Source organism: Petromyzon marinus, chromosome 51 (genome assembly GCF_048934315.1).
Source record: "Petromyzon marinus isolate PM22_M1 ecotype Great Lakes invasive population chromosome 51, UKy_Petmar_22M1.pri1.0, whole genome shotgun sequence".
Classification (NCBI taxonomy): domain Eukaryota; kingdom Metazoa; phylum Chordata; class Hyperoartia; order Petromyzontiformes; family Petromyzontidae; genus Petromyzon; species Petromyzon marinus.
In genome coordinates, this window is record NC_133717.1 from 6,024,354 (window position 1) to 6,095,986 (window position 71,633).

The 71,633-nt window shown below is 52.2% G+C and overlaps 1 protein-coding gene across 1 annotated transcript; it reads right to left on the bottom strand.

Moving 5' to 3' along the window:
• Positions 1-3,660: 3,660 nt before the first annotated feature.
• Positions 3,661-58,040, bottom strand: LOC116953354 (runt-related transcription factor 1-like). The gene is made up of 5 exons (XM_032973489.2): positions 57,624-58,040; positions 48,481-48,637; positions 36,667-36,771; positions 25,570-25,767; positions 3,661-7,149 (listed from the first exon to the last, which is right to left on the bottom strand). The coding sequence occupies exons 1-5, from the start codon at positions 58,038-58,040 to the stop codon at positions 6,548-6,550; spliced, it is 1,479 nt and encodes a 492-aa protein (XP_032829380.1). The 3' UTR covers positions 3,661-6,547.
• Between the last annotated feature and the right edge of the window lie 13,593 nt (positions 58,041-71,633).

Genomic DNA, 71,633 nt, shown 5'->3' on the forward strand with positions numbered 1-71,633 from the left:
GCTCGCATCTCCGATTAGCGCGGTTGTCTAGGTGCGGTGCGAAAGAAGTTCAACAAACAATACAGGGGAGGCTGCCGTTGTTCTGCTGGCAAAACGTGAGACTGAGGTCTCAGCCGCAGCCACAGGAGAAAGGGGACCGCGAGGGGAGTCTGCGTCCCTCACCAACACACGATGCGCGGGTTCAGTGTAGGCGATGAGAGCATAGATGTTCGGTAGACCAAATGATTCAGCTGCGCTGGGCTTAACTCTCTGACTCCATGGCCCTACTGGACATCTGTAACAAAGGGCTTCATGGTTCTTCGGATTCCTCCTGCAGAATTTTTTTAAATCTGATTCTGCTGATCATCGCGCTGTGGTGTGGAGGAGCAAATGTGCAGGGCTGCGCTTTTACGTACGGTGCGAAATAAGTTCAACATACATACCTACACAGGCATAATCGCCCACCGCCACCATTCATGGGAGAGCAGTACTCATAACGATAGGAACGATTGTCAGTAGAACTCCAGGACCGCGTCTCTCCGCATGGAATTTCAGATGTGGCTCAGTCCATCGGACTGACGACTTGCCCAGGCTGAAAATGCCAACCAGTCTTTGTTTAAACTAGCGAATTCTTCAGCGGGTTCAACCGTCTGGGTCTCATCAGCAGAGCCATGCTCGTTAAACGAATCCGGTTGAGCTCCTCAGCGGTGGAGTGAAACGAATTGCGATCGGAAAGATGCGAGTTCAGATCCGGGGTGGACTCAGCACATCATCATCTCTATCACCGGGGGTCGATAAAATGAACCGCACTTTATGGGGACGTTAACCACAGCTGTCCTACAGAGAGACCTGCCCCCCCCCCCGTCATAGGAATGTGGAATTTTTACCACTTGCTCGGGGCTGTAAACGGGGCATGAGGGCCTGCTCAGGTCGTTTGAGCGGGTAACCATTTTGACTTTTAAAACAAAATAATTCTGGGGTCGTGTCCAATGCAAACTGCATCACGATGATGATGAGGAAGATGATGATGAGGGGGAGGGGAATGGTGGTGAGAATGATGATGGAGAGGAGGAGGAGGAGGATGAGAGGGAGGCAGAGAATGGTGGTGATGAGGATAATGATGATGAGGATGAAGATGGTGGTGATGAGGATAATGATGTGGAGGATGAGGATGGTGGTGATGGGGGGTGGGGGGCATGCGGAGGAGGGGTCCTGGCGTGGCGCCCGCGCGCGTCATGGGAGGGCGCACACAGTCCCCGGCGCTCGTATCGTGCCAATTAACTCCGTCATTAGCCGCACGGGGGGGAGGGGGGGGACACAAACACGCGATCCGGACATCCTCCTCTCCGTCCCCCGCGTGTTTGTTTACGAGACAGCAGGGGCAGCAGAGAAGAGCGGGCTGCGTGATTCATCGGCACGGGGTGGTTAGGTGGGTGGGAGCAGGGTCGTCCCTTGGGTAGGGCGAATCGGGGTGACCGCCCAGGGCCCCGCGCTTTGGGGTGGAGGGGGCACGGTGGGATTTTCCCAGGGTTCTGTACCCCTCTATGGGCGGCCCTGGGTGAGAGAAGCTGCGGTGGTGGTGGGGGGGGGGGGGGGGTACGCGGGGTACGAGACGGAGGTTACTCCACGTGTTGTCCGGCATGATGTCCGACGTTTCGCTCTGGCATTCTAAATTGAGACGTCAACATTGTCCAACCTCGGCTAGCTCCTCGTCCGGCAGGCGAGGAGGCTGCGTTGGCTGGGGTCATGTGGCCCGCATGCCCAGCCACCGCATGCCCGAGCAGCTTCTGTCTGGCCGGATAGACGGGGCTAAACGGGCGGAGCACGGGCTGGAGAAGAGATGGAACTGATGGGGCACGGCGGTGGGGCTGTGGTCACCACCTCCGATGTAAAAAAAAAACGTCGGGACGTATCGTGGGAATTTGGATATTTCGCAATGGCAGAAGTGGTCCAGAGCTACATGACGTGCGGATTTCTCACGACGGCGATCGCCGTAGGGAACGCGATCCCGGGAAAACCTGCACAGATGGCACCAACCACCGACTCATCGAGACCCAGCGACTCACACATTTGTCCCACAGGCTCAGACTGGGGTCGCAACCCTCTGTGGTACAAAACCTGGGATATATTTTACGGGGGGAAAGATGAATACGTAAAATCCCAGGAGAGTGGAGCTGCATGCGGCTGCCATGTCTCGAGTGGCGGCGCTATCATTTTAGTTTACGAAACTGACACAAACCTGGGCCTTCAATGTTCCTAGAAGATGGCGAGTTCCCAAAAAACAGACAACGCTGCCTCGCTTAACACGAGGGCAGTCCGGGGGAAAACAGGGCAGGTGGCAACCCCCGAGGAAGGCACAGCGCTGGGGGTGGAGGGGGTGGTATGCGATGGGGAGGGGGGGGGGGTCGAGGGGAATCGCTGTGTTTTTTGCGTCGTAAATGAGAACGGCGGATTGACTGAACGCACGTGGCCAATTAGCGACGACCCGTCATATCCATCGCCTGAGGCAACGGGTGGGGGGGGGGGGGGCATGGGGAGGATGAGGTGGGGGAGGGGGGGGCAGTTGCATCGCACGTGCGCATGCGGATGTCCCAGCCCCCCCCCCCTCCCCCCCCCAACCAACTTGGACCCCCCCATCCTCTAAGCGTCTCTCCTTCCTCCCTCCAGCCTCCTCACCATTCTTACCCCGACAGCCCTCACCACCCCTGCTAAGCCTCCCCCCGTCTGCGACACAACCATTACTCCCCCCTTCTTCCCCTCTTAACCCCTCCACCCCCCACCCCATCCACCCCCACCATGTTCTGCCGCAGTAACATCCGTTCATCAGGACGTGCGCGCGGGCAAAGCTTAATTGGGGAAGAGCTCGGGTGGTGGACGAGGTGATGGGGGGGGGGGGGGGGCGAGTGGGGGGGAGGGGGTAGACGAGGTACATGGGTGGGGGGGGCAGATTTATAGAGAGTGGAGGGGGAGGTGAATCTCTGAGCCACGTGTCGGCTTCGTGTGGTGTGAGTGGTGAGTGAGTAGTGTGTGTGGTGAGTGATAAATGTCAGTGGTGAGTGAGTGGTGTGTGTGAGTGGTATGCGAGTGCCGTGTATGTGGTGTGTCAGTGGTCAGCATGAGTGGTGGTCGGGGTGTATGAGCAGTGAGTGTGTGGTGAGTGTGTGTGGTGAACGGTGAGTGTGAGTGGTGGTCAGGGTGTATGAGCAGTGAGTGTGTGGTGAGTGTGTGTGGTGAACGGTGAGTGTGAGTGGTGGTTGGGGTGTATGAGCAGTGAGTGTGTGGTGAGTGTGTGGTGAGTGTGTGTGGTGAACAGTGAGTAGTGGTTGGGGTGTATGAGCAGTGAGTGTGTGGTGAGTGTGTGTGGTGAACGGTGAGTGTGAGTGGTGGTTGGGGTGTATGAGCAGTGAGTGTGTGGTGAGTGTGTGTGGTGAACGGTGAGTGTGAGTGGTGGTTGGGGTGTATGAGCAGTGAGTGTGTGGTGAGTGTGTGGTGAGTGTGTGTGGTGAACAGTGAGTGGTGTTTGGGGTGTATGAGCAGTGAATGTGTGGTGAGTGTGTGTGGTGAACAGTGAGTGTGAGTGGTGGTTGGGGTGTATGAGCAGTGAGTGTGTGGTGAGCGTGTGGTGAGTGGCGAGTGGCTCTCCGCGCCGTGTATGTGTCTCTCCGTGCGTGAGACTCGATCTCAAATCAAATAAGTGCTCTCTTTATTGAACCATCACGGATACGCGGAGTTCACACGGAGCGGACGCGACCACAACAGAAATCACGAACGCGGAAGGGTCAAAGGCCTAAGATATCACGACGCGAGAATTTCACCAGACTTCTATATCTATGAACAGGTCATCTTTTCTTCATCAAGCATCATCATCATCTCCATCAACACCACCACCACCACTATCATCATCACATTTGTACCGCGTCTCGCCTCGGAGGTAGGGGACCTGACCTCCCCGCTCCCCCCACCTGACCCGCTGTGTGACCAGCGGTGTGAGCGCTAGGACACTGGACACCCTTGTAAACGAGACGTCCTCTCTCCGTCAAATGATCGTCCGTGGGAAATGTTTCCACTAAAAATCAAACCGGAGCGAGCGCCGGTGGCACGGGTGGCACGGGCTGCGCGGGTGGCGTGGGTGGCACGGGTGCGAGATGAATTGCCAACCGGCGTGCTCCATCACTCACCACGCGTTCGCCGATGAGAGGAGGATAGGCGGGGGGGGGGGGCAGACTGAGAAAACTCCCGGATAACCCACCTCCCTCCCCTCCTAGAGGCTCTGACTATTCCCCTCCCACAAGCCCTCTCGCCCATGAACCCAAATGACTCCGAACCCGCGACTGAGTCAACGAATGGATTGATCATCCAGATCGAAGACTCTCATCCTCACTGGGGGCAGAATCAAGAAGGCCACAGGCATTCCCAGTTCGCATGCGCATTGAAGCATGGGTTTACAGCCCTCCAGAGGTGGTGGGAATTCCGCATTCCTATGGCGGGAAGACTCTATCCAGAGTTCTGAATATGAGTTTCAACTCCTTTTGGCGGTCAATCACAGACTAACGGACACGCCTTGGTCGCTATTGTCACTGCAAGAAGGCTCTACAGACACACTTGGCTGAAAACGCAACAATTAGAAACGCAGTTATCATCATCAGCAGCAGCCATAGTCAATCCACTGCTGGATGAAGACGTCCTCAGGCAATCTCTCCCTCTCTCGATCCAGCGACGTGATGATCCACTCAGCTCTGGACGGCGGGATCCGATTTCATCTCAGCGTTTGATTTCAAACTGCGCGTTTGTTGCCAGCTGGGAAATATTCTCTCCCGTCCAGGGCCCGATTAGTGCGGCTAAGTTTCTTGCAGGGACGGATAACTATCGCTTGTGAGCCGCTTCGAAGTAGCAGTCATCTCATGTGGCCGCGCATCAGGTGACGAGCGTAGCCCCGGACCGGGTTTAGACCACGCGCCTAGTGCGGTCCACAGAAAAGAGGTTCTCCACTCCTGCATGAAGGACAATGGCATGAGCACGCGATCTCTGACTCGCAATCTCAAGGCCCCTACTCAGCCTCACCCCGGGTTCGAGCTCAGTATTTGGGGAAAACAATGACCAGAAAAAGCCCTTACCGAGTCTCACGACTCATTTTGCAAGAGAGTCCTGCTACAGTGGGCCATTTGGCCAAATTCCATTTTAACTTTGAGCGCGCTTTAGGGCCGTGCGCGAGGAATCCAATGAACCCAGGGAAGAGATCCCACCACTTGTACGGACAAGGAGATGACACTCAGAGCGAAGGTGCGCCAATTACACAGATTAGTTCAGGATCCCACTTGCTGTACTCCTGTCTGCTGGCCCTGGCTACCACCTCGCAGCTGAGCGGGTTTACTAGAGTTCAAAGAGGTCAGCGTGAGGATAGAGGGCCTAGTACAAAAGGGGCTTGAGGTGGGGTTTTCGTTTGTCAATAAATATAGTTTCCGCTACAGTACCCGATACAGTAGCCGCGACAGTACCCGCGCCGGCTGAGACGTTCACAACGACGTCCCCCACATGACACGAACAAAACATCATCGACGGCACCGAATCTGGACGTGACGTCACCTAATCCGGACGTGACGTCACAATAGGGAGGGGAGTGGGAGGGAGAGAGGTCCGGGGGGGGGGGCACGGAGGAAGTAGGTGAGGTGCGGGGCGGGGGAGGTGGAGAGAGAGAGAGATGCGAGCGTGGAGTGGAGGATGGGGAGGGGTCAGAATTGTATAAAACGCTGTCACCCGAAGTGAAACAGTTGAAATGCAACCGGGGGATCAAAAATCCCTCACGGGACTTCCATCCCCTACCCCCGCATATCTACCGCGTGTGGCGTGCGTGGAAGGGAGCGGTGGGGGGGGGGGGGGTTGGGGGTTAGCGGGGGGTGGGGGCACGGGCCCACTAAACCTCATCGTACCGATTCCTGCAACAGCAGGGAGTGTGTGTGGGGGGGGGGGCGAGATGGATTCACGTGGCGCGAGTCTCTACATTAGCGGGGAGAGGTGAATGAAGGCGAAGTTGGGGGGAGGGGGGGGAATTATATACAGCGGGGGGCAAGGCAGTTGGGGGAGGGGCACTGTGAGTACAAGAAACCTTGTTTGGCAGTGTACAATTTTGGGGGGGGGGGTGGGTGGGGTTAGGGATTGGGTTATGGGGAGTGGGGAGGTAGGAGAGGAGGGGGGGGGTGCTCGGGGCTGGTTCTTAGCGGTGAGATATTTCAACAACTGCCCCCCCATGTATTAATGTAGCGGCCTCGAGCGTGCTGCAGGGGCGATGTGAATTGAGCCCAATCCGTATGACGTATTTACATCCCTTCTTTATAAATCCACTGCTGGATGATTAGCCGATTCCATTAATCGAGAGTCCGCGTGATCTATGCTACAAGGGGGCCGTAGGGAGAGGCGAGTCGGGGGGACCATGGGGAGGGGGTAGGGGGGGGGGGCTATGTGGAGGGGGAAGGAGGGGGCCATGGGGAGGCGGGGTGAGGTGTGCCCGCGGTGGCGCGGCACAGGTGATGATGATGATGGTGGTGGCGGTGGTGGCGACGGAAGCACCGCGTCAGTACGGCCTCCACACGGCCTCCTCCAGGCGGCCGGACGACAAGCTGGTGGGCGAGCTGCCCTGGCTGCCCTCAGGGTCATGAACCCCGGCGTCCTGGTGCGTGGAGGGCAGCGCTGGGTTATTGATCAGCGGTCCCGCAGGGAGTGGCCGCTCCTCGCCCCCCACGCCGGACTGCTGCTGCTGCTGCATCACAGGCGGCGGGAACTGGTAGCTGCTCGTGGACGGCGCGCCACCGTAGTAGAGATGCTGGAAGGGCGCTGGGGCGCCCGCCTGGAACGCCGAGCCCTGCCCCTGTCCCTGCTGCGAACCCGGGTACGGCGGGGGGAGGTGGTGGTACGAGGCGGCGGCCGCCGCGTGGTAGCGCGCGGCGGCCGCGGCTGCTGCCACCGCGGCCGAGGCAGCCGGCCCACCGCCCATGGGTGACATGCCCAGGCCCAGTGCCGAGGAGGCCGGTCCCCCCGGGGTGTAGGCGAAGGCCCCCGGGTAGTGGACGCGCGGGTCCCCGAAGCGACCCTCGGGGAGGGAGGAGAGGCCCGCGGCAAACTGCGACTCGAGGGAGACGCGCGGTGGCGCAGAGAAGGCGCCCAGCTCCGAGGAGGCTGTGGGGATTGGGGGGAGGGTGGGGGAGGTGGTCAGATGAGAAGGAGAGGTGAGAGGCAGGGGGAGAGCGGATGAGAGATGGAGGAAGATGAGATGGATGGGGTGAGTGGTAGGTGGAGAGGAGGGTGGATTGAGGGACGATTGGATTAGGCAATAGGAGAGAGGTTTTTTTTTGTGGTCAGGTGATCTGTGTCGTCACAGCAAGGCTGAGAAAGCTCGCGACTCTCAAACTCCGCGCGCACGCGAGGCTGATGATCCCCACCAAGGGCGAGTCTCGCTGCGTGATGGTGATGATGATGGTGGTAGTATTGATGATTGTGTGCTATGAATGTGAGTGCGTCTGTGTATTGTGGGGAGCAGTAGTGCAGCAGTTAGCGCACTGCACTGCGAACCCGGTGACACGAGTTCAATTCCCACTCACGGTCAACACCAGTGACGATGATCAAATCCGGTCCTGAGCCTCCTCTGGGTCAACTCAGCCTCAAATGAGTACCTGGTGCGGTGTGTAAACATCAACGCTTGGGAGACAAAGGCGTCCGGGCGTGGTTCTAGCCACCCACCCCCTCGTGTGCCATGTCGTTCTTCGTAGGTGTGCTACTCGCTAACAGCACTTGCCCCGATAGTCTGTTAAAGTCTATACGGGGGATCTTTGTTTTTGCGTGCACATGTGTTGTATGAGTGATGTATGTTCATGTGAACTACACTCATCGATTCCTCCATCCGTGTTGAGGTCTCGGTCTGCCAGACACCGACTGTGTCGTCTCTCTTCCATCAAACGGTGTTCAACTGCCCCCACACTGCAAGTCACAACAACTCACTCACTCACTTACCCACTCACTCAGCTACTTATTCAACCACTCACTCACCCGCTGACTTACCCAATCACGCACGAACTCACACAAACACTCACCAACTCACCCTCTCATCCGCTTACTCTCTCATCCAGTGAGTCTCTCGCCCACTCTACCACCCACTCACACACTAAATACTCATCCACTCATCCCCCACCTCTCCCACCAAAACACCCCACTGCTGGTCACAACAACACGCTCACTCACCCACTCACGAACTCATTGACCCACCCATTCACTCACCACACTGCAGGTGACCTCACTTATCGCTCTCGCTGCTTCTTCCCTCGTACCGCTACACTCTGGAATTCTCTCCTCCTCCTCCCATCATCATCATAGCCATCATGGCCTCTCACCCCCAAAACTCTTAGAGCAATAATCTCGCTCAATTCAAAGACACGCGCCGAAACTCGCATCCATCACAACTTCTGCTCAGAGTGCTGTTTGTTGCTGGCCGCAGCGTTGGGCTGTGTAAAATCCATGTGGCCCGTGCGTACAGAGTGGGCATGGGCAGAGTGTGTGGGAGGGGGCGGTGTAAGGGATGTGGGTGGGAGACGAAGGGAGGGTGGGGGGGGGCGAGGGCTGTGAGTCGAGGTGGGGGTCGGATGTGGGGTGTGGGTTGCGGGGTGGGTCGCGACTCGCGCCAGGTTACGGGCACAGGCGGCTCTTGTGTGGGTACCCCCCGCCCCCCGCCCCCCGCCCCCGCGGCGCGTGACGTGGAGGGGCGGGGGTGGCCGGGGGGGCAGAGAAAGTTTAGGAAACAGCGCTGTTTGTTTTTGCTTTGCACGTGCGCGCCTGTGTGTGTCAATGTGTACGTGTGTCTGTGAACGTGTGTGTGTGTCAATGTGTACGTGTGTCTGTGAACGTGTGTGTGTCAATGTGTACGTGTGTCTGTGTACGTGTGTGTGTCTGTGAACGTGTGTGTGTGTCAATGTGTACGTGTGTGTGTCAATGTGTATGTGTGTCTGTGTACGTGTGTGTGTGTCAATGTGTACGTGTGTCTGTGAACGTGTGTGTGTGTCAATGTGTGTGTGTGTCAATGTGTACGTGTGTCTGTGAACGTGTGTGTGTGTCAATGTGTGTGTGTGTCAATGTGTACGTGTGTCTGTGAACGTGTGTGTGTGTCAATGTGTACGTGTGTCTGTGAACGTGTGTGTGTGTCTGTGAACGTGTGTGTGTGTCAATGTGTGTGTGTGTCAATGTGTACGTGTGTCTGTGTACGTGTGTGTGTGTGTCAATGTGTACGTGTGTCTGTGAACGTGTGTGTGTCAATGTGTACGTGTGTCTGTGAACGTGTGTCTGTGAACGTGTGTGTGTCTGTGTACGTGTGTCTGTGAACGTGTGTGTGTCGATGTGTACGTGTGTCTGTGAACGTGTGTGTGTGTCAATGTGTACGTGTGTGTGTGTCAATGTGTGTGTGTGTCTGTGAACGTGTGTGTGTCTGTGTACGTGTGTCTATGAACGTGTGTGTGTCTGTGTACGTGTGTGTGTCAATGTGTATGTGTGTCTGTGTACGTGTGTGTGTGTGTCAATGTGTACGTGTGTCTGTGAACGTGTGTGTGTGTCAATGTGTACGTGTGTCTGTGAACGTGTGTGTGTCAATGTGTACGTGTGTCTGTGTACGTGTGTGTGTGTCAATGTGTACGTGTGTCTGTGAACGTGTGTGTGTGTCAATGTGTACGTGTGTCTGTGAACGTGTGTGTGTGTCAATGTGTACGTGTGTCTGTGAACGTGTGTGTGTGTCAATGTGTACGTGTGTCTGTGAACGTGTGTGTGTGTCAATGTGTACGTGTGTGTGTCAATGTGTACGTGTGTCTGCGAACGTGTGTGTGTGTCAATGTGTACGTGTGTCTGTGAACGTGTGTGTGTGTCAATGTGTACGTGTGTGTGTGTCAATGTGTGTGTGTGTCTGTGAACGTGTGTGTGTCTGTGTACGTGTGTCTATGAACGTGTGTGTGTCTGTGTACGTGTGTGTGTCAATGTGTATGTGTGTCTGTGTACGTGTGTGTGTGTGTCAATGTGTACGTGTGTCTGTGAACGTGTGTGTGTGTCAATGTGTACGTGTGTCTGTGAACGTGTGTGTGTGTCAATGTGTACGTGTGTCTGTGTACGTGTGTGTGTGTCAATGTGTACGTGTGTCTGTGAACGTGTGTGTGTGTCAATGTGTACGTGTGTCTGTGAACGTGTGTGTGTGTCAATGTGTACGTGTGTCTGTGAACGTGTGTGTGTGTCAATGTGTACGTGTGTCTGTGAACGTGTGTGTGCGTCAATGTGTACGTGTGTGTGTCAATGTGTACGTGTGTCTGCGAACGTGTGTGTGTGTCAATGTGTACGTGTGTCTGTGAACGTGTGTGTGTGTCAATGTGTACGTGTGTCTGTGAACGTGTGTGTGTGTCAATGTGTGTGTCAATGTGTACGTGTGTCTGTGAACGTGTGTGTGTGTCAATGTGTGTGTGTGTCAATGTGTACGTGTGTCTGTGAACGTGTGTGTGTGTCAATGTGTACGTGTGTGTGTCAATGTGTACGTGTGTCTGTGAACGTGTGTGTGTGTCAATGTGTACGTGTGTGTCTGTGTACGTGTGTGTGTGTCAATGTGTACGTGTGTCTGTGAACGTGTGTGTGTGTCAATGTGTACGTGTGTCTGTGAACGTGTGTGTGTGTCAATGTGTACGTGTGTCTGTGAACGTGTGTGTGTGTGTCATCTGTAAGATGCGCCTGCCATTCTTCCACTCCGGTGGTGGGTGTACACCCAGGACCCCATTCCAACATAAAGTGGCCTGGTCTCAGTTATCTGATGAAAGTTGCAAGCGAGAATTTCATCATCGCTTGCGGCTGGGATTGGCATCGTCCCCGACTCCTCCTGATGTCGAGGGTAAATGGGCGAGGTTTAGGACTGTGACTCATGCAGCTGCAATGGCTGCTTTGGGTACGCGGTCCAGACCTCCCCAGACACCCTGGATGACAGAGGAGTTGTTCACGATGGTTGAGAAAAAGCGACAGGCCCACTGTCATCGGCTACAGAGTCCCACGTCAGAGAATGAGGAGGCTTACCGCAGCCTTCGCTCGGAGGTTCGGAGAGCCGTGAGGCGCTGCAAGGATGGGTGGTGGTCGCGGGTTGCTGAGGAGATGGAGTCTGCCTCAGTGGCCCGTGATCACAAATCTCTATTTAACTCCATCAAAAAAGTAACCTGCAGCGCCACACCTATTACCATCATTAGGGGAAAAAACGGCGATCCAATTTCCGACCCCCAGGAACAGGTTCGCAGATTTGCTGAGCATTTCTGTGAGGTCCTGGGGGAGGGAAAATCCCTCAGCCAGGAAAACATCGTGGCACAAAGTGAGGATGACCCTGCTGAGGCTGCGGTGCCTCAAATATTGGATGAAGTCACCCCCTGTGAGTGGCTGGCTGAGGTGCCATCTGCTGAGGAAGTATTGAAGGCGATCCGGAGTCTGAGACCAGGAAAGGCAGCGGGCAGAGATGATCTTCCAAGCGAAATGCTGAGGGAGGGTGGCGTTTGTGCACAGACTGCCCTATATGACATCATAACAACAGTCTGGACCACTGGACGGGTTCCGCAGGATTGGAAGGATGCCCTGGTGGTCCCCCTTTTTAAGAAGGGGGACCGCACAGACTGTAACAACTACAGGGGCATCTCACTCCTCAGTGTGCCGGGAAAGGTCCTGGCAAGGATTATTCAGCATCGCCTTGCCAGGCACGCTGAGGAGAGGTTTGCGGAGCCCCAATGCGGTTTCAGGAAAGGGCGGTCCTGCACAGATGCCATATTTTCTGTCCGTCTGCTACAGCAGAGGTGTAGGGAATTCCAACAAGACCTACATCTCTGCTTTATTGACCTGGTCAAGGCCTATGATACCATCAGTAGGCCTGGGCTCTGGGTCGTTCTTCGTGCTTTTGGAGTACCTGACCCTCTGCTCACGATCATTAAGGACCTTCATGATGGTGAGCGGGCCCGGGTAAAACTACGTGGCCGGGAGTCAGAGCCATTCCCTGTACACCTTGGGGTGCGACAGGGATGTCCTCTGGCTCCCACATTATTTAACATCTATTTTGACCACGTAGTTCGTGAAGCCTTCAATAGCTGTACCAGGGGAATCTCCATATGGTACAGATATAATGGGAGGCTAATCGATGCCCGGGTGCGGTCAAGGGATGGCTCCCTATTGCTCAACCACGTTATGTATGCTGATGACTTGGTAATAGCTGCTCAGTCAGAGGAGGAGTTGGAGACGCTGCTGCTGAGACTGGAGCGTGCCACTAAGAGGTGGGGCCTTACCATCAGCCCCACCAAAACCAAGCACCTGCCTGGGTATTTTGTACCATCGGACACTCCACCCCCACAACTCCCAATCGGTGATGGGGCAGTTGTGGAGAGAGTGGAGAGTTTCCCATACCTGGGCAGTGTGCTTATGACTGGCACCAGTTTAACAGCAGAGGTCTCACTCCGAATCAGTCGAGCGGCAATATCTTTTCATCGGTTGCGTAACGCTGTGTGGAAGCTACCTGGTCTGTCGCTCCGCACTAAGCTTCAGGTCTTCTCGGCCACGGTCATTCCCTCCCTTCTCTACGCTTGCGAAACGTGGACCCCCCTAATGGAACATCTTCGCCGGTTAGAAACATTTAGGCTGGCCTGCCTACGATCCATCCTGGGTTTAACCAGACTGGATTGTGTGAGGAGCTCACAAATCCTTGAAAGATCTGGGCAGGGTCCCATCGGTGAGCTCCTCCGGCAGGCAAGGCTGCGATGGCTGGGTCATGTAGCCCGCATGCCCAGCCACCGCATGCCGAAACAGCTTTTGTTTGGCCGGATTGAGGGGGCTAAGCGGGCGCGGCACGGGCTAGAGAAGAGATGGAGTGATGTGGTACAGGAGGACGTGGAGCTGAGTGGACTTGCCGATGACTGGTACCAGCGGTGTCAAGATCGGCCTCTGTGGAGGAGGCTCGTGAAGGATGCTACTGGGCAGTTGGAGGCAGTCGCCCTCCAACAACAACGGAGGGCGGAGGAGCGACGCTCACAACAGCGAGCGGAGCGCCGGGTGGCTAAAGCACAGCAGGTTGGCACAGTAGGGGGCACAGGTGGTGCATCAGCCAGTCATCTCAGTCAGTCGACCCGTGGCACCTGGGTCTGCCCCGTGACCTCCTGCCAGCGGGCGTTCGACACTTCACGTGGCCTCAGGGTGCACATAGCCTGGCACAAGCGTCGTGGTGACGTCACCGCCACTTAGTGGCGAATGGCGGTTGTTGTTGTGTGTCAATGTGTGCGTGTGTCTTTGAACGTGTGTGTGTGTCAATGAGTACGTGTGTGTCTGTGTACGTGTGTGTGTCAATGTGTACGTGTGTCTGTGAACGTGTGTGTGTGTCAATGTGTACGTGTGTCTGTGAACGTGTGTGTGTGTCAATGTGTGTGTGTGTCAATGTGTACGTGTGTCTGTGAACGTGTGTGTGTGTGTCAATGTGTACGTGTGTGTCTGTGTACGTGTGTGTGTGTCAATGTGTACGTGTGTCTGTGAACGTGTGTGTGTGTCAATGTGTACGTGTGTCTGTGAACGTGTGTGTGTGTCAATGTGTACGTGTGTCTGTGAACGTGTGTGTGTGTCAATGTGTGTGTGTGTCAATGTGTACGTGTGTCTTTGAACGTGTGTGTGTGTCAATGTGTACGTGTGTGTGTCAATGTGTACATGTGTCTGTGTACGTGTGTGTGTGTCAATGTGTACGTGTGTCTGTGAACGTGTGTGTGTCAATGTGTACGTGTGTGTGTCAATGTGTACGTGTGTCTGTGAACGTGTGTGTGTCAATGTGTACGTGTGTATGTCAATGTGTACGTGTGTATGTCAATGTGTACGTGTGTGTGTCAATGTGTACGTGTGTCTGTGTACGTGTGTGTGTCAATGTGTGCGTATGTGTGTCAATGTGTACGTGTGTGTCTGTGTACGTGTGTGTCTGTGTACGTGTGTGTGTCAATGTGTACGTGTGTGTAAATGTGTACGTGTGTGTCAGTGTGAACGTGTGTGTCAACGTGAACGTGTTTGTCTGGGGAGCGGTAGTGTAGCGGTTAGCGCGCTCGGTCACCCGGGTTCGTTTCCCGCTCACGGCCAACACCAGTGTCGATTATCTGAACCGGTCTTGGGCCTCCCCTAGGTCGACTCAGCCTCAAATGAGTAACTGGTGTGGTGCGTAAACACATCGCCACTGGGGAGACAAAAGGTGCCGGGCATGGTGCTGGCCACCCACCCCCTTGTGTGCCGTGTCGGCCTTCATAGGTGCTCGCTAACAGCACTTGCCCCTACAGTCTGTTACGGCTACACGGGGGATCTTTGTCTTTTGTGTGCGCGTGTAAGTGCGTGTGCGTTCATGTGAGCGTGGGAACCAAAAGTTCAGCGGTTCGCGCGCTGGGCTCCGAACCTGGCGACCCGAGCTCGAATCCCACTCACGGCCAACGTCAGTGGCGAATTAATTGAACCGGTCATGGGCCTCCTCTCGGTCGACTCAGCCTTAACCCAGTATCTGGATGCGGTGTGTTGGTAAACATCAGCATTGGGGGGGGACAAAGGCGGCCGCGGATTCTCTCGTGTGGCATGTTGGCCTTCACAGGCACTTGCCCTAAGCAGTCTGTAAAGGCTATAGGGGAGACCTTTGTCTGTTGTGTGAGACGCGGTGGCACGCGCTATAATTTTTTTCTGGTCCCAGGAGCGACGCCAACACAAACCCCGATGACTTTTGCTCAACGCGGGAGGAGGAGGAGGAGGAGGCGACACGTAGTCATCAGTCTTAGTGCTCACAAACACTCGTACACACACACAGACTTATACATACACCCTCATACACTCGTACACACACTCATAGATACACACTCTTAACGCGTACACAAAAGACAAAGATCCCCCGTATAGCCTTTGAGCGAGCACCAATGAAGGCTCACACGGCACACGACGGGGTGGTTGGCCCTCATCACGCCAGGCCGCCTTTTGTCTGCTATTGGCGATGTTTTCCACAAAGCACCAGGCACTAATTTGAGGCTGAGTCGACCTAAGGGAGGTCCAGGACCGGTTCTGATGATCGTCACTTGTGTTGGCCGTGAGAGGGAATCGAACTCGGACCGCACACTCGTACACACACACACTCATACAAGACAAAGATCACCCGTATAGCCTCAATCGACTGTACGGACAAGTGCTGGTTGCGAGTGGCACCTATGAAGGTGCCACTCGCTGCACAAGGGCGAGTTGGGTGGCCAGCACCACTGACGGCCACCTTTGTCTCCCAGAGCGGCGACGTTTACACCACACCGCTGCAGGTACTCATTTGAGGCTGAGTCGACCTAGGGGAGGCCCACCTACAACCCCCTCCCCTAACATTGCATACGGCGGCATCAGCAATTGGACACTCGATTCCTACACAAACAATGTTCAGGGTGCCAATTTCGCACCCCTGCCGCCCAGAGCGTGGGGTTCGGGAGGGGCGGTGGGGGGGCTTCAGATCTGGGGGGGGGGGGATGTTCATACAGTACGGAGTGCATGGGTGGTGGTGGTGGGGGGTTGGTGGGGGGGCGAGTGTGGACTCGCCGGGAGCCGCCAGGAGCGGTGGGCGGGTTGTGTCAGCCATGTGGCCAGACCAGAAATTCGGGAAATTCTTCCGCTAATGCTCGTCGGCCTCCGTGTTTGTTCGGGCAGGGAGCGAGCGAGACGCGAGTGATATTATTCAACACCAGGAGGCTTCTTCCATCCCCGTGCTAAGCCCTGTGCGAGTGTGGGGGGGGTGGAGGGGGGGATGTCGAGCGCGCGAGACGAGCGCGGAGGGGAGATGTTAGCCCCTCTGTCTGGATGGCGAGCTGGTTGGCATACGTGCACACGTGCCCGTGCACACGCTCTTACACACACACACACGTGCACACGTGCCCGTGCCCCGTGCCCACGCTCATACACACACACACACACGTGCCCGTGCCCACGCTCATACACACACGTGGGCACGCTCATGCACACACACACACGTGCCCACGCTCATACACACACGTGGGCACGCTCATACACACACACGTGCACGTGCCCACGCTCATACACACACGTGCCCACGCTCATACACACACGTGGGCACGCTCAAACACACACGTGGGCACGCGCATATATATATATACACACACGTGCCCACGTATTTGCATAAACGTGTTCACACATGCTCACGCACCCACGCAGGGATAGACCGTATAGCCTTAACAGACGGTTGGGGCAAGTGCTGTTTGCGAGCTCCTATGAAGGCCGGCAGGGCACACAGGGGTGTGGGTGGCCAACACCTCGCCGTCTTTGTCTCCCCAGTGCTGATGTTTTACACACTAGCCCAAGACACGCATATAAGGCTGAGTCAACCTAGGGGAGCTCGGGACCGGTTCAGAAATTTGTCACTGATTCGCCAGGCTTGTAGAGCAGTGCGCAAACCACTACACTACCGCATACACACAACACTACCACATACACACACCACTACCACATACACACAACACTACCACATACACACACCACTACCACATACACACACCACTACCACATACACACACCACTACCACATACACACACCACTACCACATACACACACCACTACCACATACACACAACACTACCACATACACACACCACTACCACATACACACTACACTACCACATAAACACACCACTACCACATACACACAACACTACCACATACACACACCACTACCACATACACACACACCACTACCACATACACACACCACTACCACATACACACAACACTACCACATACACACTACACTACAACATACACACACCACTACCACATACACACACCACTACCACATACACACACCACTACCACATACACACCCAACTACCACATACACACACCACTACCACATACACACACCACTACCACATACACACACCACTACCGCATACACAAAACACTACCGCATACACACTACACTACCACATACACACTACACTACCACATACACACAACACTACCACATACACACACCACTACCGCATACACACACCACTACCGCATACACACAACACTACCACATACACACACCACTACCACAATACACACTACACTACCACATACACACTACACTACCACATACACACTACACTACCACATACACACTACACTACCACATACACACAACACTACTACATACACACAACACTACCACATACACACAACAATACCACATACACACTACACTACCACATACACACTACACTACCACATACACACTACACTACCACATACACACTACCACATACACGCACCACTACCACATACACGCAACACTGCCACATACACACTACACTACCACATACACGCAACACTATCACATACACACTACACTACCACATACACACTACACTGCCACATACACTGCCACATACACACACCACTACCACATACACACACCACTACCACATACACACACCACTACCACATACACACACCACTACCACATACACACACCACTACAACATACAGTGAGGGAAAAAAGTATTGATACACTGCTGATTTTGTACGTTTGCCCATTGACAAAGAAATGATCAGTCTATAATTTTAATGGTAGGTTTATTTGAACAGCGAGAGACAGAATAACAACAAAAAAATCCAGAAAAACGCATGTCAAAAATATTATTAAATGATTTGCATTTTAATGAGGGAAATAAGTATTTGACCCCTCTGCAAAACATGACTTAGTACTTGGTGGCAAAACCCTTGTTGGCAATCACAGAGGTCAGACGTTTCTTGTAATTGGCCACCAGGTTTGCACACATCTCAGGAGGGATTTTGTCCCACTCCTCTTTGCAGATCTTCTTCAAGTCATTAAGGTTTCGAGGCTGACGTTTGGCAACTCGAACCTTCAGCTTCCTCCACAGATTTTCTGCCCTGGCTGAGGGAAGGAGGTTCTCACCCAAGATTTGACGGTACATGGCCCCGTCCATCGTCACTTTGATGCGGTGAAGTTGTCTTGTCCCCTTAGCAGAAAAACACCCCCAAAGCATAATGTTTCCACCTCCATGTTTGACGGTGGGGACGGTGTTCTTGGGGTCATAGGCAGCATTCCTCCTCCTCCAAACACGGCGAGTTGAGTTGATGCCAAAGAGCTCCATTTTGGTCTCATCTGACCACAACACTTTCACCCAGTTGTCCTCTGAATCATTCAGATGTTCATTGGCAAACTTCAGACGGGCATGTATACGTGCTTTCTTGAGCAGGGGGACCTTGCGGGCGCTGCAGGATTTCAGTCCTTCACGGCGTAGTGTGTTACCAAATGTTTTCTTGGTGACTATGGTCCCAGCTGCCTTGAGATCATTGACAAGATCCTCCCGTGTAGTTCTGGGCTGATTCCTCACCGTTCTCATGATCATTGCAACTCCACGAGGTGAGATCTTGCATGGAGCCCCAGGCCGAGGGAGATTGACAGTTCTTTTGTGTTTCTTCCATTTGCGAATAATCGCACCAACTGTTGTCACTTTCTCACCAAGCTGCTTGGCAATGGTCTTGTAGCCCATTCCAGCCTTGTGTAGGTCTGCAATCTTGTCCCTGACATCCTTGGAGAGCTCTTTGGTCTTGGCCATGGTGGAGAGTTTGGAATGTGATTGATTGATTGCTTCTGTGGACAGGTGTCTTTTATACAGGTAACAAGCTGAGATTAGGATCACTCCCTTTAAGAGTGTGCTCCTTATCTCAGCTCGTTACCTGTATAAAAGACACCTGGGAGCCAGAAATCTTTCTGATTGAGAGGGGGTTAAATACTTATTTCCCTCATTAAAATGCAAATCAACTTATAACATTTTTGACATGCGTTTTTCTGGATTTTGTTGTTGTTATTCTGTCTCTCACTGTTCAAATAAACCTACCATTAAAATTATAGACTGATCATTTCTTTGTCAGTGGGCAAACGTACAAAATCAGCAGGGGAACAAATACTTTTTTCCTTCACTGTACAAACAACACTACCACATACACACACAGTTACACTTACATGCATACATTAACAGGCAGAAATAGACATGAACACACACACTTACACGTGTACACACGCACGGGTGCACACACTGATAAAGTGCGCACACGAATATACGCATACACGCGCACACGTTCACCCCAAGATACAAGCAACCAACATTACCTGTGCGCACACTTACACACACACACAGGTGTAGGCAGGCATAAACACACTAAGATTCCCGATATAACCTTGTACAGATTGTTGGAGCAAGCGCTGTATAGCGTGGGTGGGTGGCCAGAACTCGCCCGGCCTCCTTTGTCTCCCCAGGGGCGATGTTTACACACCGCACCAGGTACTCATTTGAGGCTGAGTCGACCTAGGGGAGGCCCAGGACTGGTTCAGATATTCGTAACTGGTGTTTGTAGCCGTGAGTGGCAAGGCAGCTGGGGTCGCCGAGTTCGTAGCGCAGTGCGATAACCACTACTCTGCCGCTCCCCACACACGCACACAGACTCGCACACACGCACACAGACCCGCACACAGACTCACACACACACACAGACTCGCACACACACACAGACTCGCACACAGACTCACACACGCACACAGACTCGCACACACACGCACACAGACTCGCACACAGACTTGCACACGCACACAGGCTCTCACACACACACAGACTCTCACACACACACACCGACTCACACACACACAGACTCACACACACACAGACTCACACACACACACAGACCCTCACACACACACACAGACTCACACACACACACAGACTCACACACACACAGACTCACACACACACAGACTCACACACACACAGACTCACACACACACAGACTCACACACACAGACTCACACACACACAGACTCACACACACACAGACTCTCACACACACACAGACTCTCACACACACACAGACTCACACACACAGACTCACACACACACACCGACTCACACACGCACACAGACTCACACACGCACACAGACTCACACACAAACTCACACACACACAGACTTACACACACAGACTCACACACACACAGACTCACACACACACACACCGACTCACACACACACAGACTCACACACACACAGACTCACACACACACACAGACTCTCACACACACACACACAGACTCACACACACACAGACTCACACAAACACACAGACTCACACACACACACAGACTCACACACACAGAGACTCACACATACAGAGACTCACACACACAGACTCACACACACCCACACACAGACTCACACACACACTCACACGCACACAGGCTCACACACACACAGACTCACACACACACAGACTCACACACACACACACAGACTCACACACACTCTCTCACACACACACAGACTCACACACACACACAGACTCTCACTCACACACACACACAGACACACACACACAGACTCACTCACACACACACAGACACACACACATACACCGACTCACACACACACAGACTCACACACACACACACAGACTCACACACACACACACACAGACTCACACACACTCTCACACGCACACAGGCTCACACACACACAGACTCTCACACACACACAGACTCACACACACACACACAGACTCACACACACTCTCTCACACACACACAGACTCACACACACACACAGACTCTCACTCACACACACACAGACACAACAACAACAACAACAACCGCCATTCGCCACTAAGTGGCGGTGACGTCACCACGACGCTTGTGCCAGGCTATGTGCACCCTGAGGCCACGTGAAGTGTCGAACGCCCGCTGGCAGGAGGTCACGGGGCAGACCCAGGTGCCACGGGTCGACTGACTGAGATGACTGGCTGATGCACCACCTGTGCCCCCTACTGTGCCAACCTGCTGTGCTTTAGCCACCCGGCGCTCCGCTCGCTGTTGTGAGCGTCGCTCCTCCGCCCTCCGTTGTTGTTGGAGGGCGACTGCCTCCAACTGCCCAGTAGCATCCTTCACGAGCCTCCTCCACAGAGGCCGATCTTGACACCGCTGGTACCAGTCATCGGCAAGTCCACTCAGCTCCACGTCCTCCTGTACCACATCACTCCATCTCTTCTCTAGCCCGTGCCGCGCCCGCTTAGCCCCCTCAATCCGGCCAAACAAAAGCTGTTTCGGCATGCGGTGGCTGGGCATGCGGGCTACATGACCCAGCCATCGCAGCCTTGCCTGCCGGAGGAGCTCACCGATGGGACCCTGCCCAGATCTTTCAAGAATTTGTGAGCTCCTCACACAATCCAGTCTGGTTAAACCCAGGATGGATCGTAGGCAGGCCAGCCTAAATGTTTCTAACCGGCGAAGATGTTCCATTAGGGGGGTCCACGTTTCGCAAGCGTAGAGAAGGGAGGGAATGACCGTGGCCGAGAAGACCTGAAGCTTAGTGCGGAGCGACAGACCAGGTAGCTTCCACACAGCGTTACGCAACCGATGAAAAGATATTGCCGCTCGACTGATTCGGAGTGAGACCTCTGCTGTTAAACTGGAGCCAGTCATAAGCACACTGCCCAGGTATGGGAAACTCTCCACTCTCTCCACAACTGCCCCATCACCGATTTGGAGTTGTGGGGGTGGAGTGTCCGATGGTACAAAATACCCAGGCAGGTGCTTAGTTTTGGTGGGGCTGATGGTAAGGCCCCACCTCTTAGTGGCACGCTCCAGTCTCAGCAGCAGCGTCTCCAACTCCTCCTCTGACTGAGCAGCTATTACCAAGTCATCAGCGTACATAACGTGGTTGAGCAATAGGGAGCCATCCCTTGACCGCACCCGGGCATCGATTAGCCTCCCATTATATCTGTACCATATGGAGATTCCCCCGGTACAGCTATTGAAGGCATCACGAACTACGTGGTCAAAATAGATGTTAAATAATGTGGGAGCCAGAGGACATCCCTGTCGCACCCCAAGGTGTACAGGGAATGGCTCTGACTCCCGGCCACGTAGTTTTACCCGGGCCCACTCACCATCATGAAGGTCCTTAATGATCGTGAGCAGAGGGTCAGGTACTCCAAAAGCACGAAGAACGACCCAGAGCCCAGGCCTACTGGTGGTATCATAGGCCTTGACCAGGTCAATAAAGCAGAGATGTAGGTCTTGTTGGAATTCCCTACACCTCTGCTGTAGCAGACGGACAGAAAATATGGCATCTGTGCAGGACCGCCCTTTCCTGAAACCGCATTGGGGCTCCGCAAGCCTCTCCTCAGCGTGCCTGGCAAGGCGATGCTGAATAATCCTTGCCAGGACCTTTCCCGGCACACTGAGGAGTGAGATGCCCCTGTAGTTGTTACAGTCTGTGCGGTCCCCCTTCTTAAAAAGGGGGACCACCAGGGCATCCTTCCAATCCTGCGGAACCCGTCCAGTGGTCCAGACTGTTGTTATGATGTCATATAGGGCAGTCTGTGCACAAACGCCACCCTCCCTCAGCACTTCGCTTGGGAGATCATCTCTGCCCGCTGCCTTTCCTGGTCTCAGACTCCGGATCGCCTTCAATACTTCCTCAGCAGATGGCACCTCAGCCAGCCACTCACAGGGGGTGACTTCATCCAATATTTGAGGCACCGCATCCTCAGCAGGGTCATCCTCACTTTGTGCCACGATCTTTTCCTGGCTGAGGGATTTTCCCTCCCCCAGGACCTCACAGAAATGCTCAGCAAATCTGCGAACCTGTTCCTGGGGGTCGGAAATTGGATCACCGTTTTTTCCCCTAATGATGGTAATAGGTGTGGCGCTGCAGGTTACTTTTTTGATGGAGTTAAATAGAGATTTGTGATCACGGGCCACTGAGGCAGACTCCATCTCCTCAGCAACCCGCGACCACCACCCATCCTTGCAGCGCCTCACGGCTCTCCGAACCTCCGAGCGAAGGCTGCGGTAAGCCTCCTCATTCTCTGACGTGGGATTCTGTAGCCGATGACAGTGGGCCTGTCGCTTTTTCTCAACCATCCTGAACAACTCCTCTGTCATCCAGGGTGTCTGGGGAGGTCTGGGCCGCGTACCCAAAGCAGCCATTGCAGCTGCATGAGTCACAGTCCTAAACCTCGCCCATTTACCCTCGACATCAGGAGGAGTCGGGGACGATGCCAATCCCAGCCGCAAGCGATGATGAAATTCTCGCTTGCAACTTTCATCAGATAACTGAGACCAGGCCACTTTAGGTTGGAATGGGGTCCTGGGTGTACACCCACCACCGGAGTGGAAGAATGGCAGGCGCATCTTACAGATGACTAGTCGATGGTCAGAGGGCAGATCAGCTCCACGGTAGGTCCTGGTGTCAAGGACATGGGCTCGCATTCGCTGGTCCGTCACTATGTAGTCCAGCAGATGTTCTTGCTTGGACCCGGCATGCATCCATGATGTTGTGTGGATGCGCCGATGCCGGAACAGCGTGTTGGTAATTACAAGCCCATGGGCTGCACAAAAATCTAGCAGCCTCCTACCGTTGTTATTGAGCTGATCTGGCCCATGCCCTCCAATCACTCCAGACCAGGTGCCAGTATCATGACCAACTCGGGCATTGAAGTCACCCAACATGATGACTCTATCCCGAGGGGCCACTTTAGCCAGCACCTGTGACAGGAGGTCATAGAAGGCATCTGACTCATCACACACACACAGACTCACACACACGCGCGTGACCGTGACTCGCGAGTTCACGGCGGAGACTGACGAGGTGACGTCACCTCGTCGAGTTTCCCAGAGCGCAAGGAGCTGTGGGCTTGACTGTAGCTGCTAAGACACCGAATGTTCAAACCGCTCACCCCCCCCCCCATTCACTCCCCCCCCCCCATCCCTTGGGACGGGGGCAGGGGTGGGGGGCTGTGTCACTTCGAAAGGCGACACAGGGACAGAAAATCAAAGGAAACAATCACCTGGGTTCCAAGTCGCGTCTCTCTCCCCGACGAGCAGGTGACGCTGATGCGGCCATCACTCGGAATCATCGATCGGATGGATTAGAAAATGGGCAGCTCGTCCTCCGGATCGAGCTTACCATCCCCTTCATCCCATCATCCCCTTCATCCCCTTTATCCCATCATCCCATCATCTCATTATCTCATTATCCCCCTGACCCCGATCATCCCCTCATCGCCTCATCTCCATCATCCCCATCATACCATCGTCCCCTCACCCTCCTCATCCCTATCAACCCCTCTCTGTGTAACTTGTATATTATATGGGTCTCTATGCATGTCCATGGCTTGCATATAGGTCTCTGGGTCTCTGTGTAGCGTATATATTATTTGGGTCTCTATGCACGTCTATGGCTTGCTGTATAGGTCTCTGGGTCTCTGTGTAACGTGTATATTATAGGTCTCTATGCATGTCCATGGCTTGCTGTATAGGTCTCTGGGTCTCTGTGTAACGTGTATATTATATGGGTCTCTATGCACGTGTATGGCTTGCTGTATAGGTCTCTGGGTATCTGTGTAACGTGTATATTATATGGGTCTCTATGCACGTCTATGGCTTTCTGTATAGGTCTCTGGGTCTCTGTGTAACGTGTATATCATATGGGTATCTATGCACGTCTGTGACTTTCTGTATAGGTCTCTGGGTCTCTGTGTAACATGTATATTATATGGGTCTCTATGCACGTGTATGACTTGCTGTATAGGTCTCTGGGTCTCTGTGTAATGTGTATATTATATGGGTCTCTATGCACGTCTATGGCTTGCTGTATAGGTCTCTGGGTCTCTGTGTAACGTGTATATTATATGGGTCTCTATGCACGTCTATGGCTTTCTGTATATGTCTCTGGGTCTCTGTGTAACGTGTATATCATATGGGTCTCTATGCATGTCCATGGCTTGCATATAGGTCTCTGGGTCTCTGTGTAACGTGTATATTATATGGGTCTCTATGCACGTCTATGGCTTTCTGTATAGGTCTCTGGGTCTCTGTGTAACGTGTATATTATATGGGTCTCTATGCACGTCTATGGGTCTCTATGCACGTCTATGGCTTTCTGTATATGTCTCTGGGTCTCTGTGTAACGTGTATATCATATGGGTCTCTATGCATGTCCATGGTTGGCTGTATAGGTCTCTGGGTCTCTGTGTAACGTGTATTTTATATGGGTCTCTATGCACGTCTATGGCTTTCTGTATAGGTCTCTGGGTCTCTGTGTAACGTGTATATTATATGGGTCTCTATGCATGCCCATGGCTTGCTGTATAGGTCTCTGGGTCTCTGTGTAAATCAATGAAATTCATCAACTCCCTGAAGTCGCAACGCGCGTGCCGTACGCCTCTCGGGAGCCTGGATTCGAACTCGCAACCCTCTTGTCTTAGCCTCGCTCAGCATCTCTCTTGTTAACCGAGTCGAGCCCCTCCACGGCCACCACCATGCGAGTAGCCCCTAAGATCATCGACCGACCGCCCGAGTGAGCGACCGGCATCGTCCCGAGCCATCGACCGAGTGAGCGACCAGCTCACCGATTGACTCCCTCGCTGTCCGTGTCATTCATTTATCGATTAGAGGTGGAGGGGGGCTGGGGGGAGGGGGGGGGAGCTGTCGATAGATCGATTTCTCCACTCACCCTGCATCTGGGGTTGAGGCTGCGCGTTGAAGGCGGCGTGAGCCCCCAGGGAGGCGCGGGGGGCCGCGGGATGCGCCCCCCCTCCAGCGTGTGGGGGTACCCGCATCCCCGATCGTCGGAACTGTTCCAACTCGCACAGACGTTCCGGGAACATTGCCGCGCCGGCCTTCACGGGGTCCTCCAGCCTCTGTCTGTGTCCTGGTGTGACAACGTGTGGGGGCGATGGGGGGGGGGGGTTGGGGGGTTTGGGGGGCACGGATGAGGGATGAGGGGGGGCACCATCACAACTTGTGTTAAGTTATGGTTGGGGGGGGGGGCGTTGTGTTTTGGAAAAAGAGAGAGCGGTGGGCGAAGTGGTTGGCGTCGGAACCATCAGCCGCGGTGGCTAGGAGATGTTAACTCCCTCGCCTGGTATGCAGGAGGTCGTGGGTTCGATCCCGAGTCTGAAGTCTGCTGCTGCTGTATATTTGGAGTTTGAGGTGTCTCTCTCCCAGTGGTGGCGAGGATTATTCTCCGTGTCTTCCGTTTTTTTCCCTTCACATTTAGAATCAACGTCACGCGTTTAGAGTGTTCGGCTACTGCTGTACATGTCCACATAAGCCACTTCGTTGAGCTATGATTTGTGGCCAGGCATCTTCTATATAGCTCAGTGGGCCTTACCGAGTGAAATCTAAAATATTTTCACGGGTTAGTTTCAGAAGTTCCTCATCCGGCGACACGGGCTCGAGTCCCGCTCACAGCCAACATCAGTGGCGATTATCTTAACCGGTCCCGGGCCCCCCCCCCCCCTAGGTAGACTCAGCCATAAATGGTGAGACAAAGGCGGCCAAGCGTGGGGCTGCCAACGCCACCACTCCCTCGTGTGCCTTAACCGGCCTTCATCGGCGCTACATCCTAGCAGCTTTTGCCCCACACAGTCTGTGTGGCCCTATATGGGCGGCGATCCTTTGTCTATGCGCGTGTGGTGGCGTTGGCGCAGCCGTGAGCGCACACGAGTGTGCGCCTTGAACTTCTTTTGCACCGCACGTAGCCAACCGTGCTGATCGAAAGGTGCGAAATGAGGAGTGCATTGTCCAGTGCAGAGATAGCACGGCGCGTTCTCGTGCATTCTGTTTCGGCTGCTGCTGCTGCTGCACAGCAAACGCTGCTCAGTACGCACAGGGTGGCAGGGGGGGGGGGCTGCGAGGGGGGTGGTGAGGGGTTGGGGGGGGGGCTGCGAGGGGGGTGGTGTGGGGGGTTGGGGGGGGGGTAAGGGGAGGGTGGGTGATTAGGACCGAAGAATGGGATGCTGAGACGCAGCAGCGGCAGCAGGGGGGTGGGGTTATGAAGAGTGGGGGACTGTTTAGGCGAGGAGGGGGTTCGGAGTGTTGGGGAGCTCGGAGGGAGGGAGGGGAAGGTGATGGGGGGGGGTCGGTGGGGGGGGGGCTGGCGTGGAGCCACCAGGAGTCGCCCGCACGGACCGCGCGAAACCGTCCCAAGTCACGCGAGCCCCGCCCCTCGCCATTCCCCCCAACATCGCCCAATTCACCCCGCCCCTCACGCATCACCCACACGAACACGTTCGCTCGCTCACCAGCAAACTCACTGGCTCAGCAACATCCTCGCTCACCAACAAACTCACCAATACACTCACCAAGTCATTCCAAATCGCGCTCACCAACTCACTAGCTCACTGCTGACCTCCACGCTAACGCAACAATAACATCAACCCGCCACTCATCACTGAGAGCGTCACGTGAAGTTTGGAAGGATTTTCGCTTCTGACCGTAGGTCACGCGACAGACCCGGCAGGTGCCGTCGGTTGACTGACTGAGATTGATGGAAGATGCCCAATCTGTGCTCCCCACCGAGCCAACTCCCTGCATTTTACCGGCGCTCCGCGCCTTGTTGTGAGCATCGCTCATCTGCCCTCCGCTGTTATTGGAAGGCGAACAGCCTCTAACTGCCCAGTAGCAGCGTCCTTCACGAGCCTCCTCCTCCTGCTCCACAGAGGCCGAGCTTGACACTGCTAGTGCCGGTCATCGTCAAGTCCACTCAGCTCCACATCCTCCCGTTATCGCATCAATCCGCATCAGTGATCCTTCCAGCCGCTAGAGGCCGATACATTGGCCAGTGTTAAACATTCGTCGATTTTGTTTTAATTAAATCTTGAAAAATACGTCGCTTGCCCTGCGTGCTTCTCGAATGAAGCAGAAGATTGGTGCCGAATACAGCCACACGTGTAGCTTTGATCCTTACCCGTGTATCGATAGTTTTATTTTAACGTGCAATTGATATTTAGGGACTACTTTGTGTTGTCTTACTGTGGCCTGGGACTGTTTTGTTGTTTTGCTGCCTTGCTCCAAGCTTGCATTTAGTGTGTCAAATATCGGCTCGAATGTATGTTCTCATACAATTTGTATGTTACATAATTTGTTGTTACATTTTTGTGACTTTCTTACCCTTTCTCTATTTTTAACTCTTACCGTTTCTGGCATTGTTTGTTGCTGTAACTGTCTAACCTGCCCCTACTAGACATCTGTGAAAAAAAGAGCTTCATAGCTCATCGGATTCCTTAAGTCCACATTAAGATTCTGATTCTGAATGGGCTGGCGATTGGCTTGTGCCAATACAACCTCTTGTGAGACGGTGATCGCGTTGCGTTGAATAAGGGTCATTGCCCGAAACGTCGCCTATGTAGTTTTTTCTTCGCATAATTTATCATGTTAAGGCTATACGGGGTTACCCTTTTCGTCTTTGAAATTCGTATTTAGTTGAGCACGTTCGTGTGTAGGTGTGTTCGAGTGTTGTTGAGTCAGCGTGTTAGTATGAGAACCGACTCAGCCTTAAATGCGTATTTGGTGCGATGTGTAAACATCGCCACTGGGGAGACAAAGGGGGCTGGGATTGCTGCTAGCCACCCACCCTTCATAGATCCTCGCTAACAGCAATTGCCACAAATGTCTGAAAGGCTATACAGGGAATCTTTGTCTATATTTTTCAATTGCGTTGGTGTGTAGGGCTTACGTGAGTGATCTGTTACTAGAGTGAGCGTAGGTGAGTGCGTAGGTCAATGTGTAGCTGTGTCATTGTAGATATGAGTGTGTAGGTTTGTGGGTGTGTATTTATATATGAGTGTGTCGCGAGTGTGTAGGTATGTAGGTGAGTGTGTGCGTGTGGGCGAGTATGGGTGAGTGTGTTGGTATGTAGGTGAGTGTGCGGGTGCCTATGCAGGTGAATGTAGGTGAGTGGGTGAGTGTGTAGCTGAGTGTGCGGGTGTGGGTGAGTGTGTAGGTTTGTGGGTGAGTGTGTGTGTGTGTAACGAGGAGGGTAAGGAGGCATGGGGGAGGGGCTATAAAGGGCTGTTTATGGGGCTGGGGGCAGCCTTGACAACTCCGCATCGTGCCCTCTCCCCCCTCACCCCCCACTTTCGCCTTCAGGGCTCCGACCGAGAAGGGCTGGACCGGAGCCAAGTGTCTCGCCCGTGTACACGTGTGTGTGTGTCTGTGTGTGTCTTTGTTTTTACGTGTGTATGTCTGTGTGTATGTGTGTCTGTGTGTCTTTGTTTTTATGTGTGTGTGTCTGTGTGTGTGTCTGTGTGTGTGTCTTTGTTTTTATGTGTTTGTCTGTGGGGAGCGGTTTGAGCGGTAGTGTAGGAGTTGGAGCGGTAGTGTCGGGGTTGGAGTGGTAGTGTAGGGGTTGAAGTGGTAGTGTAGGGGTTGGAGTGGTAGTGTAGGTGTTGGAGCGGTAGTGTAGGAGTTGGAGCGGTAGTGTCGGGGTTGGAGTGGTAGTGTAGGGGTTGGAGTGGTAGTGTAAGGGTTGGAGCGATGGTGTAGGTGTTGGAGCGGTAGTGTAGGGGTTGGAGCGGTAGTGTAGGGGTTGGAGCGGTAGTGTAGGGGTTGGAGTGGTAGTGTAGTGGTTGGAGAGGTAGTGTAGGGGTTGGAGTGGTAGTGTAGGGGTTGGAGTGGTAGTGTAGGGGTTGGAGCGGTAGTGTAGGGGTTGGAGTGGTAGTGTAGTGGTTGGAGTGGTAGTGTAGGGGTTGGAGTGGTAGTGTAGGGGTTGGAGTGGTAGTGTAGGGATTGGAGCGGTAGTGTAGGGGTTGGAGTGGTAGTGTAGGGGTTGGAGTGGTAGTGTAGGGGTTGGAGTGGTAGTGTAGGGGTTGGAGCGGTGGTGTAGGGGTTGGAGTGGTAGTGTAGGGGTTGGAGCGGTAGTGTAGGGGTTGGAGTGATAGTGTAGGGGTTGGAGCGGTAGTGTAGGGGTTGGAGTGGTAGTGTAGGGGTTGGAGTGGTAGTGTAGGGGTTAGAGTGGTAGTGTAGGGGTTGGAGTGGTAGTGTAGTGGTTGGAGTGGTAGTGTAGGGGTTGGAGTGGTAGTGTAGGGGTTGGAGTGGTAGTGTAGGGATTGGAGCGGTAGTGTAGGGGTTGGAGTGGTAGTGTAGGGGTTGGAGTGGTAGTGTAGGGGTTGGAGTGGTAGTGTAGGGGTTGGAGCGGTGGTGTAGGGGTTGGAGTGGTAGTGTAGGGGTTGGAGCGGTAGTGTAGGGGTTGGAGTGATAGTGTAGGGGTTGGAGCGGTAGTGTAGGGGTTGGAGTGGTAGTGTAGGGGTTGGAGTGGTAGTGTAGGGGTTGGAGTGGTAGTGTAGTGGTTGGAGTGGTAGTGTAGGGGTTGGAGCGGTGGTGTAGGGGTTGGAGCGGTAGTGTAGGGGTTGGAGCGGTAGTGTAGTGGTTGGAGCGGTGGTGTAGGGGTTGGAGCGGTAGTGTAGTGGTTGGAGCGGTGGTGTAGGGGTTGGAGCAGTAGTGTAGGTGTTGGAGCGGTAGTGTAAGGGTTGGAGCGGTAGTGTAGGGGTTGGAGCGGTGGTGTAGGGGTTGGAGTGGTAGTGTAGGGGTTGGAGTGGTAGTGTAGAGGTTGGAGTGGTAGTGTAGGGGTTGGAGTGGTAGTGTAGTGGTTGGAGCGGTAGTGTAGGGGTTGGATGGGTAGTGTAGGGGTTGGAGTAGTAGTGTAGGGGTTGGAGCGGTCGTGTAGGTGTTGGAGCGGTGGTGTAGGGGTTGGAGCGGTAGTGTCTGGGTTGGAGTGGTAGTGTAGGGGTTGGAGCGGTAGTGTAGGTGTTGGAGCGGTAGTGTAGGGGTTGGAGTGGTAGTGTAGGGGTTGGAGTGGTAGTGTAGGGGTTGGATGGGTAGTGTAGAGGTTGGAGTGGTAGTGTAGGGGTTGGAGTGGTAGTGTAGGGGTTGGAGTGGTAGTGTAGGGGTTGGAGTGGTAATGTAGGGGTTGGAGTCATAGTGTAGGGGTTGGAGCGGTAGTGTAGGGGTTGGAGTGGTAGTGTAGGGGTTGTAGCGGTAGTGTAGGGGTTGGAGCGGTGGTGTAGGGGTTGGAGCAGTAGTGTAGTGGTTGGAGTGGTAGTGTAGTGGTTGGAGTGGTAGTGTAGGGGTTGGAGCGGTGGTGTAGGGGTTGGAGCGGTAGTGTAGGTGTTGGAGCGGTAGTGTAAGGGTTGGAGCGGTAGTGTAGGGGTTGGAGCGGTGGTGTAGGGGTTGGGGCGGTAGTGTAGGGGTTGGAGCGGTAGTGTAGGGGTTGGAGCGGTGGTGTAGGGGTTGGAGTGGTAATGTAGGGGTTGGAGCGGTGGTGTAGGGGTTGGAGTGGTAGTGTAGGGGTTGGAGCGGTGGTGTAGGGGTTGGAGCGGTGGTGTAGGGGATGGAGTGGTAGTGTAGGGGTTTTCGCGCTATAAACCAGGCTACCCGGGTTCGATTCCCGCTCACGGTTGACACCAGTGACGATCATATGAACCTGTCCTGCGTCTCCCCAAGGTCCAGGGGCGGAGCCAGGATATTGACATTGGGGGGGGGGGCTGACTTCAATATTCTGAGATATCCAGTGTTCATGTTTTCCAATGGGCGCCACAAATGTATAAAACAAACTTTATTGGATTTGAACGCGGAGTTTATTAATATGTCGGAGTCACTGATTTGGCTAATAAGTTCGATACGTTCTAAAGGCTGCCGCTCAAGCAGCCTGCAGGGCAGCACAAGGTGGCAGCCTGCGGCATTTTGCATTAGCCAGATATCCGGTTATCCCGATTACCGACTTTCCCAAAATTTCAGGGGGGACTGAGCCCCCCCACCCAGCCCCCCCTGTGGCTCCGCCCCTCCCTAGGTCGATTCAGCCTAAAAAAATACCTCGTGATTAGATTTTTGCGAGGCCTGGCGAGATCGGTGCCCTCTGGGTGATTTGTTCGCGTGTTGAGGACGATGGTGATGATGAAGGTGATATTGGTGGTGATGATGAAGGTGATATTGGTGGTGATGATGAAGGTGATATTGATGGTGATGATGTTGATGATATTGGTGGTGATGATGAAGGTGATATTGGTGATGATGAAGGTGATATTGGTGGTGATGATGAAGGTGATATTGGTGGTGATGATGAAGGTGATATTGGTGATGATGAAGGTGATATTGATGGTGATGATGTTGATGATATTGATGGTGATGAAGAAAGTGATATTGGTGGTGATGATGAAGGTGATATTGGTGGTGATGATGAAGGTGATATTGATGGTGATGATGAAGGTGATATTGATGGTGATGATGTTGATGATATTGATGGTGATGATGTTGATGATATTGGTGGTGATGATGAAGGTGATATTGATGGTGATGATGTTGATGATATTGATGATATTGAAAGTGATGATGTTGATGATATTAGTGGTGATGATGAAGGTGACATTGATGGTGATAATGAAAGTGATATTGATGATGATGATGTTGATGATATTGATGGTGATGATGTTGATGATATTGATGGTGATGATGTTGATGATATTGGTGGTGATGATGAAGGTGATATTGATGGTGATGATGTTGATGATATTGATGATATTGATGGTGATGATGTTGATGATATTGATGGTGATAATGAAAGTGATATTGATGATGATGATGATGTTGATGATATTGATGGTGATGATGTTGATGACATTGATGATGTTGATTATATTGGTGGTGATGATGAAGGTGATATTGATGGTGATGATGTTGATGATATTGGTTGTGATGGTGAAGGTTATATTGGTGGTGGTGATGATGAAGGTGCTATTAGTGGTGATGATGTTGCTGATGAGATGGATGGTGGTGATGAAGGTGATATTGATGGTGATGATGTTCATGATGATATTGATGGTGATGATGTTGATGATGATATTGATGGTGATGATGAAGGTGATATTGATGGTGATGATGTTGATACTGATGTTCAAGCTGTTGTTGATCATCATGACGATGTTGATTATGCTCATGACGATATAGGCGATGTTAATGATGATGCTGATGCTGATTATGATGTTGATTATTGATGATGATGACGTCAATGACGATGCTGATAATTTGTTGCTGATTAAAAACGCACTAAATCACGTTTGCCAAGCAAGCAAAGGTCGAAGGTCCCAGAACGCCAAGCAGTCGGTCAGCAACAAACAGCACTACTATGAAAGTTGTAATAGACGCGAGTGTAACAAGCTTTCCTTGAATGGGAGCAAAAGTTGAATTTTTTAATGATGATGATGATATTGCCAATAAAGATTTTGGTGATGACGATGTTGATGTTGATGTTGGTGATGTTGATGTTGGTGATGTCGATGGTGTTGATGTTTGTAGGGGTCGCAGAGACGCGGCAGGCAGAAGCTGCCACCACACAGGCGCCGTTTGAGAGTCCCCTAAAAGGCGCTTTGTGCCGGGGGGGGGGGGGCGGGGGGGACCTCCCAGACGAAGGCGGAGCACGTGGGGAAGTCGCGGCTCCACGCTCCCGCCGTGCTCTGTCAGTGTGTGTGTCTCAGTGTGTGTGTGTGTTAGTGTGTGTGTGTGTGTCTCAGTGTGTGTGTGTGTCAGTGTGTGTGTGTCTCAGTGTGTGTGTGTCTCAGTGTGTGTGTCAGTGTGTGTGTGTCTCAGTGTGTGTGTGTGTCAGTGTGTGTGTGTGTCTCAGTGTGTGTGTGTGTCAGTGTGTGTGTGTCTCAGTGTGTGTGTGTGTCTCAGTGTGTGTGTGTCTCAGTGTGTGTGTCAGTGTGTGTGTGTGTCTCAGTGTGTCTCAGTGTGTGTGTGTGTCTCAGTGTGTGTGTGTGTGTCTCAGTGTGTGTGTGTCAGTGTGTGTGTCTCAGTGTGTGTGTGTGTGTGTCTCAGTGTGTGTGTGTCTCAGTGTGTGTGTGTGTCTCAGTGTGTGTGTGTCAGTGTGTTTGTGTGTCTCAGTGTGTGTGTGTCTCAGTGTGTGTGTGTCTCAGTGTGTGTGTGTCTCAGTGTGTGTGTGTCTCAGTGTGTGTGTGTCTCAGTGTGTGTGTGTCTCAGTGTGTGTGTGTCTCAGTGTGTGTTTGTCTCAGTGTGTGTGTGTCTCAGTGTGTGTGTCAGTGTGTGTGTGTGTCTCAGTGTGTGTGTGTGTCAGTGTGTGTGTGTGTCTCAGTGTGTGTGTGTGTCTCAGTGTGTGTGTGTGTCAGTGTGTGTGTGTGTCTCAGTGTGTGTGTGTGTCTCAGTGTGTGTGTGTGTCTCAGTGTGTGTGTGTCTCAGTGTGTGTGTGTCTCAGTATGTGTGTGTCTCAGTGTGTGTGTCTCAGTGTGTGGGGAGCGATAGTGTAGCGGTTAGCACGCTGCGCTATGGACCCGGCGACACGGGTTCGATTCCCGCTCTTGGCCAACACCAGTGACGATTATCAAAACCGGTCCCGGGCCTCCCCTAGGTCGACTCAACCTTAAATGAGTACCTGGTGCAGTGTGTAAACATTGCCACTGGGGAGACTAAGGCGGTCGGGCGTGGTGCTGGCCACCCACCCCCTCGTGTACCGTTCCGGCCTTCATAGGTGCTCGCTAACAGCACTTGCCCCTACAGTCTGTTAAGGCTATAAGGGGGATCTTTGTCTTTGTCTTTGTCTTTGTCTCAGTGTGTGTGTATGTCTGTCTGTCTCAGTGTGTGTGTGTGTCTCTGTCAGTCTCAGTGGCTATTAGTCTCAGTGTCAGTGTCTGTCTGTGTCATTGTCTCACTGTCTATCTCAGTGTCTGTGTGTCCATTTCTCTCAGTATCTATCTGTGTGTGTGTGTGTCTGTTGGGAGCGGTAGTGTAACGGTTTGCGCGATGCGCTACGAACCTGGCGACCCAAATTCAATGCGGCCAACACCAGTGACGATTATCTGAACCGGTCATGGCCCTCCAACCTCAAACGAGTACCTGGTGTGTAAATATCGCCGCTGGCAAGACACTCTCGTGTGACGTGCTGGGGGATGTTTGTCTGTCCCCGTGTGTGTAGGTATGTCAACGTATTCTTGGTTCTTTCAATAAAGTCACGTAGAAGGGAAATAAGAAAAATATTACAATAAAATTCTCACGAAGTTTCGATTGCAACACAAGCAATCATCATCAGGTGTGAAAACCACAGCAATACATTTTTGAAAAATGTTATTTTTGAATTTTTTTCACCTGATGACGATTGCTTGTGTTGTTTTTTAAATTATTTTACTATTTCCCTTCTACGTAACTTTACCGAAAAAAACAAGAATATGAATCCCTGCAGTCGCGGAAGCTTTAAAACGAAATTTAGCATGTCAACGTGGTTGTTTCATCGTGGGGAACGGTACTGTAGTGCACTCACTGCCAACATCAGTGACAAATGAATCATTTGGCGGGTCCTCGGGGTCCCACAAAAATCAGGTCAACAATAATTATTATTTTTCAGTCCGCCCACTCGTGACCCCGACAGCAACGCGCCGCCCGCCCAGACTCGCGCCAACAAGCGCCAGCAGCAGCAGGCGGCGGCGATCAACACGACGGGCGCCACCCCCACCGGCCAAACGCGAGCCCCGGGGGGCGTCCGACGCAGTCGCGCACGGCGACGACGACGACGCCCTCCGGTCAGCCGTCGATCCTCGGCTTCTTTGCCAAGGCGAGCCCCGCCCCGCCCCCAGGCAGTGAATTTAACGTGTTTATGTAATTTTTCAACTTTTTACAAAACTTAGTGCCCCGAGTAGCTCTCGACGAGGCCAATCGATTGACCGCTAGAGTTTTGTTGTTGTCGGTAAGGCGGCGAGACTCGTGTCGCTACGAGGTTTTTCCCACCCCGGGGCAGTGATGGGACCCCGGGGTCCCGCCAATTTGCTTCAAATATTTGAACCAGGGTAGCAGCACGCCAGCCGCCTCCCGAGTGGTGATGTTTAGGCACCGCACAAGGCAATAATTTAAGACGGCGTCGAGACCGTGGGGAGTTTCGGATAGTCATCACTCGTGGCAAGAATCGAACTCGGGTCGCCGGGTTCATGCGCTAACAACTGCGCCACCTCCGATTAGCACGGTTGGCTACGTACGCTACGAAAGCAGGTTAACATACATACATACATGCAAGCACAAACTCGCGCAACCAGCGTAACCACACATACGTAAGCACATAAAGACAAACAACACGTAACCACAACACGTAACCACACAAAAACAAGTTCCCCCGTATAGCCTGTAACAGACTGTAGGGGCAAGTGCTGTTAGCGAGCACCTATGGAGGCCGGAACGGTACACGAGGAGTTTGGTGGCCAGCACCACGCCCGACCGCCTTTGTCTCCCCAGTGGCGATGTTTGCACATCGCACCGGGTACTAATTTGAGGCTGAGTCGACCTAGGGGAGGCCCAGGACCAGTTCAGACAATCGTCACCTGGTGTTGGCCGTGAGCGGGAATCGAACTCGGGTCGCCGGGTTCATAGCGCAGCGTAGCGCTAACCGCTACACCACCGCTCCAAACAAAAAACAAAGATCCCCCATATAGCCTTAACAGACTGTAGGGGCAAGTGCTGTTAGCGAGCACCTATGGAGGCCGAAACGGTACACGAGGAGTTTGGTGGCCAGCACCACGCCCGACCGCCTTTGTCTCCCCAGTGGCGATGTTTGCACATCGCACCGGGTACTAATTTGAGGCTGAGTCGACCTAGGGGAGGCCCAGGACCAGTTCAGACAATCGTCACCTGGTGTTGGCCGTGAGCGGGAATCGAACTCGGGTCGCCGGGTTCATAGCGCAGCGTGGCGCTAACCGCTACACCACCGCTCCCCACACACACGTACACACACACACGTGACGGCACACACGCATGACCACACACGTGGTACTTGACTCACGTCTGGGCTCGCGAGGCCCGTCCACTGTGACCTTGATGGCGCGGTGGTAGGTGGCGACTTGTGGGGGGCTTGTGAACACCGTGATGGTCAGCGTGAAGCTTTTACCTGCAGCGGGCACGGGAGAGGGGAGGGGGGGGGGGCACGCAGGGGTGGGGTAGGAGGGGGAGTTCAAGGCTCAAGATGAATTTGGGTTACCAGGTGAGAGCTCTAGGGCCCCAAGATGGCAGGGTAGAGGAGTCTCATTTGCAAGAGCGACCTGGGTTACTGAAATGGCAAAGCAAAAACAGAGTAGAAAAATAATAACCAGATAGTGATCAGGGCAGAGACAGACAGATAGAGATCAGGGCAGAGACAACCAGATAGAGATCAGGGCAGAGACAACCAGATAGAGATGAGGGCAGAGACAACCAGATAGAGATCAGGGCAGAGACAACCAGATAGAGATGAGGGCAGAGACAACCAGATAGAGATGAGGGCAGAGACAGACAGATAGAGATCAGAGCAGAGACAGACAGATAGAGATCAGGGCAGAGACAGTCAGGTAGAGATCAGGGCAGAGACAGACAGACAGAGATCCGGGTAGAGACAGACAGATAGAGATCAGAGCAGAGACAGACAGATAGAGATCAGGGCAGAGACAGACAGACAGAGATCAGGGCATAGACAGACAGATAGAGATGAGAGTAGAGACAGACAGATAGAGATCAGGGCAGAGACAGACAAATAGAGATCAGAGCAGAGAAAGACAGATAGAGATTAGGGCAGAGACAGACAGATAGAGAGCAGAGCAGAGACAGACAAAGAGAGATCAGATCAGAGACAGACAGATAGAGATCAGGGCAGAGACAGACAGATAGAGATCAGAGCAGAGACAGACAGATAGAGATCAGGACAGAGACAGACAAATAGAGATCAGAGCAGAGAAAGACAGATAGAGATTAGGGCAGAGACAGACAGATAGAGATCAGGACAGAGACAGACAAATAGAGATCAGAGCAGAAACAGACAGATAGAGATCAGGGCAGAGACAGACAGATAGAGATCAGGGCAGAGACAGACAGATAGAGATCAGAGCAGAGACAACCAGATAGAGATCAGGGCAGAGACAGACAGATAGAGATCAGAGCAGAGACAGACAGATAGAGATCAGGGCAGAGACAGACAGATAGAGATCAGGGCAGAGAAAGACAGATAGAGATCAGGGCAGAGACAGCCAGATAGAGATCAGGGCAGAGACAGACAGATAGAGATCAGAGCAGAGAAAGACAGATAGAGATCAGGGCAGAGACAGACAGTTAGAGATCAGGGCAGAGACAGACAGATAGAGATCAGAGCAGAGACAGCCAGATAGAGATCAGGGCAGAGACAGACAGACAGAGATCAGAGCAGAGACAGACAGATAGAGATCAGAGTAGAGACAGACAGATGGAGATCAGAGCATAGACAACCAGATAGAGATCAGAGCAGAGACAACCAGATAGAGATCAGGGTAGAGACAGACAGAGATCAGAGCAGAGACAGACAGATAGAGATCAGAGTAGAGACAGACAGATAGAGATCAAAGTAGAGACAGATAGAGATCAGAGCAGAGACAACCAGATAGAGATCAGAGCAGAGACAGACAGATAGAGATCAGAGCAGAGACAACCAGAAAGAGATCAGAGCAGAGACAGACAGACAGAGATCAGAGCACAGACAGACAGACAGAGATCAGAGTAGAGACAGACAGATGGAGAACAGAGCAGAGACAACCAGATAGAGATCAGAGCAGAGACAACCAGATAGAGATCAGGGCAGAGACAGACAGATAGAGATCAGGGTAGAGACAGACAGAGATCAGAGCAGAGACAGACAGATAGAGATCAGAGTAAAGACAGACAGATAGAGATCAAAGTAGATACAGATAGAGATCAGAGCAGAGACAACCAGATAGAGGTCAGGGCAGAGACAGACAGATAGAGATCAGGGTAGAGACAGACAGAGATCAGAGCAGAGACAGGCAGATAGAGATCAGAGCAGAGACAGACAGATAGAGATCAGAGCAGAGACAACCAGATAGAGATCAGAGCAGAGACAGACAGATAGAGATCAGGGCAGAGACAGACAGATAGAGATCAGGGTAGAGACAGACAGAGATCAGAGCAGAGACAGACAGATAGAGATCACAGCAGAGACAGACAGATAGAGATCAGAGCAGAGACAGACAGATAGAGATCAGGGCAGAGACAGACAGATAGAGATCAGAGACAGAGACAGACAGATAGAGATCAGGGCAGAGACAGACAGATAGAGATCAGGGTAGAGACAGAGATCAGAGTAGAGACAACCAGATAGAGATCAGGGCAGAGACAGACAGATAGAGATCAGAGCAGAGACAACCAGATAGAGATTAGGGCAGAGACAACCAGATAGAGATCAGGGCAGATACAGTCAGTTAGAGATCAGGGCAGAGACAACCAGTTATAAATCAGAGCAGAGACAACCAGATAGAGATCAGAGCAGAGACAACCAGATAGAGATCAGAGCAGAGACAACCAGATAGAGATCAGAGCAGAGACAGACAGATAGAGATCAGAGTAGAGACAGTCAGATAGAGATCAGGGCAGAGACAAACAGATAGAGATCAGAGTAGAGACAGACAGATAGAGATCAGAGTAGAGACAGTCAGATAGAGATCAGAGCAGAGACAACCAGATAGAGATCAGAACAGAGACAACCAGATAGAGATCAGGGCAGAGACAGACAGATAGATATCAGGGCAGAGACAGACAGATATCAGAGCAGAGACAGACAGATAGAGATCAGAATAGAGACAGACAGATAGAGATCAGGGCAGAAACAGTCAGATAGAGATCAGAGCAGAGACAGACAGATAGAGATCAGGGCAGAGACAGACAGATAGAGATCAGAGACAGAGACAGACAGATAGATATCAGGGCAGAGACAGACAGACAGAGATCAGGGCAGAGACAGACAGACAGAGATCAGAGTAGAGACAACCAGATAGAGAGCAGAGCAGAGACAGACAGATAGAGATCAGTAGAGACAGTCAGATAGAGATCAGGGCAGAGACAGACAGATAGAGATCAGAGCAGAGACAGACAGATAGAGATCAGAGTAGAGACAGACAGACAGAGATCAGGGCAGAGACAGACAGATAGAGATCAGGGCAGAGACAGCCAGATAGAGATCAGCGCAGAGACAGACAGATAGAGATCAGGGCAGAGACAGACAGATAGAGATCAGGGTAGAGACAGACAGACAGAGATCAGGGCAGAGACAGCCAGATAGAGATCAGAGTAGAGACAGTCAGATAGAGATCAGGGCAGAGACAGACAGATAAAGATCAGGGCAGAGACAGACAGATAGAGATCAGGGCAGAGACAGTCAGATAGAGATCAGGGTAGAGACAGACAGATAGAGATCAGGGTAGAGACAGACAGAGATCAGAGCAGAGACAGACAGATAGAGATCAGAGCAGAGACAGCCAGATAGAGATCAGAGCAGAGACAGACAGATAGAGATCAGGGCAGAGACAAACAGATAGAGATCAGAGACAGAGACAGACAGATAGAGATCAGGGCAGAGACAGACAGACAGAGATCAGGGCAGAGACAGACAGACAGAGATCAGAGTAGAGACCATCAGATAGAGAGCAGAGCAGAGACAGACAGATAGAGATCAGTAGAGACAGTCAGATAGAGATCAGGGCAGAGACAGACAGATAGAGATCAGAGCAGAGACAGACAGATAGAGATCAGAGTAGAGACAGACAGACAGAGATCAGGGCAGAGACAGACAGATAGAGATCAGGGCATAGACAGCCAGATAGAGATCAGCGCAGAGACAGACAGATAGAGATCAGGGCAGAGACAGACAGATAGAGATCAGGGTAGAGACAGACAGACAGAGATCAGGGCAGAGACAGCCAGATAGAGATCAGAGTAGAGACAGTCAGATAGAGATCAGGGCAGAGACAGACAGATAAAGTTCAGGGCAGAGACAGACAGATAGAGATCAGGGCAGAGACAGACAGATAGAGATCAGAGCAGAGACAACCAGATAGAGATCAGAGCAGAGACATCCAGATAGAGATCAGAGCAGAGACAGACATATAGAAATCAGAGCAGAGACAACCAGATAGAGATCAGAGCAGAGACAACCAGATAGAGATCAGAGCAGAGACAGACAGATAGAGATCAGAGCAGAGACAGTCAGATAGAGATCAGGGCAGAGACAGACAGATAGAGATCAGGGCAGAGACAACCAGATAGAGATCAGGGCAGAGACAGACAGGTAGAGATCAGGGCAGAGACAGACAGACAGAGATCAGAGTAGAGACAACCAGATAGAGATCAGGGCAGAGACAGACAGATAGAGATCAGAGCAGAGACAACCAGATAGAGATCAGAGCAGAGACAACCAGATAGAGATCAGAGCAGAGACAGACAGATAGAGATCAGAGCAGAGACAACCAGATAGAGAGCAGAGCAGAGACAACCCCGTATAGCCAAAGATACTTCTGGGACAAGTGCTGTTAGCGAGTAGCACCTATGAAGGCCGGCGCAGCACATGAAGGGGTGGGTGGCTAGCGCCAGGCCCGACCGCCTTAATCTCCCTAGTGGCGATGTTTACAGACCCGCACCAGGTACACATTCAGTTTCAGTTTATTTATTTTGGTATACCCCTGTGAGCCATTCGGCTCTTGAATCGGGTGCAACCACAACAAACAAAAAAACAAAAACACGAACAAGAAAAACATCTTAAAGTGACTATGTGACTGTGCAAACAGAAAATCCATGAAAAGAAACAGCAAAATATTCCTGAAAAAAGCACCGTACACCAACGCTGTGTGCAAAACATCCCAGTGGGATGCAAGTCAAACAACAAAACAACAACCACAAGAAAACTTAGATTAAGGCCATCAGTCTAACTCCGTACTACAACAAAACAGACATATCCAAACCAAAAAATGTTTTCTAAATCACCAAAAAAATAAAGCCATAATTGCAACGTAACAGTGATCACAGGAACTGTGACCGAATTTTTACAATAAACTACATAAATAACATGTAACACCAAATCCTAGAGCCATAGCTGGCTGCATGAGTCACTCCACAAACAACAGAAGCATCCGTCGGAGTTTCAAATTTTTAAATGCACCTTTAAGATCAGCACTCTAAATCAAAATACAGATAATACTTTGCAGCGTCATCCGGAGCGAAATATGTTATTTTATTTTATGCCAATGAATAGCAGTGGTAGCTAGGGGTGTACAACTCCTCTAGAGCAGTTTTGAGAGAAGATCCCATTTGTAGCGATTCAAGTTGCAGTTTATTGGCAATAGCATTCCAGACCCTGGGAGCATCAATAGCAAAGGCCCTTTCTCCAGTTTTTGTACGGCAATAGGGAATGTGAAGCTGGTAAATGAGTGAAGACCTGAGGTCAAATTTGTTCTTTGAAACAGAGAGGAGATCCAGTAGGTAGTCTGCGGATTTTGTTTGTAAATACATCGTGAATAAATTAGATCTGGTGCACAAGCCGTCGAACATTAAGAGATGTTAAGTTTGACCCAATGTAGAGATCACAGTGGTGAGTCCTATATTGGCAGTTCAATGTAAATCTTAAGGCCGAGTGATAGATGGAATCAAGGTTCTTCAGTACAGTACTTGGGGCTGACTTATACACGATGTCACAGTAGTCAAGTAGAGGCAGTATGGTAGCTTTTATCAATTCCAAACGGAACATTGGGGGGAAGCAGTGCTTGTGTCGATACAGAAATCCAATTTTTTTTGTCTTTTTACCAATATAATCAATGTGATCTTCAATATTCAGTTTTGAATCCAGGATGACCCCAAGATACTTATAGATCTTGACATGCTCTATTTGATAATTATTTCAGGAATGTAATTGGGGAAAAATAACTTCCTGCTTTAGTCCTGGTGAGAAGCATAGCACATTGGTTTTGGAGGTATTCAGGACTAGTTTAAAAGCAACTAGCTGATGTTGTAGTTTGTCGAAATCACCCTGGAGCTTAGCAATCACGTCATCCGGAGAGCGGGCAGCAGTAATCAGTATCGTGTCATCTACAAAAAAATTTACCCTGGAATGATCCAGGTCAGTGCCCAAGTCATTGACATAAAGAGAGAACAAGAGGGGGCCGAGGATGGAACCCTGTGGAACCCCTTTTGTTATCTTTACACTGTTAACACTCCATCTGTGAATACAGTTTGGGTGCGAGAAAAGAGGTAATTTTTTACCATTTTACTGCGTTTTCGGAAAAACCGAGGCAACTTAGTTTCCTAAGCAGGGTGTTGTGGTCTACTGTATCAAAAGCTTTGGACAGCTCTAGAAAAAGACAGGCACAGTACTGCTTATTACATTTGAGGCTGATTCGACCTAGGGGAGGGCCCAGACTTGGTTCAGATAATCGTCACTGGTGTTGGTGGCCGTGGTCAGGACTCGAACTCAAGACACACAGACACTGGTACTGACGTTGGCGAAGAACAGGAATCGACTCATTGGTTTTTTCGGTAAAGTCACGTATGTAGAAATACCATAAAATTATATTAAAATCAATCAATCACGACGTTTCGACCCCAACACAAGCGATCTTCATCAGGTGTAAAAAACAAATAGCGAGGTAGCACATAGGGTGACATCAACGCAACACATAGAGAGCGTTAAACTGCACGGAGGTAAATACAACAAGATGATGAGAGACGAGAATTCAACAAACCTAAGAAAAAAATACGTGATGCAAAACCAGTCAGGCCAACAACACAGTTAGACACTTGCCTGGCGGACCAAGAAGATCGCTTGTGTTGCGGTCGAAACGTCGCGATTGATTTATTTCAATATAATTTTACGGTATTTCTACATACGTGACTTTACCGAAAAAAAAAACCAATGAGTAATTTACGCAGTCACGAAAGCTTTAATTCTTTATTAACACACTTCTACGGGGACGTTACCTTTGCAATTCTGTCCTAAACTTATTGTGCCCCTTGCTTTCTCCCCCCTCCTCTGCTACCATGTCGCTTGCTCTCTTCGGCCTCTCCCTCTCCCGCATCATCTACTCTTCGGCCCCTCCCCCCACCTCTACTGCTTATTTTAAGCCTCTGTCTGTTCATCCCGCCGGCCCGCTTTTCTTGCTTCTCTGTCTGTCTTTCCCTGTATATGTATTTCTGCTGACTTGTACCTCGTATTTGTTCACTCTGTCTATGCTGGTATGTTCAGTCGAGAGGATGAACACGAAATTTAGCACTCTTCTGAAATTCGTGGTCCGCCAGGCAATTGTCTAACTGTGTTTTTGGCCTGACTGGTTTTGCATCACATGATTTTTTCTTAGGTTTGTTGAATTCTCGTCTCTCATCTTCTTGTTGTATTTACCTCCGTGCAGTTTGGCGCTCTCTATGTGTTGCGTTGATGTCACCCTATATGCTCCTTCGTGATTTGTTTTTTTACACCTGATGAAGATCGCTTGTGATGCGGTCGAAACGTCGTGACCGATTTATTTGAACATAATTTTATGGTATTTCTACATACGTGACTTTACCGAAGAAAAAAAACCAATGAGTAATTTACGCAGTCACGAAAGCTTGAATTTTTGTTATTAACAGGAATCGAATTTGGGTGGCCGGGTTCTTAGCGCGGCGCGCTAACCGCTGCGCCACCGCTCCCACGGAGAAACGCACACGTACACGTACACACACACACACACATTGACGCTGACGTTGCCCGTGGCCCGGAATCGAATTCGTGTGGGCCGTCGGTTGAAGTCCCGCGCCACCACCCACCCGGGGCGGCGGCAGCAGCAGCAGCAGCAGCTGCAGCCAAAACCACAATCACCGCAGAGCACGTGTGTGCCGCACTTACAGACGCCGCAGCCCGCGAACCGCATCGCCACATAACCGCGCCGGAGCGGATCAGAGGAACTTCTCAAAACCACAGAGAGGGGGGCCATCCTCACCCTCTCATCTCCCCCCCCCACCCACCCGCACGCGACTCACCCGGCACACTCTGCCAGTCTGCTCACCCACAAAGAACAGGTCCCTGCAGGGTGGGCTGGTAGGAACATTGGAATTTTGCGCAATTTTATTTTTACACCCCAACAGCACGAGATTTCACTTCGTTAGTTAAAAAGTATTGAAAGGGGACGGACGGACGGACACATTAATCTATTGCAGGCTGGTACACTCAGTTTACAACTTCGTTCCTACCAGTATAAAGGTTGCCCGTGTCGCCTTAACAGACTGTTGGTTACATTTTTTTGTTAAAGTCACCACGTAGGAGGGAAGCAATAAAATAATGATAAAAAATATAAAACAATAAAATTTTCACGACGTTTCGACTGCAGCACAAGCAATCATCATCAGGTGTGAAAACCACAGCAAGAAAATTTGAAAAAGTGGCGGTTTTTAAAAATTATTATTATTAAATTGTTTCCCTTCTACGTGGTGACTTTACCGAAAGAACCAAGAATATGAGACTGTTGGTTGGTGCACGTGCTGTTAGCGAGTAGCGCACATCTGTGAAAGCCGGCAGGGCACACGAGGAGATGGGGTGGCCAGCAACACGCCACCCGCCTTTGTCTCCCCCAAGGGACGATGTTTACACACCGCACCAGGTACTCATTTGAGGCTGAGTCTGCCTACGGGAATCCCAGGACCGTGACAGGTGTCGCCGGCTACTCGCAGCGCACTGCGGTAACCGCTCCCCACATGCTCACCCCCAAAAGACAAACATCCCCCGTGTAACCTTAGCAGACTGTTGGCACAAAGTGCTTTAAGCGAGCACCTATGAAGGCCGGCACGCTACGCGAGGCGGTGGCTGGCCGACGACACGCACGGCCGCCTTTTTCTCCCGAGTCGCGATGTTTAAACACTCCACCAGGTACTCATTTGAGGCCGAGGCGACCTAGGAGAGGCGCGGGACCGGTTCCGATGATCGCCACCGATGTTGGCCGTGAGCGGGAATCGAACCCGGTGATGCAGCGTGCTGACCGCTGCACTTATATCTTCTCCACGTGCTCACGGACACGCGCACTCGCACACGCGGACCCTACTACACCCCCTGTGGAGTAGTAGGGTCCGCTACACAGGCGGTGTCACGAACCCTCTTGCCGTACCCGACTGGCGTAGCTCGGATGGCATGCGAGTTCGGAAGGTTGGGAAATCTCTCGACGCGATCCATCATCATCATGATCATCATCCTCGCCAACCTACAATTTATTGTCTCGTTCGGTCTCCGTACGCTAGATTTGTTCACGTCAATAAACCCTCTCTCTGTGTCTCTCTGTGTGTCTCTGTGTGTCTCTGTGTCTCTCTGTGTCTCTGTGTTGTTGTCTCTCTGTGTCTCTCTGTTGTTGTCTCTCTGTGTCTCTCTGTGTCTCTGTGTCTCTCTGTGTCTCTCTGTGTTGTTGTCTCTCTGTGTCTCTGTGTTGTTGTGTCTCTGTGTCTCTGTGTCTCTGTCTCTCTGTGTTGTTGTCTCTCTGTGTTGTTGTCTCTCTGTGTCTCTGTGTTGTTGTTTCTCTGTGTTGTTGTCTCTCTGTGTCTCTGTGTTGTTGTGTCTCTGTGTCTCTGTGTCTCTGTGTCTCTGTCTCTCTGTGTTGTTGTCTCTCTGTGTTGTTGTCTCTCTGTGTCTCTGTGTTGTTGTGTCTCTGTGTCTCTGTGTCTCTGTGTTGTTGTCTCTCTGTGTCTCTGTGTCTCTGTGTCTCTGTGTTGTTGTCTCTCTGTGTCTCTGTGTTGTTGTCTCTCTGTGTCTCTGTCTCTCTCCGTTGTTGTCTCTCTGTGTTGTTGTGTCTCTGTGTCTCTGTGTTGTTGTGTCTCTGTGTTGTTGTGTCTCTCTGTCTCTCTGTGTCTCTGTGTCTCTGTGCTGTTGTGTCTCTGTGTCTCTCTGTGTCTCTGTGTTGTTGTCTCTGTGTCTCTGTGTTGTTGTGTCTCTGTGTCTCTCTGTGTCTCTGTGTTGTTGTCTCTCTGTGTCTCTGTGTTGTTGTCTCTCTGTCTCTCTGTGTTATTGTCTCTCTGTGTCTCTGTGTTGTCGTCTCTCTGTGTCTCTGTTTCTCTCTGTGTCTCTGTGTCTCTCTGTGTCTCTGTGTTGTTGTCTCTCTGTGTCTCTGTGTTGTTGTCTCTCTGTGTTGTTGTCTCTCTGTGTCTCTCTGTGTCTCTGTGTTGTTGTCTCTCCGTTGTTGTGTCTCTGTGTCTCTGTGTCTCTCTGTGTCTCTGTGTTGTTGTCTCTCTGTGTTATTGTCTCTCTGTGTCTCTGTGTTGTTGTCTCTCTGTGTCTCTCTGTCTCTCTGTGTCTCTGTGTCTCTCTGTGTCTCTGTGTTGTTGTCTATCTGTGTCTCTCTGTGTCTCTGTGTTGTTGTCTCTCTGTGTCTCTGTGTCTCTCTGTGTCTCTGTGTTGTTGTCTCTCTGTGTCTCTGTGTTGTTGTCTCTCTGTCTCTCTGTGTCTCTGTGTCTCTGTGTTGTTGTCTCTCTGTGTCTCTGTGTTGTTGTCTCTCTGTGTCTCTCTGTGTCTCTGTGTTGTTGTCTCTCTGTGTCTCTGTGTTGTTGTCTCTCTGTGTCTCTGTGTCTCTCTGTGTTGTTGTCTCTCTGTGTCTCTGTGTTGTTGTCTCTCTGTGTCTCTCTGTCTCTCTGTGTCTCTTCCCACGCAACCGGAGCAACGTGCACACCTCGAGTCGCCGAGATAATTTTTTTCCCCACTTTTGGTGTTTCCTTCTGCTCAACCTCTTGCTTTCCTCTGCTCTGCTCTCTTTCCGCCTGCCGCGGTAGTGAGATGTTAACTCCCTCGCCTGATATACAGGAGGTCGTGGGTTCGATCCAGACCCTGTAGCCTGCTCTATATTTGGGGTTTGTGTGTGTGTCTCTCTCTCCTGCGTGGATTTTTCTCCGAGTCCTCCTGTTTTCCCCGCTCCACATCTAGAATATGACGAGCCACTTCGTTGAGCTCTCATTTGTGGCCAGGTCGCTTCTGGAAAAAAAGAGCTATATATAGCTCACCGTTGCCTTACTATGGTAAAATAAAAAAAATAGTTTTAGTAGCTTCCAAAGTGGTAACGTCAATAGTTGGAACACGCGGTGAGACACGTGGTGCATTGTGGTTGAACACGTGGTCGATTGAGTGGCAGGACACTTGGTAACAACACGAGACGTGCGGTGTTGAGAACGCACGCGGTGGCTGGAACCCAGTGCATCACGTGGTTCGTGAAAACCGTGGTCGGCGGAACACGCAGCGCACCACGCGATTGGTGGAGCACACAAGTGCATCTGGAACTTCTCTCGCATCGTATATAGCCAACCGTGCTAATCGGAGATTCAATCGAGATTTGAAAGCGCATATCTCCAACGGCTTGCTAATATCGGAAGGGGGAGCGTCCCAGACGGCCATAGAATGCGCAGCTGTAAGTGCGTGATGCAGTGACCGTCTTAGCTCGATGGCTAGCCAAGAGGCGCTACTGCGAGATTGACCGCTGTTAGCGTGATGGGCAATTTGTGTAACTAGAATTGTCTCGGCCTGCGGCCCCTTTACCCTGACTCCTGCGGAGAGCTTCTCGACGCTTTGCGCCTCGCCCGTTGCCCCCACTGATGTCCTGCCCCACCCAATGTGTGCAGATAATACTGACTGTTGTCCTGTTGGATCAACTTTGGGGGGGGTCCGCTTTCTATAACTTTTTGATCCAGCCTTTCTGAAAGGCTCTTGTAATCTCGTTGACTGGCAAATGGACAAACAGAACGCCGGGCTTATATATATATTAAAACATCGATTAGTTCTTTCTAGAATACCCAGTGCACCACGTGGTCGATCACACACCTCGGCCGCTCCTTCCCACGAAGCGGAGGTCGTTAAACCTCGCCACTTGATTCTTCATGACCGCAGACGCGTTGCGCAGCTCGGCCGAGTAATTCTCATCGTTCCCGGCCATGACTCCCACCAGGGTCCCGTCCGGAACGTCGCCGAGTGCCACCACCTGTGGGGCGGAGCAGACAGGGTCAAGGCGGGCAGGAACGAGCGACACAAACGCACACGCAAAGACAAATATTCCACTATAGCCTTACTCAGGCTGCAGGGGCAAGTGCTGTTAGCGAGTCGCATCTGTGAAGGCCGGCACGGCAAGCCACGTGGCGGGTGGTTAGCACCAAGGGCGGCCGCCTCTGTCTCCCGGGTCGCGATGTTTACTACACACCGCACCGGGTACTCATTTGAGGCTGAGTCGACCTAGGGGAGGCCCAGGATCGGTTCAGATAATCGGTTCAGATAATCGTCACTGGGTGTTGGCAAGTGAGCGGGAATTGAACCCCGGGTGGCCGGGTTCGTAGCTACCGCTCCCGCATCGCCACACACATACCTACGTGACTTTACCGAATAGAACCAAAGAGCCTGAAGAGACTGTCGGGGCAAGCGCTGTTCGCGGCACACGTGGTGGTGGGCCAGAACCACGCTCGGACTCCTTAAACTCCCCATTGGTGGATGTCATACACACCGCACCAGGCGCTCGGTCACGGCTGAGCCCACCTAGGGTTCGTACTTTCACCGCTGCTATTTGTCGTGAGCGGGAATCGAACTCGGGGTTCGTTCGTAGTGAAGTGCGCTAACCGCCGCCCCACCACTCCCACAATGTGTGTACACAATGTGTGCGTGAACAACGTTATGCGTCATGCATAGCTCACACAACAATGCGTACGCCTCATACATACACATCACTGCACTAACATATGCATAATACACACACACACATATATATGTAGACACACAGTCGCATGCATAATACATAGGCACTCACACATACACACACACGTACGATTTTCGCGGCTGAGAGATTGTGTTACGTGCGCGCTATCGCTATGAACCCGAGTCTCCCAAGTTCGACTCCAGTCCACGGCTATCATCAGTGGCGAGTGATATATGAACGTATGATCAGACAATGACCGACACGGCACGGAGATCCATTCATTCAGCAGTGGATTATATATAATGCATACATGCATATACACACGTTGATCGTACATATACAATACAGTATACACATGTGTACATACACACAAACACATATAAACATATGCATACAGTACACGCTTGCATGTGCAGTATACGCACGTGTGTGCACTTAAAGTACAAAGACAAAGACCCCAGTATAGCTTTAACAGACTGTTGGGGAAAGTGCAATTAGCGAGCACCTATGATGGCCGGAACGGCTCACGAGGGGATGGGTGGCCAGCACCACGCCCGACCGCCTTTGTCTCCCCAGTGGCGACGTTTACACGCCGCACCGGGTACTCATTAGAGGCTGAGTCGATCTAGGGGAGGCCCAGGACCGGTTCAGATAATCGTCACCGGTGTTGGCAGTGAGCGGGAATCGAACCCTGGTGGCTAGATTTATAGCGCAGCGCGCTAACCGCTGCACCACCGCTCCCTACGTACATACAGAGAAACGCCCATTCTCCCACACATTCACAGTTACACACACACGCGCGCACCTATACATAAACGTAAATATAAACACTCGCGCACACACACACACACATATATACACACACGCACAGTTGCACACATTCATCCGCACACTCGCAACAAAGATAAAGTTCCCCCATATATCATTTGACAGACTGTTGGGGCAAGTTGCTGTTAGCGAGCACCTATGAAGGTCGACACGGCACACGAGGTAAGCGGGAGCGGGGCACCATGCCCGACCGCCTTTGTCTCCCTAATGGCAAAGCTTACACATCACACCAGGTACACATTTAAGGCGGAGTCTATCTAGGGGAGTCCCAAGACCAATTCAGATGTTGGCCAAATGTTATTGCTCGTGAACTTGGGCCGCCGGGTTCGTAGCGTTAACCACTGCGCCACCGCTCCCCATATATAAACATACATACACGCACGCACGCAAAGATACACACATATACGCACACTTGTACACATGCATGCATGTTGAGCTTCTTTCGCACCGTACGTAGCCGAGCGTGCTCATGGGAAGTGCGATTAACACGGCTGCACAGAGATATTATACATCAAGACACTAGCACGGACATATACACATATATACATATATACACACATATATACACGCACAGTCGCGCACATGTATACATGTATACATTAAAAGACAAAGATCCCCCGTATAGGCATTACCAGGCTGTTGGGGCAAGTGCTGTCACCAAGCATGCTAACGCGTACATACAAAGATCCCCCATATAGCCTTAATAGACTGTCGGGGCAAGTGCTGTTAGCGAGCACCTATGAATGCCGGAACGGCACACGAGGGGGTGGTTGACCAGCACCACGCCCGACCGCCTTTGTCTCCCCAGTGGCAATGTTTACACACCGCAACAGGTACTCATTTGAGGCTGAGTCGACCTAGGGGAGGCCCGAGACCGGTTCAGATAATTGTCACTGGTGTTGGCCGTGATCGGGGATCGAACTCGGGTCGCCAGGTTCATAGCGCAGCGCTAATCGCTGCACTACCACTCTCGCGTACATACACACACAGTTGCACACACATACACTTGCATAATACACAAACATACACACATGTTAATTGCATGTTTTTCTCGTGGCTTCTGTTATGATGTGGCGACGGCGAGTCATTTGTAACGTGCGATGTGTTTATTGTCAAGCCACATCGCCGATAGCGAGTGTCTGATGTCAATTCTAGTGATGTTCTAGAAGAACTACAGAGCTGAGTGACTGATGTGAATTGTAGTGATGTTCTAGAAGGGATAGAGAGCTGAGTGAGCGATGTGAATTCTAGTGATGTTCTAGAAGGGCTAGAGAGCTGAGTGAGCGATGTCAATTCTAGTGATGTTCTAGAAGGGATAGAGAGCTGAGTGAGCGATGTGAATTCTAGTGATGTTCTAGAAGGGTTAGAGAGCTGAATGAGTGATGTTAATTATGGTGATGTTCTAGAAGGGATAGAGAGCTGAGTGAGCGATGTGAATTCTAGTGATGCTCTAGAAGGGATAGAGAGCTGAGTGAGTGATGTTAATTATGGTGATGTTTTATCCATCACGCACTGACCATTACGGTGAAGTATGTCGCAGTGCACTAACCACTGCGCCATTGCTCTGCGCTGTTGAACGGAACACCACGTGGCTTATTCAACAGACGCTCGATTTCACAGCCCTTTTCAAGGGGGGGGGGGGGGTGGTAATAACGTCTCGTACCAGGCTAGGTGCACGCGAGCGACCGACCCTTCATTGTGTGGCACAGTTGTGTGTATCACGAGTACGACGGCAGGCAGAATGACAGTCCTGCAACTGCTCACGCCTCACCTCTAGAGCGTAATTGGCCTACTCTTCCACGGCAAATTCGTCTACTCTGCCGCGTTGACCACACTGCTCGTGGACAGAGGTCAGGTTGAATTGCCCGCCGCGCCGGGAGATCGAATTGAACGGTGACGCCTGAAGTGCATGTCCAGTGCGCTGCTAGCCATCGCACCGCGGCCGCGTTAACGCACCGACCATGCAATCGACTGCTGGATGAAGGCCTCCCGGGTTATGTTGCCATACTTCTCCACGCCGTAAGTGAGCGGGAGCAGGTGCTGTTAGAGAAGACGAAGGGACAACAGGGTACGTGACCAGCACCAGGGCGCGACAGCCTTTGTCTAGGTACTCATTCTATCGTTGGATTGACCGATGGGAGGTTTCAGAAGAGATTCACATATCACTTCGCCACTGATGTTAACCGTGGCCGGGAGTCGAACTCTGTGTAGCTGGATTAATAGCCAAGTGTGCTCATCAATGCGCTACCGCTCCAGGTACACACATACACACGTACAGATATATAACAAAAACGATCCTCCAGACAGCATGAACAGACTTTTGGGGCAAGTGCTATTAGTGAGCAAATATGAAGGCCGGCACGGCACACGAGGTGGTTGGCGGCCAGAACCTCGCCCGGCCACTTTTGTCTCACCAGTGCTGATGTGTACATCGCTCACCAGGTATTCATGTTTAGTCGAACTACGGGAAGCCCAGGAATGGTTCAAATATTCGCCACTGTTGTTGGTCACGGGCGGCAATGGAACTCGAGTTTCCAAGTTCGCTAACCACTAAGCCACCTCTCCCCACATGTACACGCACGTACTCATGCGCACGCACGCACACTCATGCACACGCACACTCATAGACGTGCACAGGTAAACAATCGGCTGGGTTCGTGGTGCAGTACGCTAACCACTGCGCCACCGCTCCTACCTCTAATAATTATTATACATTAGCTCCGATCGTTATCGAATGTCTTATCCCAAATTCCCGGGATAAACTCTGATTATTTGATGGAGCCCCAGCTCTCCGTTGTTACTGACACCGCGCTGTTACGATAGCGAACAACCCAACACATCCAACTTAGATCCGTCCGCCAGCTCATGGCATCTCGCGGCAACCCACGGCAACGCAATCAGTGCAACTCCGAGCGGATTGCAGTTGGAATTCATGCACGCCCCATGCACAACCATCCAGATCTCTTACACACAACACACACACACACTACACCCCACACACATGCCACACACACACCCCACACACTAAGCTCAACTATTTTTGTATTTTACCAGCTAAGGCCCACTGAGCTACATAGCTCTTTTTCAGAAGCGACCTGTCCACAAATGACTGTTCAACGAAGTGGCTTACATTGTGTAAATGTATCGCAACTAAATACTCTAAAGGCGTGTTGCAAAATGTAGAGGGGAAAACGCGGACGAGCCGGAGAAAAATCCACGCAACCTCCAAATATACAGCGGGCGTCAGCGTCAGGATCGAATCCACGAACTCCTGCACACCATGCGAGGTAGTCAACATTTCTCACAGCCACGGGGAGAGAGACAGACGCAAACTCCAAATATATAGCGGGCGTCAGCGTCAGGATCGAATCCACGAACTCCTGCATACCAAGCGAGGTAGTCAACATCTCTCACAACCACGGGGAGAGAGACAGACGCAAACTCCAAATATACAGCGGGCGTCAACGTCAGGATCGAACCCACGAACTCCTGCATACCAGGCGAGGTAGTCAACATCTCCTAGCCACACATTCACCCCGCACACACCTCACACACAAATACAAAAATCCCCCGTTGAACAGACTAGTGGGGCAAGTGCTGTTAGCGAGCACCTATGAAGGCCGACACGGCACACGAGGAGGTGGATGGTTAACACCACGCCCGGCCGTCTTTGTCTCCCCAGTGATGATGTTTACACACCGCACCAGGTGCTCAATTGAGGCTGAGTCGACCTAGGGGAGGTCCATGACCAGTTCAGATAATCGTCACTGGTGTTGGCCGTGTGCGGGAATCGAACTCGGGTCGCCGGGTTCGTAGCACAGCGCACTAACGCAACACTACCGCTTACACACCAAAGACAAAGATCCCCCGTATAACCTTAACAAACTATTTGGGCCAGTGCAGTTAACGAGCACCTATAAAGGCACATACAGACACATTCCACACACAACACGTACACTTCACACATACACCCAACACACACCATAAACACCAACCCGTCTCATACAATACAATACATCCCAGATTACGAACCACATGCAACACGTCTCACCAACCACATGCAACACGTCTCACCAACCACATGTAACACGTCTCACCAACCACATGCAACACGTCTCACCAACCACATGCAACACGTCTCACCAACCACATGCAACACGTCTCACCAACCACATGCAACACGTCTCACCAACCACATGCAACACGTCTCACCAACCACATGCAACACGTCTCACCAACCACATGCAACACGTCTCACCAACCACATGCAACACGTCTCACCAACCACATGCAACACGTCTCACGAATCACATGCAACAAGTCTCACCAACCACATGCAACACGTCTCACGAACGAAATGCAATACGTCTCACCAACCACATGCAACACGTCTCACGAACGAAATGCAACCCGTCCCACACACTACATGCAACACGTCTCACCAACCACATGCAACACGTCCCACCAACTACATGCAACACGTCTCACCAACCACATGCAACACGTCTCACCAACCACATGCAACACGTCTCACCAACTACATGCAACACGTCTCACCAACTACATGCAACCCGTCCCACACACTATATGCAACACGTCCCACACACTACATGCAACACGTCTCACCAACCACATGCAACACGTCTCACGAACGACATGCAACACGTCTCACCAACCACATGCAACCCGTTCCACACACTACATGCAACACGTCTCACCAACCACATGCAACACGTCTCATACACCCACACACAGAAACACACGGACCACATACATTCCTAAACTAAACAAAGACAAATATTCCGCTTATAGCCTTAACAGAGTGTTGGGGCAAGTGCTAAAATAAACACACACATCACTCACACACAAATATCCGTCTTATAGCCTCAACATACACGCGGGAGATGGTGTGTTCAACACCACGCCCGGCCGCCTTTGTCTCCCCAATGCTCATGTCTACTTAACACTGCACCGGGCACTCGTGTTTAAGGCTGAGTCGACATTGGGGAGATCCAGGTCAGACCGGTTCAGATCATCTTGACTGGCGTTGGCCGTGAGTGGGAATTTAACTCGGGTCACCTGGCACGCAGCGGAGTGCGCTAATCTCTGCGCCACCGCTCTCCGCAACACTCTCATTAACAGAGACAAAGATCCCCCTTATAGCCTTAACAGACTGTTGGGGCAAGTGCTGTTAGCAAGAAACTATGAACCCCGGCGCGGTACACGAGGGGGTGGGTGGCCAGCAGCACGCCCGACCGCCTTTGTCTCCCTAGTGCCAATGTTTGCTGAACACCGCACCAGGTAAATTTTGATTTAAAGCTTTCGTGACTGCAGGGATTCATATTCTTGGTTCTTTCGGTAAAGTCACCACGTAGAAGGGAAACAATAAAATAATACAAAATATGTTTTATATTTTTATATTATTTTATTGTTTCCCTTCTACGTGACTTTACCGAAAGAACCAAGAATACCGCACCAGGTACTCATTTGAAGCTGGGTTGACCTAGGTGAGGCGCAGGACCGGTTCAGATAAGCGTCACTGGTTTTGGCCGTGAGCGGGAATCGAACTCGGGTTGGTAGCAGAGTGTGCTAACCACCGTGCCACCGCTCCCCATTACAAACGCTCTCGGGTAGAGCTCAGGTAGAGACGGTCTGGAATGCGATCGGGGGAACCACGGGAATTCCCGTGATGTTGACTCGACACCAACAAGGCTCTAGTCCCAGTACAAAACAGGGCCAGTAGCACGCTGGAGAATACCACGACCTGCATCGAAACGCAGACGACGAATCGCCTCCTTCCCACGCCTGCCTCTCGACACATTCTGGCAGCGGACATCAGTTCGGCAGCGTTGGCTCAACACGAAGCGAAACTCTGGACTGGTTTCGGCATTCGGTGTCTCATCATCAGCAGCAGATTCAGGCTTGCTTAAACCCATGCAGGTGAACTGCCAGATGTTGTAATTGGCGAGGCCCCTCTCTGTCAAAGACGGTACCCGGTTCTGTCTCTCTCTCACACGCAAAAGACACAGATCCTCCGTATACCATTTAGCAGACTGTTAGTGGCACCTATGAAGGCCGGAACGGCACACGAGTGGGTGGGTGGTCAGCACCACGCCCGACCACCTTTGTATGTATGTTGAACTTCTTTTCCATCGTACGTAGCTAACCAATGTCTCCCCAAGTGGCGATGTTTACACACCGCATCAGGTACTTATTTGAGGCTGAGTCTCACACAAAGACAAATACGAAGATTCCCGGTATTTATACTCGAGGATTCCGAGGAGCTACAAAGCTCTTCATCACAGATGTACAGTCGTATGTGCTGTCAGCGATAACCTCAGTCTCTCTCACACACAAACACTCTCACACACACACACACACAAACACACACACACTCTCTCTCACACACACACAAACTCTCTCACACACACACAAACTCTCTCATACACACACAGACACAAATACAAAGATCCCCCGTATAGCCTTAACAGACTGTAGGGGCAAGTGCTGTTAGCGAGCACCTATTAAGGCCGGAACGGTACACGAGGGGGTGGGTGGCCAGCACCACGCCCGACCGTTTACACACCGCACCAGGTACTCATTTGAGGCTGAGTCAACCTAGGGGAGGCCCGGGACCGGTTCAGATAATCGTCACTGGTGTTGGCCGTGAGCGGGAATCGAACCCGGGTCGCCAGGTTCATAGCTCAGCGCGCTAACCGCTACACTACAATACAATTACAAGATACATTTAAAATTACCTGTACGCAAATTGAGACAACCCCTACAAAAACAATAAAATCTTCCAGAAAAAGCACCATTTGTTTATGCTGCTGCGTACTAAACTGTGCAAAATAATCCCATTTTGATGTTAGATCATAATAACAATCCTAATAACAATCATAATATTATTTAGATTAAAATGTTAAGTCTAACTCTTTACTACATCAAAAAATCGGGCTAAACTAAGCCTTTCTAGAAATTACTAAAATAATGCTATAAAAATAATGCAACAGTGATCATAAAAAAATGTGATTGAAAGTTAACAATAGCGACATTCAACACATTATCTCAATCGCGCTCTCTGCTCCACCACTTACTCTGTCTCTCTCTCTCAAACTCACTCTCTCCGCATCTCTCCCCGTCCCTTTCTCACACTCTCAAACTCTCCGTCTCTCCAGTTTCACTCTCCCATGCTATCTCTCGGTATCTCTCCCCTGTCCTTCTACCACTCTCCCGATCTCACTCACTCCCTCTCTCAACCTAACTCTCTCTCACTCTCTCTCTCCCCTTCTCACACTGCCACAGTCTCTATCCCTATTCATCTATCTCTCTCTCTCTCTCTCACACACTCTCTATCTCTCACATTCTGTCACACACCGCTATTCCCCTTACACACACCCTCACACTCTCCAACCTCCCCACCCCTCGTCTCTCTCTCTCTGCGTGGCTCTCTCACCTTGAAGGCCACGGGCAGCGTCTTGTTACAGCGCCAATGAGAGGGCAGCACAGAGCACAGGAAGTTGGGGCTGTCAGTGCGCACCAGCTCTCCCGGGTGATCAGCCAACACGTCCCCCATGGGCCGGTCGTGCGCTCCACCTCCGATTCCACCGCCTCCACCTCCACCTCCACCACCGCCTCCACCGCCGCCTCCACCGCCGCCTCCACCACCGCCTCCAGCGCCGCGCATCTTCACGCCCATCAGAGCTCCGTCTTGGTGGCTCAAAGGAGGAGCGTCGCTGGTCATCTTGCTGCTGCTGCTGCTGCTGCCGTGGTGGTGGTGGTGGTGATGGTGGTGATGGTGGGCGGCATGCAGCAAGGCGGTGGACGGCGGCGTAAAGCGACGACTGACGCCCGCGTCTACGGGAATATGCATCACAGGCGGATTGAGTGGCGACGGCGGAGGTGATAGAGGAGGTGATGGTGGACGACGAGGAGGAGGTGATGCTGTTGATGATGTAGTCGCGGAACGGGTCCACGTGCGCTGCCGTCGACAGAGCGGAACGGTGGAGTAACGGTACGAATCACGAGATTGGACAAACCCTTGCTGATAGGAGTTGTCGGATGAGACGGAGGAAGCTAGTGGGCACCCTTAGCGGTAATAGTTTGAGAAAGACGAGGAGGTGGAGTACGTGGTGGAGGAGGAGATGGTGGACGAGGTGGAGTCGGCGGTCCGCAATCCAGGTGCGCGGGACGTGGTCACTTGCACGGCGCCGCGCTCTGCCGAGAGCGACGGTGGCCAGGAGGCGGTGGGTGGGTGGCTGGGTGAGTGGGGGGTGGGGTGCAGCTGTCCGGGCAGCAGTCAGAGTTATGAGTTATCGAAGTAGGTGGAGTGGGGGGGGGTGGAGGAGGAGGAGTAGGAGGTGGAGGAGAAGGTGGGGTCCGCCGCGTGTCACAATCCCAGGTGTGCAGGAAGAGGTGGCTGCTGCTGCTACTGCTGCTGCTGTTGCTGATGCTGCTACTGCTGCTACTGCTGCTGCTGGCTGCTGCTGCTGCGTTCGAAGAGTCCCGCGCGGGTAAATCCGCTACGGCGGCGCGCGCGACCGCTCGCTCTCTCCCCGCTGCTGTGCCTTCAGTCTCATTGATCTGCGCCTTAATAACTGAACTCCGCCTAATTGGTCCGGGGCGCGCGCGCGCGCGCATTGGTGGGGAGGGGGGGGGCGGTGGTGGGTGGTGGTGGTGGGGGGTGAGAGAACGAGAGAGAGAGAAGAGTGGGGGGGGAAGCGGAGCGAAACGTAGAGTTGTGAGCCCCGCCTCCTCCGCTCTCTCGCTCTCCCTCCCCACCTCCACCCCCCCCCAAAACCACCGACTCTCCCTCCCTTTGCTGCCACCACCACCCTCATCGCCTCCCTTCCTCTCTCACGCTCCCTCCCTCATCTCCTCCCGGCCGTCTCCCTCCTCCAACTCCTCATTTACTCCTCCCTCGTTTCTCCTCGCTCCCACTCTCCTGCCTCCATCTGCACCCTCACACTCTCTCTCCTTCTCTCTCTCTCCTCCCACTCTCCACCCTCCCTCCATCTCTCTCTCTCTCTCCTTCTCTCTCTTTCCTCCCACTCTCCACCCTCTCTCCATCTCTCTCTCTCTCTCTCCTCCCACTCTCCACCCTCCATTTCCACTGTCCCTCTCTCATTCCACTCTCCTCCCTCTCGCCCGTTGCCGGCAGAGCCGTCGCCTCGCCGTCTCACAAACAGAACCTTGCACGCTGTCAAAATACATCCTCCTCATCCTCCTCCCGCTCCCTCTCTCCATCTCGCTCCCTCTCTCCATCTCTCTCCCTCTCTCCATCTCGCTCCCTCTCTCCATCTTGCTCCCTCTCTCCATCTCGCTCCCTCTCTCCATCTCGCTCCCTCTCTCCATCTCGCTCCCTCTCTCCATCTCGCTCCCTCTCTCCATCTCGCTCCCTCTCTCCATCTCGCTCCCTCTCTCCATCTCTCTCCCTCTCTCCATCTCGCTCCCTCTCTCCATCTCGCTCCCTCTCTCCATCTCGCTCCCTCTCTCCATCTCGCTCCCTCTCTCCATCTCGCTCCCTCTCTCCATCTCGCTCCCTCTCTCCATCTCGCTCCCTCTCTCCATCTCGCTCCCTCTCTCCATCTCGCTCCCTCTCTCCATCTCTCTCCCTCTCTTCATCTCGCTCCCTCTCTCCATCTCGCTCCCTCTCTCCATCTCGCTCCCTCTCTCCATCTCGCTCCCTCTCTCCATCTCGCTCCCTCTCTCCATCTCGCTCCCTCTCTCCATCTCGCTCCCTCTCTCCATCTCGCTCCCTCTCTCCATCTCGCTCCCTCTCTCCATCTCGCTCCCTCTCTCCATCTCGCTCCCTCTCTCCATCTCGCTCCCTCTCTCCATCTCGCTCCCTCTCTCCATCTCGCTCCCTCTCTCCATCTCGCTCCCTCTCTCCATCTCGCTCCCTCTCTCCATCTCGCTCCCTCTCTCCATCTCGCTCCCTCTCTCCATCTCGCTCCCTCTCTCCATCTCGCTCCCTCTCTCCATCTCGCTCCCTCTCTCCATCTCGCTCCCTCTCTCCATCTCGCTCCCTCTCTCCATCTCGCTCCCTCTCTCCATCTCTCTCCCTCTCTCCATCTCTCTCCCTCTCTCCATCTCGCTCCCTCTCTCCATCTCGCTCCCTCTCTCCATCTCTCTCCCTCTCTCCATCTCTCTCCCTCTCTCCATCTCGCTCCCTCTCTCCATCTCTCTCCCTCTCTCCATCTCTCTCCCTCTCTCCATCTCGCTCCCTCTCTCCATCTCGCTCCCTCTCTCCATCTCGCTCCCTCTCTCCATCTCGCTCCCTCTCTCCATCTCGCTCCCTCTCTCCATCTCGCTCCCTTCTCTCCATCTCGCTCCCTCTCTCCATCTCGCTCCCTCTCTCCATCTCGCTCCCTCTTTCCATCTCGCTCCCTCTCTCCATCTCGCTCCCTCTCTCCATCTCGCTCCCTCTCTCCATCTCTCTCCCTCTCTCCATCTCGCTCCCTCTCTCCATCTCGCTCCCTCTCTCCATCTCGCTCCCTCTTTCCATCTCGCTCCCTCTCTCCATCTCTCTCCCTCTCTCCATCTCGCTCCCTCTCTCCATCTCGCTCCCTCTCTCCATCTCGCTCCCTCTCTCCATCTCGCTCCCTCTCTCCATCTCGCTCCCTCTCTCCATCTCGCTCCCTCTCTCCATCTCGCTCCCTCTCTCCATCTCGCTCCCTCTCTCCATCTCGCTCCCTCTCTCCATCTCTCCCCCTCTCTCCATCTCGCTCCCTCTCTCCATCTCGCTCCCCCTGCCCCCCCCTGCCCCCACCCTCCCTCCCCTGTCCCATTCATGCCGTGCGCGTGGGCGGCAGCATGACTCGCGTGGCGCGGAACGCGCGCGCTGTGTGTCAGTGAGTGTGTGTCAGTGTGTGTGTGTCAGTGTGTGTGTGTGTCAGTGTGTGTGTGTGTGTCAGTGTGTGTGTGTGTCAGTGTGTGTGTGTCAGTGTGTGTGTGTGTGTCAGTGTGTGTGTCAGTGTGTGTGTGTGTGTCAGTGTGTGTGTCAGTGAGTGTGTGTCAGTGTGTGTGTGTGTCAGTGTGTGTGTGTCAGTGTGTGTGTGTGTCAGTGAGTGTGTGTCAGTGTGTGTGTGTGTGTCAGTGTGTGTGTGTCAGTGTGTGTGTGTGTCAGTGAGTGTGTGTCAGTGTGTGTGTGTCAGTGTGTGTGTGTCAGTGTGTGTGTGTCAGTGAGTGTGTGTCAGTGTGTGTGTGTCAGTGTGTGTGTGTCAGTGAGTGTGTGTCAGTGTGTGTGTGTGTCAGTGAGTGTGTGTCAGTGTGTGTGTGTCAGTGTGTGTGTGTCAGTGAGTGTGTGTCAGTGTGTGTGTGTGTCAGTGAGTGTGTGTCAGTGTGTGTGTGTGTGTCAGTGTGTGTGTGTGTCAGTGTGTGTGTGTCAGTGTGTGTGTGTGTGTCAGTGAGTGTGTGTCAGTGTGTGTGTGTGTGTGTCAGTGTGTGTGTGTCAGTGAGTGTGTGTCAGTGTGTGTGTGTGTGTCAGTGAGTGTGTGTCAGTGTGTGTGTGTGTGTCAGTGTGTGTGTGTGTCAGTGTGTGTGTGTGTCAGTGTGTGTCAGTGTGTGTGTGTCAGTGTGTGTGTCAGTGTGTGTGTCAGTGTGTCAGTGTGTGTGTGTGTGTCAGTGTGTGTGTGTGTCAGTGTGTGTGTGTCAGTGTGTGTGTGTGTCAGTGTGTGTGTGTGTGTCAGTGTGTGTGTGTCAGTGTGTGTGTGTGTGTCAGTGTGTGTGTCAGTGTGTGTGTCAGTGTGTGTCAGTGTGTGTGTGTCAGTGTGTGTGTCAGTGTGTGTGTCAGTGTGTCAGTGTGTGTGTGTGTGTCAGTGTGTGTGTCAGTGTGTGTGTGTCAGTGTGTGTGTGTGTCAGTGTGTGTGTGTGTCAGTGTGTGTGTGTGTGTGTCAGTGTGTGTGTGTCAGTGTGTGTGTGTGTCAGTGTGTGTCAGTGTGTGTGTGTGTGTCAGTGTGTGTGTGTGTGTGTCAGTGTGTGTGTGTGTGTCAGTGTGTGTATGTGTCAGTGTGTGTGTGTGTCAGTGTGTGTGTGTGTGTCAGTGTGTGTGTGTCAGTGTGTGTGTGTGTGTGTCAGTGTGTGTGTGTGTGTCAGTGTGTGTGTGTCAGTGTGTGTGTGTCAGTGTGTGTGTGTGTCAGTGTGTGTGTGTCAGTGTGTGTGTGTGTCAGTGTGTGTGTGTGTGTCAGTGTGTGTGTGTGTGTCAGTGTGTGTGTGTGTCAGTGTGTGTGTGTGTCAGTGTGTGTGTGTGTGTCAGTGTGTGTGTGTGTGTCAGTGTGTGTGTGTGTGTCAGTGTGTGTGTGTGTCAGTGTGTGTGTGTGTGTCAGTGTGTGTGTGTGTCAGTGTGTGTGTGTGTCAGTGTGTGTGTGTGTGTGTCAGTGTGTGTGTGTCAGTGAGTGTGTGTGTGTCAGTGTGTGTGTGTGTCAGTGTGTGTGTGTCAGTGTGTGTGTGTGTGTGTCAGTGTGTGTGTGTGTCAGTGTGTGTGTGTGTGTCAGTGTGTGTGTGTGTCAGTGTGTGTGTGTCAGTGTGTGTGTGTGTCAGTGTGTGTGTGTCAGTGTGTGTGTGTCAGTGTGTGTGTGTGTGTCAGTGTGTGTGTGTCAGTGTGTGTGTGTGTGTCAGTGTGTGTGTGTGTGTGTCAGTGTGTGTGTGTGTGTTAGTGTGTGTGTGTGTCAGTGTGTGTGTGTGTGTGTCAGTGTGTGTGTGTGTGTGTCAGTGTGTGTGTGTGTGTCAGTGTGTGTGTGTGTCAGTGTGTGTGTGTGTGTCAGTGTGTGTGTGTGTCAGTGTGTGTCAGTGTGTGTGTGTCAGTGTGTGTGTGTGTCAGTGTGTGTGTGTCAGTGTGTGTGTGTGTGTGTCAGTGTGTGTGTGTCAGTGTGTGTGTGTGTGTCAGTATGTGTGTGTGTGTGTCAGTGTGTGTGTGTGTGTCAGTGTGTGTGTGTGTCAGTGTGTGTGTGTGTCAGTGTGTGTGTGTGTGTCAGTGTGTGTGTGTGTCAGTGTGTGTGTGTGTCAGTGTGTGTGTGTGTCAGTGTGTGTGTGTGTGTCAGTGTGTGTGTGTGTCAGTGTGTGTGTGTGTGTGTCAGTGTGTGTGTGTCAGTGTGTGTGTGTGTGTCAGTGTGTGTGTGTCAGTGTGTCAGTGTGTGTGTGTGTCAGTGTGTGTGTGTGTCAGTGTGTGTCAGTGTGTGTGTGTGTCAGTGTGTGTGTGTGTCAGTGTGTGTGTCAGTGTGTGTGTGTGTCAGTGTGTGTGTGTGTCAGTGTGTGTGTGTGTGTGTCAGTGTGTGTGTGTCAGTATGTGTGTGTCAGTGTGTGTGTGTCAGTGTGTGTGTGTCAGTGTGTGTCAGTCTGTGTGTGTGTGTCAGTGTGTGTGTGTCAGTGTGTCAGTGTGTGTGTGTGTCAGTGTGTGTGTGTGTCAGTGTGTGTGTGTGTCAGTGTGTGTGTGTGTGTCAGTGTGTGTGTGTGTCAGTGTGTGTGTCAGTGTGTGTGTGTGTGTCAGTGTGTGTGTGTCAGTGTGTGTGTGTCAGTGTGTGTGTGTGTGTCAGTGTGTGTGTCAGTGTGTGTGTGTCAGTGTGTGTGTGTGTCAGTGTGTGTGTGTGTCAGTGTGAGTGTGTGTGTGTCAGTGTGTGTTAGTGTGTGTGTGTCAGTGTGTGTGTGTGTCAGTGTGTGTGTGTGTGTCAGTGTGAGTGTGTGTGTGTCAGTGTGTGTGTGTGTCAGTGTGTGTGTGTGTGTGTGTCAGTGTGTGTGTGTCAGTGTGTGTGTGTGTCAGTGTGTGTGTGTGTGTGTCAGTGTGTGTGTGTGTGTCAGTGTGTGTGTGTCAGTGTGTGTGTGTGTCAGTGTGTGTCAGTGTGTGTGTGTGTGTGTCAGTGTGTGTGTGTGTGTCAGTGTGTGTGTGTGTCAGTGTGTGTCAGTGTGTGTGTGTGTGTCAGTGTCAGTGTGTGTGTGTGTCTCAGTGTGTGTGTGTGTCAGTGTGTGTGTGTGTGTGTCAGTGTGTGTGTCAGTGTGTGTGTCAGTGTGTGTGTGTGTCAGTGTGTGTGTGTGTGTGTGTCAGTGTGTGTGTGTGTCAGTGTGTGTGTGTGTCAGTGTGTGTCAGTGTGTGTGTGTGTGTGTCAGTGTGTGTGTGTGTCAGTGTGTGTGTGTCAGTGTGTGTGTGTGTCAGTGTGTGTCAGTGTCAGTGTGTGTGTCAGTGTGTGTCAGGGTGTGTGTGTGTGTCAGTGTGTGTGTGTCAGTGTCAGTGTGTGTGTGTGTGTGTGTGTCAGTGTGTGTGTGTGTCAGTGTGTGTGTGTGTCAGTGTGTGTGTGTATGTGTCAGTGTGTGTGTGTGTGTCAGTGTGTGTGTGTGTCAGTGTGTGTGTCAGTGTGTGTGTCAGTGTGTGTGTGTGTCAGTGTGTGTGTGTCAGTGTGTGTGTCAGTGTGTGTGTGTCAGTGTGTGTGTCAGTGTGTGTGTCAGTGTGTGTGTGTGTGTGTCTGTGTGTGTCTGTGTGTGTGTGTCAGTGTGTGTGTGTGTGTCAGTGTGTGTGTGTCAGTGAGTGTGTGTGTGTCAGTGTGTGTGTGTGTCAGTGTGTGTGTGTGTGTGTGTCAGTGTGTGTGTGTGTCAGTGTGTGTGTGTGTGTCAGTGTGTGTGTGTGTCAGTGTGTGTGTGTGTGTGTCAGTGTGTGTGTGTCAGTGTGTGTGTGTCAGTGTGTGTGTGTGTGTCAGTGTGTGTGTGTGTGTGTCAGTGTGTGTGTGTGTGTTAGTGTGTGTGTGTCAGTGTGTGTGTGTGTCAGTGTGTGTGTGTGTGTGTGTCAGTGTGTGTGTGTGTCAGTGTGTGTGTGTGTGTCAGTGCGTGTGTGTGTCAGTGTGTGTCAGTGTGTGTGTGTCAGTGTGTGTGTGTGTGTCAGTGTGTGTGTGTCAGTGTGTGTGTCAGTGTGTGTGTGTCAGTGTGTGTGTGTGTGTCAGTGTGTGTGTGTGTGTGTCAGTGTGTGTGTGTGTGTCAGTGTGTGTGTGTGTCAGTGTGTGTGTGTGTCAGTGTGTGTGTGTGTGTGTCAGTGTGTGTGTGTGTGTGTCAGTGTGTGTGTGTGTCAGTGTGTGTGTGTGTGTCAGTGTGTGTGTGTGTCAGTGTGTGTGTGTGTCAGTGTGTGTGTGTGTCAGTGTGTGTGTGTGTGTGTCAGTGTGTGTGTGTCAGTGTGTGTGTGTGTCAGTGTGTGTGTGTCAGTGTGTCAGTGTGTGTGTGTGTCAGTGTGTGTGTGTGTCAGTGTGTGTGTGTCAGTGTGTGTCAGTGTGTGTGTGTGTCAGTGTGTGTGTGTGTCAGTGTGTGTGTCAGTGTGTGTGTGTGTCAGTGTGTGTGTGTGTCAGTGTGTGTGTGTCAGTGTGTGTGTGTCAGTGTGTGTGTGTCAGTGTGTGTGTGTGTCAGTGTGTGTGTGTCAGTGTGTGTCAGTCTGTGTGTGTGTGTCAGTGTGTGTGTGTCAGTGTGTCAGTGTGTGTGTGTGTCAGTGTGTGTGTGTGTGTCAGTGTGTGTGTGTGTCAGTGTGTGTGTGTGTCAGTGTGTGTGTCAGTGTGTGTGTGTCAGTGTGTGTGTGTCAGTGTGTGTGTGTGTGTCAGTGTGTGTGTCAGTGTGTGTGTGTCAGTGTGTGTGTGTGTCAGTGTGTGTGTGTGTCAGTGTGAGTGTGTGTGTGTCAGTGTGTGTTAGTGTGTGTGTGTCAGTGTGTGTGTGTGTCAGTGTGTGTGTGTGTGTCAGTGTGAGTGTGTGTGTGTCAGTGTGTGTGTGTGTCAGTGTGTGTGTGTGTGTCAGTGTGTGTGTGTCAGTGTGTGTGTGTGTCAGTGTGTGTCAGTGTGTGTGTGTGTGTCAGTGTGTGTGTGTGTGTGTCAGTGTGTGTGTGTGTCAGTGTGTGTCAGTGTGTGTCAGTGTGTGTGTGTGTCTCAGTGTGTGTGTGTGTGTCAGTGTGTGTGTGTGTCAGTGTGTGTGTCAGTGTGTGTGTCAGTGTCAGTGTGTGTGTGTGTCTCAGTGTGTGTGTGTGTGTCAGTGTGTGTGTGTGTGTCAGTGTGTGTGTCAGTGTGTGTGTCAGTGTGTGTGTGTGTCAGTGTGTGTGTGTGTGTCAGTGTGTGTGTGTGTGTCAGTGTGTGTGTGTGTCAGTGTGTGTCAGTGTGTGTGTGTGTGTGTCAGTGTGTGTGTGTGTCAGTGTGTGTGTGTCAGTGTGTGTGTGTGTCAGTGTGTGTCAGTGTCAGTGTGTGTGTCAGTGTGTGTCAGGGTGTGTGTGTGTGTCAGTGTGTGTGTGTCAGTGTCAGTGTGTGTGTGTGTGTGTCAGTGTGTGTGTGTGTCAGTGTGTGTGTGTATGTGTCAGTGTGTGTGTGTGTGTGTCAGTGTGTGTGTGTGTGTCAGTGTGTGTGTCAGTGTGTGTGTCAGTGTGTGTGTGTGTCAGTGTGTGTGTGTCAGTGTGTGTGTCAGTGTGTGTGTGTCAGTGTGTGTGTCAGTGTGTGTGTCAGTGTGTGTGTGTGTCTGTGTGTGTCTGTGTGTGTGTGTCAGTGTGTGTGTGTCAGTGTGTGTGTGTGTGTCAGTGTGTGTGTGTCAGTGTGTGTGTGTCAGTGTGTGTGTCAGTGTATGTGTGTCAGTGTGTGTGTCAGTGTGTGTGTGTCAGTGTGTGTGTCAGTGTGTGTGTGTCAGTGTGTGTGTCAGTGTGTGTCACTCTGTGTGTGTGTCAGTGTCAGTGTGTGTGTGTCAGTGTGTGTCAGTGTGTGTCACTCTGTGTGTGTGTCAGTGTCAGTGTGTGTGTGTCAGTGTGTGTGTGTCAGTGTGTGTGTGTGTCAGTGTGTGTGTGTCAGTGTCAGTGTGTGTCAGTGTGTGTGTCAGTGTGTGTGTGTCAGTGTGTGTGTCAGTGTGTGTGTGTGTCAGTGTGTGTGTCAGTGTCAGTGTGTGTGTGTCAGTGTGTGTGTCAGTGTGTGTCAGTGTGTGTGTGTGTGTCAGTGTGTGTCAGTGTGTGTCAGTGTGTGTGTGTGTGTGTCAGTGTGTGTGTCAGTGTGTGTGTCAGTGTGTGTGTGTCAGTGTGTGTCAGTGTGTGTGTGTGTGTGTGTCAGTGTGTGTGTGTGTGTCAGTGTGTGTGTGTCAGTGTGTGGGTGTGTCAGTGTGTGTGTATGTGTCAGTGTGTGTCAGTGTGTGTCAGTGTGTGTGTGTGTCAGTGTCAGTGTGTGTGTGTGTCAGTGTGTGTGTCAGTGTGTGTGTGTGTCAGTGTGTGTGTCAGTGTGTGTGTGTGTCAGTGTGTGTGTGTCAGTGTGTGTGTGTCAGTGTGTGTGTGTGTGTGTCAGTGTGTGTGTGTGTGTCAGTGTGTGTGTCAGTGTGTGTGTCAGTGTGTGTGTGTGTCAGTGTGTGTGTGTGTCAGTGTGTGTGTGTCAGTGTGTGTCAGTGTGTGTGTCAGTGTGTGTCAGTGTGTGTGTGTCAGTGTCAGTGTGTGTGTGTGTCAGTGTGTGTGTGTGTCAGTGTGTGTGTGTGTGTCAGTGTGTGTGTCAGTGTGTGTGTGTGTCAGTGTGTGTGTGTGTCAGTGTCAGTGTGTGTGTGTCAGTGTGTGTTTGTCAGTGTGTGTGTCAGTGTGTGTGTGTGTCAGTGTGTGTGTCAGTGTGTGTCAGTGTGTGTGTGTCAGTGTCAGTGTGTGTGTCAGTGTGTGTGTCAGTGTGTGTGTGTGTCAGTGTGTGTCGGTGTGTGTGTGTCAGTGTGTGTGTGTGTGTCAGTGTGTGTGTCAGTGTGTGTGTGTGTCAGTGTGTGTGTCAGTGTCAGTGTGTGTGTGTCAGTGTCAGTGTGTGTGTGTCAGTGTGTGTGTGTCAGTGTGTGTGTCAGTGTGTGTGTGTCAGTGTGTGTGTGTTTGTCAGTGTGTGTGTGTCAGTGTCAGTGTGTGTGTGTGTCAGTGTGTGTGTGTCAGTGTGTGTGTATCAGTGTCAGTGTGTGTGTGTGTCAGTGTGTGTGTGTGTCAGTGTGTGTGTGTGTGTCAGTGTCAGTGTGTGTGTGTGTGTGTCAGTGTGTGTGTCAGTGTGTGTGTGTGTCAGTGTCAGTGTGTGTGTTTGTGTGTCAGTGTCAGTGTGTGTGTGTCAGTGTGTGTGTGTGTCAGTGTCAGTGTGTGTGTGTGTCAGTGTGTCTCAGTGTGTGTGTCAGTGTCAGTGTGTGTGTCAGTGTGTGTGTGTGTGTCAGTGTTTGTGTGTCAGTGTGTGTCAGTGTGTGTGTGTGTGTCAGTGTGTGTGTGTCAGTGTCAGTGTGTGTCAGTGTGTGTGTGTGTGTGTCAGTGTGTGTGTGTGTCAGCGTGTGTGTGTGTGTGTCAGTGTGTGTGTGTGTCAGTGTGTGTGTGTCAGTGTGTGTCAGTGTGTGTGTGTCAGTGTGTGTGCGTGTCAGTGTGTGTGTCAGTGTGTGTGTGTGTGTGTCAGTGTCAGTGTGTGTGTGTCAGTGTGTGTGGTGGGGAGCGGTAGTGTAGTGGTTAGCGCGCTGCGCTATGAACCTGGCGACCCGTGTTCGATTCCCGCTCACGGCCAACACCAGTGACGATTATCTGAACCGGTCCCGGGCCTCCCCTAGGTCGACTCAGCCTCAAATGAGTACCTGGTGCGGTGTGTCAACATCGCCACTAGGGAGACAAAGGCGGTCGGGCGTGGTGCTGGCCACCCACCCCCTCGTGTACCGTTCTGGCCTTCATAGGTGCTCGCTAACAGCACTTGTCCCTACAGTCTGTTAAGGCTATATGGGGGATCTTTGTCTTTGTTGTGTGTCAGTGTCAGTGTCAGTGTGTGTGTGTCAGTGTGTGTGTCTCAGTGTGTGTGTCTCAGTGTGTGTGTGTCAGTGTGTGTCAGTGTGTGTGTGTGTCAGTGTGTGTGTGTCAGTGTCAGTGTGTGTCTCAGTGTGTGTGTCAGTGTGTGTCAGTGTCAGTGTGTGTGTCAGTGTGTGTCAGTGTGTGTGTGTGTGTCAGTGTGTGTCAGTGTGTATGTGTGTCAGTGTGTGTGTGTCAGTGTGTGTGTGTGTGTCCATGTGTGTGTCAGTGTGTGGGGAGCGGTAGTGTAGCGGTTAGCGCGCTGTGTGTCAGTGTGTGTCAGTGTCAGTGTGTGTGTCAGTGTGTGTGTCAGTGTGTGTGTCAGTGTTTGTGTGTCAGTGTGTGTGTCAGTGTCAGTGTGTGTGTGTCAGAGTGTGTGTGTCAGTGTGTGTGTCAGTGTGTGTCAGTGTGTGTGTCAGTGTGTGTGTGTGTGTCAGTGTGTGTCAGTGTGTGTGTGTGTCAGTGTGTGTGTCAGTGTGTGTGTGTGTGTCAGTGTGTGTCAGTGTCAGTGTGTGTGTGTCAGTGTGTGTGTGTGTGTCAGTCCGGCAAAACAACCCCCTACCTCCTCGCGGTGCCGGACGGGCAACTCTGTCGTGGACAGTGCTGTGGGGGGAGATCCAATTTTGATTGGCTCCTCCCCTCATGGCATATGTGTCCACCACAGGGGCTAAACGGGGGCTCTGGACGGGTGCGAGGGGCTGGTAACCCCTCCACCTTCAATTAATTACCACGAAACCACGAATTAAACTGAAATATGTAACCAATAAGCTTGTGCCGGAGGCCCCGGGGGGCCAGGCGTCTATGACGTCTCCTGGCCAAACCCCAATTGGCGTAGCCAGGAGATTGAATACCTACCCTCGGGGCTACTCTAGAAACAACGAAAAGCCACTACAGGTGGCCACGTAGAATGTTCGAACGCTCACTGCAGAGGAGAGGCTGCCACTCCTCTGTCGGGAGCTGGACCGGTACCGCCTGGATCTATGCGGCATTCAGGAGATCCGGTGGACCGGCTCTTGCTCCTGCCACCATGAGGGGTGGACAGTCCTCTACTCGGGGCAGCAGACTGCCAAACAACAGGGTGTGGGTCTTCTTTTGAACAAAAGAATGAAGGGGGCGTGGGAGCGTGGCGGTGAGTTGTGGGAAGCTGTAAGCCCCAGGCTACTTTGGGCTCGCCTTCCCATCAACCGGAGGCGAGGAATGGTGGTCGTGGTTACTTATGCCCCCACCGAAGATGAACATCCGTGGAGGGATGCAGGCAAAGCCGATGAGTCAGATGCCTTCTATGACCTCCTGTCACAGGTGCTGGCTAAAGTGTCCCCTCGGGATAGAGTAATCATGTTGGGTGACTTCAATGCCCGAGTTGGTCATGATACTGGCACCTGGTCTGGAGTGATTGGAGGGCATGGGCCAGATCAGCTCAATAACAACGGTAGGAGGCTGCTAGATTTTTGTGCAGCCCATGGGCTTGTAATTACCAACACGCTGTTCCGGCATCGGCGCATCCACACAACATCATGGATGCATGCCGGGTCCAAGCAAGAACATCTGCTGGACTACATAGTGACGGACCAGTGAATGCGAGCCCATGTCCTTGACACCAGGACCTACCGTGGAGCTGATCTGCCCTCTGACCATCGACTAGTCATCTGTAAGATGCGCCTGCCATTCTTCCACTCCGGTGGTGGGTGTACACCCAGGACCCCATTCCAACATAAAGTGGCCTGGTCTCAGTTATCTGATGAAAGTTGCAAGCGAGAATTTCATCATCGCTTGCGGCTGGGATTGGCATCGTCCCCGACTCCTCCTGATGTCGAGGGTAAATGGGCGAGGTTTAGGACTGTGACTCATGCAGCTGCAATGGCTGCTTTGGGTACGCGGTCCAGACCTCCCCAGAGACCCTGGCTGACAGAGGAGGTGTTCAGGATGGTTGAGAAAAAGCGACAGGCCCACTGTCATCGGCTACAGAATCCCACGTCAGAGAATGAGGAGGCTTACCGCAGCCTTCGCTCGGAGGTTCGGAGAGCCGTGAGGCGCTGCAAGGATGGGTGGTGGTCGCGGGTTGCTGAGGAGATGGAGTCTGCCTCAGTGGCCCGAGATCACAAATCTCTATTTAACTCCATCAAAAAAGTAACCTGCAGCGCCACACCTATTACCATCATTAGGGGAAAAAGCGGTGATCCAATCTCCGACCCCCAGGAACAGGTTCGCAGATTTGTTGAGCATTTCCGTGAGGTCCTGGGGGAGGGAAAATCCCACAGCCAGGAAAACATCGTGGCACAAAGTGAGGATGACCCTGCTGAGGCTGCGGTGCATCAAATATTGGAAGAAGTCACCCCCTGTGAGTGGCTGGCTGAGGTGCCGTCTGCTGAGGAAGTATTGAGGGCGATCCGGAGTCTGAGACCAGGAAAGGCAGCGGGCAGAGATGATCTCCCAAGCGAAATGCTGAGGTAGGGTGGCGTTTGTGCACAGACTGCCCTATATGACATCATAACAACAGTCTGGACCACTGGACGGGTTCCGCAGGATTGGAAGGATGCCCTGGTGGTCCCCCTTTTTAAGAAGGGGGACCGCACAGATTGCAACAACTACAGGGGCATCTCACTCCTCAGTGTGCCGGGAAAGGTCCTGGCAATGATTATTCAGCATCGCCTTGCCAGCCACGCTGAGGAGAGGCTTGCGGAGCCCCAATGCGGTTTCAGGAAAGGGCGGTCCTGCACAGAT

Bases quoted from the DNA above. Each gene is read 5' to 3' on its own strand.
- LOC116953354 (XM_032973489.2), bottom strand. From the start codon at position 58,040: ATGCATATTCCCGTAGACGCGGGCGTCAGTCGTCGCTTTACGCCGCCG. The intron at 36,772-48,480 runs GTGTGTGATCGA...TGCCCGCTGCAG, and splicing joins CGTGGGAAGGAGCGGCCGAG to GTAAAAGCTTCACGCTGACC. The intron at 7,150-25,569 runs GTGAGTGGAGAA...CAATCCCCACAG, and splicing joins GCCTCAACCCCAGATGCAGG to CCTCCTCGGAGCTGGGCGCC.